We start from the raw sequence: 72,089 nt of genomic DNA, 5'->3' as shown, positions 1-72,089 counted from the left end.
ATGAAGTTGTCACACATTCACCTTGTGGTGTTATTAGTCTAAATATTATGAACGATACAGTTTTGTGTCTCAAAATTTTGGAATTATGTAGAGTTGTATCATAAAATGTTAGAAAATCAAAAAATCTGATATTCCTTAAAATCTGGGTTTCAGTGGATATATCACATTGACAAAATGGTGACGATATATTCAGATAAATTAGTTCACATTGTAACTGCATCCAAATCAACAACAGCTTGATTTTTTCTTTTCCTAAAAGAAAGCTGGGACTGTCTTTACAGGGAGAGTACAAAAAAAAACCAAGAAATACTTTTTTTACAAAGCCTTTATCTAAGATTGGTGGACCAGTGATAATCAGTTATCAAATTATTTCAAATAAATTTGCATTTTGAATGATTTTTAGATTTAGAAGTTAAGTAATTAAATCAAATAAATGTGACAACTACATGTACCATGCTCTGTACATAATGTACATCCTTTCTATTCTTGAGATTGCTATCACTGTTTGTTTCTCGAAACTGAGAATATATTACCTAATATTTCCCTTTCCTTAGAGTAAGATCATCGGTTTTATTACATTTTTATTTGTGAAAACTTGGGCATGAAAAATGGTAGGCAGTGATGGTTGGTTACAAGTGTTATACATCATAAGTGGATTATGTATAATTGTACAATGAGATTTGACCAGACTTCCAAGATGAGTGCTGCAATTTATGGCACTGGCAACTAACAATGGAAGTCTATGCGATTAGTTCCGATTGACTGTTTGTGCTGAACAGCGTTTACATGTTATTGTATTCCTGCACTCTTCTGCACTGTTACCAAGTAATAAGAACAGAATCCTTCAATTATCAGTAACAATAAAATCATTTTTATGTGTGAGCTAATATGCAGGGGAATATTTGTCAATTTCAGTCCTGTTTGTGATATACATGTAAAAGGATGTTTCCAGTATTTAGGATAATCCCCTGTGAACTAAGCATGCATGAGTATCACTGAATACTGATTACTTTGTTTCTGACTTTGTTTCTGACAAAGTCCTTTCTCAAGAGAACTGAAAAGCATGATGCATTGAAACTTTGTATGTTCATACATAGGGATGTGTTATATACAACCCAGGGCTATATACAAAAGTTGAGGTGACGTCAATAATGATGTCATCATGTAATTTTATATAAACATACATTTAAAGCATTGATGATGAATGCCACATGCCGTAAATTGTATGTGAAAACAAATAACATAAATACAAGTCTGACCCCAGATGTGTTAACTCAATATACATTGCACACTGGCTTTCTATAGGCCATGTGCCAACCTCATGATACATACATGCAATTCCTTCCATTTTCTCAAACTTTGATCCAAAGCCAGCAAGGCCAAGAGAGAAGGTGACTTCCAAGCCAAGAGAGAAGGTAACTTCCAGGCCAAGAGAGAAGGTAGCTTGGTCTTTCAACATTTAGCAATCCGATACCAATACATGTACTTATTCAAGACGCAAAACAATTTGGTCATTCTATACATTTGGAGTCCAAATAATGACTTTTTTTTCTGTCCCTGTAACATCTTTCATTCAAATGGCATAAAAAATTACTTCCAAACAATTGTATTTGTTTGGGCAAGTTATTTGCTGAAGTACTCTTGAAGAGAAGAATACATACGTTATGAAGGATTGCATCCCCAATTAAAAAATAACAGGTGACGGATGTATGGGCTAGGCAAAAAGTGGAACCCGAATGTATAGAATGATCCAAATGCATCATCTGTTGTCTTATCATTCCACAAAAAGAAAAATATAAATTTACAAATTTACAACCCTATTACTAAGCAACATTTGCATTCATCCATGTATTACTAAAAGTTTTATACAAGTTGTGTTTCAATACAAGTAGTTTACATTGCTACAGAGATGTTAATGTATGAAACATTAATTTGATGAGACACTCAGAAAAAAATGTGTGAATGAAACAACCAAGGGATTGCAGATGATTTGTTATTAAACTTTCAAATTGATTATACATGAATCTTTCATCCAAATACTTCTTGGTAATTACTTTTGTCTCGTGTAGGTACAAAATCTTTCTTATTTAAAATAAAAGTTACATGCAGTCATTTGAACGTGTTTGCTGAGGCTCTGAGAATATTAATTTGCCTTCTTGTGGCAATTACTTTCCAAGTGGAATAGAAATGGTGAAATAAACCTTTATACACATCTACACATTTCAGGGACCAACAAAGTGCCTGCTTTTAATGTACATTTTGCAACAAGTTTGCCAACTTTGAAATGGGGTAGAAACCAAACAAAAATATTATTCCCCCAATTTTTAGATATTTTGTAGAAAAACGTGCATGTTGGGGTATAATTTTCATCCACGATCATCTCAGGTCTACTCAAGATCAAAGTAATGGTCAAAAGTTCATCTTAATGCTTTAAATTGCTCCGAAATGAAAAATAATGTTAAGTTTGTTTTCTTATTATGTAACCTTTACTAAATATAACCAAGATTAACAAAATGTACCCAAAGGTTATGAAGATATCGACGGTGTTTTCACGAAATGACCAAAACCTCAATATCCTGCAAAAGGGTCATCCCAATATAATCGTATTTGGAGTTAATCCTTTTTTTTCAAAACACATTTTCAACTAGTTGTAGTTATAGATTTGGGAAATGTTTGTATTGTCAAGTAACGTATGCTTTGTTCTTTGCTAATTCAAAGTTGTTTGTTAAAAGTCTCTCTTAAGTCTCTCTTAATTAAACATTCATAAATACCTAAGACAGTTTACCCATTCCTATTGGTCGCGAGCCCGTCACGTGGCTGGTCTTAAACGGATGATAAAGACATGGCTAGCTGGTCTTAAACACTTTTCCAAAGCCACATGAAATTTGGACTCCTAAAAATCCAGTGCCTCTTACCGTTTTATTGGTTGAAAGTTCACAATCCTCACGTAGGCATGCGCAATACTACCAGTGAGTCAGAATTTTATTCACAACGCAACACCCCAGGTGCATTCTGCATGACATTGTGCGGAACGCGCAATGCGTGCGCCAATCGCCATAAAAGGAGTCAATTACATCTTACTCGCCAGCTAATCGAACACTCCATTATTTCACTAGAAGTGAACTTGTTGAACAAAATCAGGTTTTTTGACCGAAAAGGTATTTATGAATGGGAATAATATGTGCTCGGTCGGTATTAATCACTCTGTTTAAGACCGCTTGGAGTCAGGGTGCTGATAATTACCCTTACCTTCGGCTCGAGTAATTATCAGCACCCAGACTCCAAGTGGTCTTAAACAGTTTTTGTCACTTCGTGAAAACAGAAAAACACGGATTTCAGGCTTTTTGTCAAATGTTTGTTTACAATAATTACAAAAATAAACAATATTTTGCTTTGAAAATTGGTCAAATTCTACTTTTTGTCAAGTGCAATAAATTGGCCAGCAAAACTCGAAATCGAAAATTTATCAATTTTACAGGTTATGATCACTTCGTGAAAACATCGTCGATATGGTCATTTGAAAATTGGTGGTCATGCCCATTTTGGCCAAAAGTGACAAAATATGGCAGGCAGTAGCATGAAAACTGTTGTCGGATGGCGCTAAGACTTAATGTGAACTAATTTGAGGTGGGGTTTACTTTCAATTTTTTTTTTTGGGGGGGGGTGATTTGACATGGCATGACCCTATGGCAGTTTTTCTTCTGGGTGTAATTATGTCCTCAAAAACGATGATAGATCTGTACAGACTTTTCTGCAGCCACTACCAGATCACCATCTGATGTGATTGTTATGCCATGTGGACAACCACATCCCTTGATCACACATCCAATGTACTTGCCATCAGGACTGTAATGTAGAATGTCACATGCTGGTTGACTTTTCACAGCAACATAGATGCTGCCATCATTGTCACTGCACACACCAAAAGACTCCCCTTCCGTGTCTACTGAGAATACACTAGCACCATTGTAGTCTACAGATACCAACCCTTTGTTGTAGCCTGTTGTGTAGGTAATGCAGTGGTTGCAGATTGTCAGATAATCATCAATCTTTGGAGCAGGCAGTCTCCTGATGAGGGATCCATCTGGGTTGTGTAGAGATATCTCATCAATGTGTTTATAACCAACTGCTATCAGATTGCTGTCATCCACTGCCAGGCACGTCGGTCGACTGTCTGACCCTTGACGTGGTGTGAAGTTACGAAGGAAAGTATGTTTGTCGTTGAAGATCTTGACTTCTTGACCATCTAGAACATGGAGCTCTTCATCCTTGCTCACTGCAATGCACTTTACACTGGTGAGATTGTGCCACCCATCCATGTGTATGTTTACTTTTCCACTATCATACAGAAGTATTTTATTGTTGGAGAGTGCTGCAGTTTTTTTGATTACTGATGTTGATGCAAAAAGGTTTTTGATTTCAGTCTTAACTTCCCACTTTGCTTTCTTACTTGTTATTCCAAATCTTGGTGAATGCTGTGCAGCAGCCTCGGCCTGTTCCTCCTGAATGAGACCCAGTGACTCATCACATGCATTCTTAATTTCAGTCTCTGCTTCCCACTTTGCCTTTTTACTTGTTGGTGATTGCTGTGCAGCAGCCTCAGGCTCTTCCTCCAGAATGAGACCCCCAAGTGACTCATCACATGCATTCTTAACTTCAGTCTCCGCTTCCCACTTGGCCTTCTTACTTGATCTTCCAGGTCTTGGTGATTGCTTTTCTGCAGCCTTTGGCTCTTCTTCCAGAATGAGTCTCCCGAGTGACCTCTCACCTTCTTCAAAGTCTATGAAGCTCAACTTGTCAGGAACCTGCTGTGGCTGTTTCCCTGTCAGTTCACTAAGGTTAAGCAAGAGCTTCTGCTGAAGTTCGAGAATCTCATAGCAACTTGCTTGATTCATGAATTGTTTCACGCCCTCCAGCTTGTGCTCTGTTTGTGTCATCTCTTCCCTGTTGGTAGTTTGAGTGGCTTCGATAGCTTTGATTCTTTCTTGATAAATCTTTTCTGACTTTTGTAACAATTGCTGCTCCTCCATTTGGATTTTTGCAGCATTTTCTGAGATTTTCTTTGTAGTGTCAGTGAACATGGTGTCGAGTTTCTTGCGAGATTTGCACGTCTCCTCTATGGTAGTGGTCAGTTCTGTTTTAGTCTTCTCGACTTTTACTACTAGTTGTTCAACTTTTATTTTACATTGCTCAAAAGCCTCAGGTAAGCCAGTGAGGGAATGTTTTGCATGATCAAGTACCGAGCAAGTTGTGCATATGACTTGCTGACATGTATTGCAGTAGACATTGAGATTCTGATCTGGATGCTTGCCGCATTTGGGAACTTCCTGTCTTAGTTTACTCTTGTAGACAATCTCTCCTGATCGAAGTTGAGCCAGTGTGTGGATTTTATGAGATTTCATCAAAGTTATACGTTCGTGAGCCTTCTGACATTCTTGACACAGGAAATTATCACAGTCCATGCATCTTGAAATAGCCTGATTCTCCTCATCACAGGCTTGACATTTGATCTCTGACCCTTGACCTTCCAGTAGTTTTTCCTGCATTGTAACTTCCTCCACCAGGGCACTGAATGCAAAGTTATTAGGGAGATCAGCAACCCCAGACTCTTTCAACATTGTTTCACATCTGCACAGAGGACATGTCAGCTTTGTACCACTAGGATCTTGGCTCTGTCTGAGCTCTTGGAGGCATTGCAGGCAAAAACTATGCAAACAGTCCAGCAGTTTGGGCTGCCTGAAACGGTTGGTGCAGATGGAGCATTCCAGATGATCCACACTAATCTTTTCCAACAGTGATTGTGCTGTAACATTAGATGCCATCCTCACTGTTGGGCTTTGTGTGATAGAACGGACCGTTAATCTGCAAATAAAAGGTTTCGGAATTACATGAACTTCAAATGATGGTATTGTTGTAATAGGTTAGATGTAAAGTTGACACCGTTTTGTCAAGTGGAGTATTTTTAAAATTGAAGGTTTATTCACATACTATATGCATGTTTTAAAGCTGCTGTTGGCTTTTTTTATCCAAAAGAAAATAGCAATCAGTTGCAACAAATGAACAATATAGGGTTAACTTGTAAAAGGGAATGCACAACATATTGCTTCTGCTGTAATATTCAGAAATAGATGGATTTGGTGGTTATTTTTTTTGTAGCAAATATTGTTTTACTGAGTTGTTTTAAAGGGACACTAGGTCCTGGAACAGCCCAATTGGGCTACAAAACGCGCTTTGAACAAGATGATGTTTATCGAAAAAGATCATTTAAAAGTAGGATATAAACATCCACTCAACTATCCCTTAAAATCTTGGCGTTTTTGTGTTATTCCTGTATTATGCGTGTGATAACAAATTTCAGGGTCCACTTTTGCGACCCCATAAATTCAAGCTGTTTGGAAGTTGTGATTTCATTCGTAAATTGTTCGCCTTTTTGCGGAAAACGTATTCGACTATTCGTACTCCGTTGTGTCCGATGTAAGCACTCAGGTTTTTTTTGTCTTTTCTTGGGAACGGTAAGATGTTTGAAATAAGCTAAGTAAACAATCCAAAACAAGAAATTTTGGGGAATTTCAGGACCTAGTGTTCATAGAAAAACTAGAGATTTGTGTTTGTTGAGTTACAAACGCAGGGTGATCGGGCAATATTGTCATAGGAACGTGCCCAGTGTACTTTTGAATATTGTAACAGAAAGAGGATCATGAATTTACTCTTCTGGGTAGTACAATTTGTTAATAATTTTGGAGAATAAAAAACATATTTTGGAGTATGACATATTTGAGTATAGAAATTGTATTTAGAAACACATGGAATTTCCGGTTCATAGGCGTACCCTTTTCCATTCAATTGCCTTTTGTTACTAGCGCTTACCCCCCAATATTTGTCAAGAGTGCCCTTTTTTCCATCTGAACCAGTGCCCTTTTTTGTCCGAAAAAGTGCCCTTTTTTGCCCTGTAAAAGCGTAAAAGCGTAATCGTGCCCTGTTTGCTTTCATCGGCCAATACAGGTGCCTTATTTGAATGCGACTCATTAAAAGCACCATATATTGTGCATAATCGTCGATTTTGAACAGCGCCCCCATTGGCAGAGGGTACCAGGCCCCCCCCCCCAGCCCCCCCCCCCCTTCTGGATTTTACGTAGGCCAAGGGTCCGGAGAAAAAAACGTGTCTACATACAGTGCCCATGTTTAACCCCCCAATAAAGTCAACTGTGCTACGCCACTGCGGTTTGATGACATCATCAGTTAAAATGCGCAAAATGAATACTGATTTAGTTAAGAGAGGATACAATCTCATGTTCATCTAAAAGTGAAAAGAATTTGTTAAATAGAGGAATTGCCCTATCGCCACAGCATCGCGTTGGAATCATAATGTGTTGTGAAGAAAATTATTGCTGTGCTGATTTGAATCTTGCAGCCAGCCCCATATGCACATGTGCACATAAGTTTGAAATTATATTTGAAAGGTGTTCAGCCAAGGATCATGGGCATAGCCGGGGGAGGGGGGGGCAAGGGGGCCCTTGCATCCCCCCCCCCCTCCGAAAAGCAACTTCCCCCCAATATTACTACATGGGCGTTGATTTTTTCCACCGTTTGCGAGTTACCCTCGCCCCTTAGACAATACTACATGGAGTTTCTGTACACTAAGTTTTGTTTGTCTCAGATTTTGCGCGTTCCGTGTCCATTTGTATATCATGTAATTGAATGATATTTCACAAGATGTGTTGCTGCAAATCTGATGCGATTCTACCGTGATAGGTCAATTATGTGCAAAATTAAAAGTTCATGAAGTACATATGAAGTACGAACATAGTGGACACGGATCAAATGACAAATTTAAATTTAAAGAAAAGAAAACTGATCATTCTTTTACTCCTTGGTACAATAACCATCCAGTCAGATGATGTCACGATTCTGCAATCTTGCAAAATTCTTCAAGGTTGAACAAAGAATATCGAGAGGCAATGTTGTCAAATTGTAACGAATAGTTTTTAAATTAAAAAATTCCATGTATCTTTTGACATACCACTGGAGGTTGCCCTCTCATGTAATTATGTCATCATGCCCATGTCTGTGTTGGACATTCCTCACTAATTATTTGCATAATTTATATAACTGTTGTAAAATGCTTCCATTTTCAAGTTATATTTGATTATCGTTTTACCTTCGGTAACACTGAACCAGTAACACTGGAAGTAAAGGTCAAATGGCTTTGCCCCTGTGAATCAAATATATTGCCACTGGCGATGTCTAAAACAACAAAGAATGAGAACGCTACTCTATTCCGTTATCCACTTATAATTATAAATAATTTTTCGCTTGTAATTTGATACCCAATTACGTCATAATGACATCACAATTTTTTCACATCTTCGGACCAGGGTTCAAGTTCCATCTCGGTTTTATTATTAACACGTGAACAGTTCGGAAGAAATGTGTTTCATTTCGATTTTGAGGCTTCTCTCTGTATTTTAAATTCACCAAACTGTGACACCTTCTGGTAGACCCAGAAGTAAAGGTCAAGCGAGTTCTCGTACCAGACCAAAAATGTTTCTCGATTAAATCTATCTGATTACAATGTATGAACATGATCGATTACTTCCTTCAAGAGTTACAGGTGAAGGAAGATGGTCATTTTTTCAGAGAAAATCACTTGTGATTTAACACCTGATGACGTCATCATGACGTCAGAGTTTTATGCACCACTTGGGATCAGGGTCGATATATGTGCAAAGCTACAAGTTCATAGCATAAACCGTTTAGGAGAAAACTTGTGGAGATTTATTGTCCGGAAAACAAAAGAAACAAAGAATAATTCTTACCATTTGAAAAAGGTGATTGTGTCGTACCTGATCACCCAACAATAATGTTCTTGTAGACTGGTTCCCTGGCCCAGAATGATGAAATGGAGCAATTTATGGACATTGGGGAATTGGATCAGGGAACCAGTCAAGCTGGCTTGTACAACAAAATGTGGAATAACTAAATATGATAAATTGGGGGCAGTATTTGACAAGAGTCAGGTTTGTCCAACGCTGGTCAGCCGACCAGCATTGGAATTCAATACAAAATACCACTTTTTTTTTTAAATGACAGCACACAGTACCATGATTTTACAGGATGCTTTAGACTGTCATTTACTAGCAGTCCAGTAAGGTATTTCATAATAATTGTGTTGTTTTATTTTTTGATGTTTGCAAATTTTGTATATTCCCTTTAAAGGGAATATACAACATTTGCAAACATCGAAAAATAAAACTACCAAGTTTTTACGAAATAACTTACTAGGATGTTGGTAAATGACAGTCTCAAGCATCTTGTAAAATTATGGCACCTGGTGTGAAGTCATTTTCAAGAAAATGGTATTTTTGTAAACATTTCCAACGCTGGTCGGCCGACCAGCGTTGGAAAAACCTAACTATTTTTCAACCACTGCTCCAAATTTACCATTTTTTCCAGTCCAAATTTTGTTTGCTATTGGTAACATGTTCATGAACGGGTGCAGGCCAGCTAGACTGGTTCCCTTGCCTTACAATTTTCCATCATCTATAAATTGATCCATTCTATCTTTTGTGGAGTCAGGGAACCAGACTACTTGAACATTTTTGTTTTTCTTGGTTTTTCCAACCTTTTCGAACACCAAACTTCAAAAATGTCAGTGTAACAATATTTGATCTATTATACTAACCTCTCAAATGGTTCATTTCTGAAAATTACAGCAAAAGCCAATGATGTACATTCCCTTTAATGTAAGAGCATATTTTGTCCTGACAAATGCAACATTAAAGAATTGTTTCAGCTGTTATGGGACATTTTTTACGCCTAAGGTAAATTATAATAAAATTCATAACAAGTCAAACAAAAGTAGGTCACAAGTGAAAGGTTTTCCACTTTGACAAAAAATGCCTTTTGCCACAGTTTTTAATATAAATAGTTTGTGAGTTGACCTGACGAAGAATGACATTTCATTGACTTAATGAGGATGTGGCTTCAGGTCCGAATGAAACAGTTCACACCTCACTGACGTATTTTAATAAACACTTTATACTCGGTGTTGTAAAAAGTTCATGAAAAGAGCACTCACTGTAAATACTTGGTAAATTTAAAACTTGGGAGTGGGGGCCAGTACCATCTTCCTATGAGGGCACTGTTCAAACCAGACGATCATGGATAATATGTGGCAATTGTCAGGACGGCATGCACAATCGCCGATGGTTGCGTGAAATTTCAAAAAGGGCACTCGTAAAAGGCCCCTGGTAACAAAAAAGGCACCAAAAAAAAACTTTTAAAAATAGGGGGGGGGGGGGGCGTGGTAAATGCTGGTGTAAAAAGGGCACTTGTATACGAAAGGTAAGTTTTACTGTTACTCGGGTGGGGCTCGAACCCAGTACCCCCTGTTTAGTAGTGCAGTCGTCTTATCACTCCACCTCTGAGCTTGCCCGGGTCAGTTGGGTGTTTGAGTCAAGGTGGGCAGGAGTTACGGCGATTGTAAAGTGTAAGGCCTGTTTCCTGCAAGGGAACAAAATCCACTTTAAAATTATTGGACCTATCAAACTAGTTGGCGACATTCTCAATGAACAGGTATGTCATAGATAGAGGACAGGATTTTGATTTTTTGAGTGAAATTTGGGGGTAAAATGACGATGACAGCGCAACGACAACACACGCCCCAAAAATAAAGATGGTGATCGCTGCGCGATGTACTGTGAGCACGCTCGGCCCGCTGAATCGCAAGGCACAAACCACACAGGAAAATCATGATTTCTACCCCAAGAAACTGTTCAAAATTGCAAAACGGGTGTCATTATAATTGAGAAAAGTCTGCTTTTTATTGTAAAAGTGATTTTTGAGCCATAAAAAAAACCATTTTTGACTCTGATTTGATCAAAACAAAACAGGAGCCCTACACTTCATGATCGTCGGAGTTTCTGCAACCCAATATTGCCTGCACCGGAAAAAAATATATATTTCAAGTACTTAAAGGGAATATACATCATTTGCTTTTGCTGTAATTTTCAGAAATGGATGGAATTGGGGGGTTGGAAATATATAGCAAATATAGTTACACTTACTTTTTTGAGGTTTTGGGTTCGAAAATGCTATAAAAACCAAGAAAAACAATCATTTTCCTGTAGTCTGGTTCCCTGACTCCATTTAAGAAGAAACAGAGCAGTTTACATATATTGGGGAATTGTAAGGTCAGGGAACCAGTCTAGCTGGCTTGTACCCGTTCATAGGTGTGTAATCGATTGCAAACAAGTGCGATGGTCAACTGAGGCCAGTATTTGAAAAAAAAGCCAGGTTTTTCCAACGCTGATCGGCCGATCAGCGTTGGAAATTGATACAAAAATACCACTTTTCTTGAAAATGACAGTATACCAGGTGCCATGATTTTACAGGATGCTTTACACTGTCATTCACTAACAGTCCAGCAAGGTATTTCAAAATAATTCGGTAGTTTTATTTTTTGATGTTTGCAAATGTTGTATTTTCCCTTTAAACTGGCCAATATTTCAATTGAAGACTTGTCAATAATGTCCACTTTTCTGTAAGAAAAGTGCACTAACTTCAGAGAAAAAGGCTTGCCTTCCATCGTTTTGATTTTTGGTTATATTATTATTTTTTTGTAATTTACTCAGCTATACCTGTGCCAAATCTTCTTAAAGGTCCAACACTTGTTTGGAAGAGACTACATGTAAGTACAAACAATGCATGTCACTTATTTCTGTCATGAATATAAGGAGATTCATGGATTCCACATGTCTGTATTCTAACAGGTTTGACGGATCCACCTGAATTTTCAGTAAATACGTATACACTTGTAATTGGCAAATGCTGAGTTAACATGTACATGTACTTCATATGAGATAATGTGATGCTGTTGATAATGTATAGACAGACTTATAGGTAGACCCACTAAATAAAAATCTTACCAAATAAATGAGTCATTGCTATCTGCCCATTCTGATGTCACTTACGGCAATGGTTGAAATGAACAAAGATGGCGATCTACTGTATGTATACACCCCTCTGTATCAAAACGGACCATGTCACATGATGTTGAGTTCAGTTATTTGCAGTCCCGGATTCCACTTATGTAGCACTTTGGTACGTGCTGCACGAGTAAAATCAAACACAGCATGCGACTGTTTTCTACATCTAACGAATCCAAAGGTCTATAGGCTGTTAATGTTAACAATTTGACAGACAGGTTTATCAGAATAGTAAACAGAAAGAAGCCACAGGGTCAAGTTCTTTGTTCAACTGTTAAACTTTTATTTGAGGTTCAAATGTAGGATCAAGGATATGTTTAGTCCTCTCAAGCCAGTAGACTAAACAGGGACATTTTTGTCAAGAGTATTGCATTTGAGCATTGACTATACTCCCTCTTGTAAGACCATTGCTGCACATACCGGTACTGGCAATTATTCCAAGATTCTTGACAAATGCCATGTAATATGGGTACAACCACGGTACAACATCAAGTATCTTACCTGAATTGAAGTCTTTTTGTTAGTTTTAGAAGAAGATTTGAAACTATCCTTCTGGAAGATGGCGCACAACATAGGCAATTTACAACGTTTGATGTGAATGCAATACACTGTACATGAACATGAATGTTGATCTATCATTACACACAGTGCGTAAATTCCTAGTTCTATTTTTAGAAGCTATTGGAGTCCATGTACATGTATACACAATGTACATGTACTGTACCGGATACTCTCTGCTCACATCCGATTCAGGTTCCTGTGCATAAATGGCAGTCAGTGTTTCCATGACCCTGGTGCCCCAGCCCACAACAATGGAATCAGAAGTCACCAATGCTATTTTGGGACTAAACAGCCCTGGTGATTTTCATATTTCAGCCTGAAAAAATTCATTTGTTGCCCAATGGTGATTCCGGTTCATGAGAGCATGGAAGAATGTATATTTTATTTTTCTATTATGAGAGCTACAAAAGTAATCCAAAGTAACACTTTTCCTAGGAGGTTTGCAGATGCAAAATAAAAGGGTTGGGTTTTTTTTTTAGGGGAGGGGGGTGGGAGTAAGAATGCAATAGACAAAATTGGGATTTGTCAGGAAAAGAAATAATTTTTTTTTAAATTCCCAGGGCAAGGATCCTTCAAATATATATTAAGGCTGGTTGGGCTATTTTAATGTGAATATTTCTTTATGTCATCACTTGTCTAGTTCGAAACACAAAAAAATAGACAATGTTTCTACGAAAAAAGTGCAGATTTGACATGAAAACAGTTCTTCTTAAGAATTGCAACTTTATTGTCAAACTACTTTCAGCTCATGTGTTAGATTAGGATCTGAAAGTGATCTTGTGAAACTTATCACTAAATGAGTGCTCTTTTCGAGTTTTACCTTCAAATCAAAGATTTTACCAAGGAAACAAATCTTTTTGGGAATTTCTCTCTTTTTATTTACTCTAAATGATACATCAAATGGAGAAAATTGCTCCCCCAACATTCATTTTTGGAAAAATTACCCCAGAAATTTTGAATGATTTGCCATCAAACCATGATTAGCTCCTCGTATGTTTAACTGGTTCCTAGCTGTCCCTATCGCGATCAATAATGTAAATGCTAGGAAAGAGTCTCCTTGCATTGTGCATTTGTTTGTGCACAAAATTAATCCAAAATAAAAAGCCTTTTAAAGAGGGTTGCAGCTGCCCTAAAATACAAACTTCACGTAAAAAATTAGCACACATTTTATGTGAGGTGTTGAAAATTCATTCAAACATGGTTTCCCTTTACAACAAAAGACAAGCGCCCAATTGACAGAAGGGCAAAAGAAATGAGTTGGTTGGACTTCAGAATGATTAAATAATTCTTGATTCAATATTTGATTTAATTAAACTGTTCAAATCCAAAGAGATAAAAATGTCTCCAACAAAATCCACAATGAAAATCATTTACGTATCTGCAAAGCAGAATGTATCTGAATACAAGGGATTTATTTCAACCAATTGTTACCGACAACAAACCAAATTTTGCACTCGATCAGCAATAGCTTAATGTGTTACCAGACAGTTTTGCCAATGTTTCGTTGAGTCAGTGAAATGTGACTCACCAGTGACATGTCCCCGATGTCTAGTCTGAGTCATGAGTTGAGTCATGAGAGCCAAGTTTGAGTCATCATCCATTGTAACTTGAAGTGAAGTCTGAGAATTTGCAACTCAAGTCAAACTCAAGTCCGTGTCACAGACTTGGTTCTATATTTCTACCATACTGGTGTATGGCTATGTTGTCCATGCACTTGCTGAAGAATGAATATGCAAACGATTAAGTCAGCCAAAGATAACTTGATTTGTATTCAGTTGAAGTCTGAGCTAGAGAGAGAAAAAGCAATGTAATGTGTGTTGTCTGTCAATTTGTTCACTTTGAAATGTAGGTGCTATATGAAATGTCAGTGGCAGTCAACTGTGAGGAAGCCAAAACCTGTCTGCAAAAACAAGAACAGATTCCCCAATGTACTTCCATGTACAGGTAAGTTCATTTGTAGAAATTACTATACTTTTGGCCTCTTGAGGCAAACGCTTGTTGGCACACACCCACTGCATTGTGACTTGTTCTTATTAATTGTAGGAGGAAAGGTGCTAAGGTAGTCTATGTAATATCCCCTTGTACAGCAAGGGTCTATGATATCCGAGAGATTCGACGATTATTCTGCAAAACAAGACTGCGTCTAATTGACCTCGAGACCATTCAGCAGGCGCCTTCTATATTGGTTCTTAAACCCGTTGTCATGTACATCTAGTAAAACCTAGACACGACATCTATTATGCTTTTACGTTGTGAATTATGTTAGCAAATTAGGCTGTGTCATATGGGCTGTAACGATATGTTACATGATGCTAAGGATGTGATGTTTATGTGTTCAAGCTAAAAAATGTTGTAAATCCGTTTGCATGTTTTCCAAAACATGTAGAATGAAACCTGAATTATGAATAAAATGACCTTCGTTTATGCAATCTGCCTTTGACTTGTACTTATGCATTTATTTCTCAAATTCACAATGCTTTTAATCTCATTTAATCTACAAAGTATAAGAAGAACCGCACAACTTCATTACATTCTGGGTAGTTGAGTTTGTACATGTACAAATGTTTGTTTTCAATAGCTGCCTGCTATAATCTATTGGGCCAATCATACACAATATAAACAGTTTACTATTGAGATGTTTTCAATGCCCCAGTGTTCCCCCTAAAATACTGTAAATCGGAGTGTGTCTCGACCTTTTCCACACAAGGAAACGCCGATGACATTCCATTTTTATTGTATCCACCTTTTCAATAGAAACTACTTTTCCAAAGTCTTTGAAAAAACAAAAGCCCATGAAAACTAAAATTATCCATTTACTTACAAAAACCTTCCAATCCTAGTTATGCCGCTGGTACCTTTAGAAAGTTCCAGATGCTGATTGGTAAAATAACAGACTTTGGATCATTGCTGAAATGCCATTGTTGTCATGGAAGCTGCGTTCTCTAGGAGAGATATTCTGTAATTAAAGCAAATGCTCATTACTTCATTTAGACTACTTGGTCTATCAGCATTTAGCAAGCCAATACTTATTCAAAGAAGCAAAAGCCTCAATCATTTATGGAATAAACTAAACTATTATTGTAGTGATACGGAACCTCTCACAAGTAGGTCATTCTATACATTTAGGGTCCAAAGTCAGACATTTTTCCCGTCCCTGCAACCTCCGAAATTTATCATTTGCCATTCAAGTGCTATTAAAAATGACTTCAAACTAATTAATATTTGTTGGGTAGGTAGCATTCTTGGAGGAAAGAGTACACACATAAAGGAGTGCATCTTCAATTACAAAATCGTAGATGTCGGACGTATAGGGACAGGAAAAAGTGGACCCCAAATTCATAGAATGTTCCAAATGCATCTTATATTGTAGTATTTAAGGACAAAAAAGGGAATAAAATTCAGTTAACAAATGTACATCCATCATACTAACCAAATTTACAAACATCCATGTATCATTTCAGTAGAATGCACTTGAGGTTTTCATTTTCAACTTGGTTGTCAATGTAATTAAACTAATATTAATTTGATGAGGCACTCAGAAAGCACTGTGAAAGAGACAACCAAGGGATTGCATGTAACTTGCTATTCAACTCTCGCTTTAGTTCAAAATCACACGCATTTCATTCAGTTGCTTTTGAGGATTTATTCTGGTTTTTGTACGTGGAGTTGGAAAATCTGTCTCATTCAAATGTAAGTTGCATTAATTTAAACTCAACAATTTTCCCAATGTAATTGAAGAATCGAATAACAAAATTTAAATAATGTTTACATTTTACGCAGTAGCAGGGTTATATCTTATACTTGGAAAACACATCATACATTTACTTTGTATTTGCTGAGATGAATCTGAGAAAATTGAATTGCCTCTTGTGGTAATACTTTGCCTCTCGTTTGTTATATTTTTAAAATGTGCACTCATCCCTATTTGAAAACATAGTGAAGGTTCATTCGTTTGCTCTCATTATTGGGCCACCAGATCTAGGATTTCATAGGAAGTAAGCTGGGTGTTGAAGTCCAAGATTGTCCAAAGGGGAAGTGGTTGAGGTATGAGAGTCAACACATACAGAGACCAAAGACCTTAGCAATAAACCAAATATACAGTATTGTAGAATGTTGTTTAGGGAATGAACTTTAAAGTTCTTTGTCAGTGATAACAATGCTCGATGTCTGATGGAAGTGGTTGGTGGATACGCTGGATAGCCCCAGTTGAATTAATCTGTCCTTACACTCGGTGATAGACCTTTACAGAATCTCCTGCAGCCACTACCAGCTCACCACCTGATGTAAATGTCATGCCACGTGGATCATCACATCCCTTGATCACACATCCAATGTACTTGCCATCAGGACTGTAATGCAGAATGTCACCTGTTGGATATCCATACACAACAACATAGATGCTGCCATCACTGTCACAGCACACACCATCAGGGTGCCAATTACCCCCCTGTATGTTGCTGGTCATGTCTACTGAGAATACACTGGCACCATAGTAGTCTACACATACCAACCTTTTCTTGCCATAGTTTGTGTAGATAAGGCGGTGATTGTACATTGTCAGATAACCTCCAATCATTGGAGCAGGCAGTCTCCTGATGAGGGATCCATCTGGGTTGTGTAGAGATATCTCCTTCTTTTCTTTATAACCCACTGCTATCAGATTGCTGTCATCCACTGCAAGGCATGTTGGTTGGCTGTCTGACCCTCTACCTGGTGTGAACTGATGGAGGAGCTGATGTTGCTTGTTGAAGACCTTGACTACTTGACCATCTACAGCAAGGAGCTTGTCATCCCTGCTCACTGCAATACACCTTACATCATCAGTGAGGCCACTGATTTGTAGCCTTTGTGGGATAGGAGATGGTGTATGTTGACCATTGGGCATTGAAACTGTGAATAGTGCACTGATTCCAAAAAATCTACGGAGTGCAAGTATTTCATTGTTGGAGAGAGCTGAAACAAGCAATTTACATGAAAATAATGAACCAATTATCAATCCAAATTTTTTTAATTCAGTCTTCAATTTCCATTTCTCCTTCACACATGATCTTGCAGGTCTTGATGATTGCTTTGCTGCAGCCTTTGGCTCTTCCTCCAGAATGAGTCTCCCAAGTGACCTCTCACCTTCTTCAAAGTCCATGAAGGTCAACTTGTCAGGAACTTGCTGTGGCTGTTTCCCTGTCAATTCACTGAGGTTATGCAAGAGCTTCTGCTGAAGTTCAAGAATCTCGTAGCAACTTGCTTGATTCATGAGTTGTTTGACCTCCTCCAGCTTGTGCTCTGTCTGTGTCACCTCTTTCCTGTTGGTTGCTTGAACAGCTTCAAAAGCTTTGAGTTTGTCTTTATAAATCATGTCTGTCTCTTTTAACAGTTTCTTTTCTTCCTTTTGGATCTTTGTTATCTCCTTTTGGATCTTTGCAACCTCCTGTTTGAGCTTTGTAATCTCCTGTTGGAGCTTTGTAATCTTCTGTTGAGCCTTTTTGGAGATTTTCTTTTGAGTTTTGGCAAACATGGTTTCCAGCTCTTTGCAAGATTTGCATGTGTCTTCTATGGTGGTGCCCAATTCTGTTTTTCTTCTCTCACTTTTTCGGACCATTTCTGTGACCTTCTTCTTACATTTTTCTACTGCCTCAGGTAATCCAGTGAGTGTGTGTTTTGCATGATCAAGTACAGAGCAAGTTGTGCATATGGCTTGCTCACATGTGTTGCAGTAGACATTGAGATTCTGATCTGGATGCTCGCCACATTTGGGGACTTGTTCTCTTAGTTTACTCTTGTAGACAATCTCTCCTGATCGAAGTTGAGCCAGTGTGTAGATTTTGTGAGATTTCATCATCAAATTCATTCGTCCATGTGCCTTGTGACATTCTTGGCAGAGGAAATGATCACAGTTCATGCATCTTGAAATAGCTTGATTCTCCTCATCACAGGCTTGACATTTGATCTCTGACCCTTGACCTTCCAGTAGCTTTTCCTGCATTGTAACTTCCTCCACCATGGCACTGAAGGCAAAGTTATTAGGGAGATCAGCAACCCCAGACCCTTTCAACATGGTTTCACATCTGCACAGAGGACATGTCAGCTTTGTAGCACTAGGATCTTGGCTCTGTCTGAGCCCTTGAAGGCATTGCAGGCAAAAACTATGCAAACAGTCCAGTAGTTTGGGCTGCCCAAAACGGTTGGTGCAGATGGAGCATTCCAGATGATCCACACTAATCTTCTCCAACACTGATTGAGTTGTAACACTAGATGCCATCTTGACTTCTTGAAGAATCAAGTTTTGTTTTTAATCTGAGAATGAATACAAGTTGTCAAATGTTGACTTCGATATATAAAATGATTACATTAATCATCTCCAACATTGCCAACATGTTTTGTTTTCTCAGTTCATGGGTATCAATTCGTCACTTTTTTTACGAAGAGCCACATATGTGGATTTTGAAGAAAAAGTGGTTTCGAGATAATCGCAAAAGAAGTTTTTTCTATACTAAAACTGCAAAAAAACTACTTTGCAATAACTTTGTGTAACAAGAAAACCATCATATGATTCTATGAGAGCTTAATTTTTTTATATGAACCCAGTATGTAGAATTAATACAGTAGTTATTTAGTGAAAATTAAAGAGTAAAGATATATGTGTCTCTTCATGAAAACAAAAGTCACGTTTCCTACATTTTGTCCCTTTCATTTCAATGTGTTTTTCTACATGGACGGGGTGTGCGTGTGTACGTGCATGCAGCTGAAAATGTAACAAAGATATGTGGCTCTTTGTGAATTAAAATCTCAGTTGACCTACTTTTATGCCTATCAGTGCAATAGGTTATGTACGCATTCAAAGGGCCAAAATTTGGCTCTTCGTGAAAACGCAAAAATGCATTGATTAAGTTCTGCCCCTTGCAACATTAATGTTACTTGGAAATTAATGATGTTTTGCTTACACAAACATGTCACATTGGTTAAGTACAATGTTTTAAATCAAACTAGTGAAAAAATCAAAATCGAAAAAATTGTAATTTTTGACATATGTGGCTCTTCATGCAAACGGTGACGAATCGTAATGTGTAATTAATTCAGTTGATTGACATTTATAACTCCAATGTGCAGGGAGGCACTTACAATTAGATGGCCCCTCTCTTTAACCCCCCCCCCCCCCCCACCCCAACAAAAAAATATATTGAGCTACTCTTAGGGCTGTGCCGAATATTCGAATATTCGGTTATTCGATCGATAATCGAATATTCGAATATTTATTTTCGAATAAGAATATTCGGTGGTGATATGCAATGAAATAAAAAGGTGGAAAAAACTTTTTTTTTAACAGCAAAAGTGTATTCTCAAAGTTAAGTTTCAAGTTGCTGCCAAAAAACCCCATAAAAGTAGCTTGTATATATGCCAAGCAATAATGCCACACATATATTACTTCTGCTTTGGGAGTGCTTGCAGTAAAGCCAACCCATTTTTTTAACGCCGGACTGCAACACCAATCGCTGATGCTTCCGACAAGATAAACAAGACATTTTGTCTTTCATGTCTTCACAAAACACTTCCTGACACCTTTTCATATCAAACTTCTAGCATGAGTAGTAATGTTTCCGTTGTCCGTATTTTTGTTTGTTGTTGTCCTACTTACAATCCCTACTTTCAAAAGAAAACCGCCGCTGTTTTCCCCGATGCGATCCTGGCAAGTTGGTGTTACATGTACATGTGTGCAGCATAGGAAAATGCAGCGTGGCATTGGAGAGGAGCACGTGTTAATTTGCCCACGTGCGCAGTGGGAGGGGCTTACTGGATCGGCTATTGACATCGCGAAAATGGCATGCCAACATCGATGTAGAAAGCCTCTGCAATCTCATGCAAAGAACTTGATTTCTTTTTTCTGTTTGGGCCTTTGTATTTTCCGTTTTCATGTACTTATTTTGAGGACGTTCTGCTCGCACAGGGTCGCACAAGAAGCGGTACATTACACTGATACAGTGAAGCCAATTCCCCCCAAAGTTTTCCATCGCCTGTTCAATCGTGTCGAATGCACAATGCACATGGTTATAGGGAATCGCCTTGCACGCAGTATGCTGCCCACAGCACGTGGCGGTGTTGTAGAAAACTTGTCATGAACCCCAACATTACATTAAAACGTTTTGAAAACCTTGGTTCATTTACGTTACGGACTCTGGGATTTTTTTTAAAGAATTTCTTGTTTACTTTTAGGGGTAAATTTATTATGGCTGTTAGATGTTCGCCTCAATGCCTCCGTAATACGTGTACAAAATATTCTAGTTCTCTCAACTGATCAGAGCACCCTTTTATCGAACACATTTTCGTTCGCTGTCCGTCAGCTTTGTTCGCTGGGTTAGTCTGCTAATTGCACCCAATATTTGCACAAATAAAACATACATAAACACTTCAAAAACTAGTTCAGCAATTATACTTTCAGTAATAATAGCGGGAACCTCTGGCTTATGTCCTCCAAGTCGAGCAAAACGCAAGAAAAAGGGCAGACAACAGAGAGGATTTCAAACTCAAAAGAGCTCTCATTTTATTTCGCCAGACAGACTTTGCGGTCAACTCACCGCACCGTACCCCTGATTCCCAGCATAGAAAACCACAGCTAGACAAAATGTATCAAAATGTTGCAAGTTGGAATTTCCAAACCTTTTAGTGGCCTATTTGTTAGAAAGTTATCTCCAGAGCACGCACTTAGCCAGACAAAAGAACCGGGTCAGCGCACCTGTGCCCTAATTAGCCCGCCAACAATGCGCCCGCCGGAGCTCGGCTGGCGATTTTTTTTTTTTTTTTTTTGGCTGAAATGTCACCCTTCGTGTTTTGGGTACACAGCTTATAATACATCCCCTGTGGGCAAACAAGGAAATACTGCTTTGCACGTGTCAAGCTGGGGCGTGTGTATGCCGCGCCCACGCCCATTATTCGCATAAACTTAAATATGCATTTACAATTCAAAGACCCATATTTCATTGAATAAAGACATTATAATATAGGTTTTTTCTTGGAGTTTTTGGTTGTTGAGAATAAGTTTATTTAAAATGATATAAAATCATTTCCTCAATTCTTGGTGACAAAAGTGCGAGTTATTATTGTAAAAGTGATTTTTTTTATCCTCAATACTGTGACTAGGAAGTAGTTTTGTAGACTTCAAGAAGCTTCCAGTAATAGATATGCTCGGTTCCTGTTTGCGAGTTAAGGGTCGGAGAGTCACAATAGCTGACGCCACCCGCCGTGTTTGGGGTTCACGGCTTAATACGTCCCCCATGCAAACAAGGAATCCTTCACTCTAGCTTCTCTGGTTATTGTTAATCTTTAAATTACTGACGACAGAAGAACAACTGATTGTTGTCAAATACCTGACTTACCTGTGAAGAAATCATACATGGCATGCTGACGTGCGCACGTACGTTGACTACATGTACATGTATGGCATATTTTTGCTTTTGAGGGAATTTGGAATGGCCAAATAACCGAATATTCGAATATTCGATCGATTGGAAGGTCGAATATTCGAATATTCAATTATTCGAATTGACTCAGCCCTAGCTACTCTTAGTTACTACAGTATTAGAAAAAAAAGATGTAAAATGCTTTTTGCTTAGGCTTATATTTTATTTCAAAGCATTGACATGATGAGCTCCAATGTACAGGGAGGCTTTTGGGCGGTCCCACTCTCTGGAGGGGAAACTAATTGTAGTTTTTAATCCCCCCTACCCCCAATTTTGTGTTGCATTAAGGGAGCGCGGGCTGACTGAGGTGCATGGCCTGATCCCTCCCCCTCTTTTGGTTCCATTGAATACAATATTTTACATTTATATCTAGTCAGCCACAACCAAAATACAATATAGCATTGAGGAAAATCATGATAAAGCATTTATAGGGGAAGAAACAGATAAGAAAAACACCAAAAAGCAGTGTTAATGTGACTTTGGGCATGATCCCCAGCTGCATGGCATAAACACATTCACGACTTCTGTCTAGTGCCCCTTGAACAAAGACAATTTCTAACTAGGGGATCCGCCACCATAGGGCTTGTCGGGAATAGCTCAATTGAGTGCTATACAGTATTCTGCAGATTATAGGTTCAAACCCCACCTTATCAAGTTCTTTGTTCAACTGTTAAACTTTCATTTGAGGTTCAAATGTAGGATCAAGGATATGTTTAGTCCTCTCAAGCCGGTAAACTGAACAGGGACATTTTTGTCAAGAGTATTGCATTTGAGCATTAACTACTCCCTCTTGTAAGACCAATGCTGCACATACCGGTACTGGCAATTATTCCAAGATTCTTGACAAATGCCATGTAAGATGGGCACAACCACAGTACAACATCAAGTATCTTACCTGAATTGAAGTCTTTTTGTTAGTTTTAGAAGAAAATTTGAAACTATCCTTCTGGAAGATGGCGCACAACATAGACAGTTTACAACGTTTGATGTGTATACAATACACTGTACTTGTTCATGAATGCATATGATTGCACATAGTGCGTAAATTCCCAGTTCTATTTTAAGAAGCTATTGGAGTCCGTGTATACATGTACTGTACCGGATACTTTCTGCTCACATCCGATGCAGGTTTCCTGTTTAGAAATAGCAGCCAGAGTTTCCATGACCCTGGTGCCCCAGCCCACAAAAATGGAATCAGAAGTCACCGATGCTATTCTGGGACTAAACAGCCCTGGTGATTTTCATATTTCAGCCTGAAAAAAATGTACAGCATTTTTTTTGTTCACTTTTGAATAAAGCACTGCCCTCAAAACCTGGCTCATTTTGTTATTAATTATATATTATATTTTTCAATTATTTGTCGCCCAATGGTGATTCGGGTTCATGAGAGGATGGAAGAATGTATATTTTATTTTTCTATTATGAGAGCTACAAAAGTAATCCAAAGTAAAACTTTTCCTAGGAGGGTTGCAGATGCAAAATAAAAGGGTTGGGTTTTTTAGGGGATGGGGGTGGGAGTAAGAATACAATACACAAAATTGGGATTTGTCAGGAAAAGAATTTTTTTTTTTTAATTCCCAGGGCAAGGAGCCTTCAAATCAGATTACTGCTCGTATATTAAGGCTGGTTGGGCTATTTTAATGTGAATATTTCTTTATGTCATCACTTGTCTAGTTCGAGACACTAAAACATAGACAATATATCTACAAAAAAGGGGAGACTTGACATGAGTACAGTACTTCTTAAGAATTGCAACTTTTTTGTCAAACTACTTTCAGCTCGTGTTAGATTAGGGTTTGAAAGTGATCTTGTGAAACTCATCACTAAATGAGTGCTCTTTTCGAGTTTTACCTTGAAATCAAAGGTTTTACCAAGGAAACAAAACTTTTTTGGGGATTTCTTTTTTTTATTCACTTCTAAATGATACATCAAATGGAGAAAATTGCTCCCCCAACATTCAGTTTTGGAAAAATTACCCCAGAAATTTGGAATGATTTGCCATCAAACCATGATTAGCTCCTCGTATGTTTAACTGGTTCCTAGCTGTCCCTATTGCGATCAAAAATGTAAATGCTAGGAAGGAGTCTCCTTGCATTGTGCATTTGTTTGTGCACAAAATTAATCCAAAATAAAAGCCTTTTAAAGAGGGTTGCAGCTGCCCTAAAATAGAAATGTTACATAAAAATTAGAAGTGACGTGTTGAAATTCATTCAAACATGGTTTCCCTTTACAACAAAAGACAAGCGCCCAATTGACAGCAGGGCAAAAGAAATGAGTAGGTTGGACTACAGAATGATTAATAATTCTTGATTCAATATTTGATTTAATTAAACTCTTCAAATCCAAAGAGATTAAAATATCTTCAACAAAATCAACAATGAAAATCAGGCCTTAGATTAAAACCCGAGTCAGTGACTATATCGAGCCACTTTCTGTTTCACAATATCTGTTTACAATTTCAGGAAAACATAAAATGCAAAGCCAACTTTAACATTCCAAGAAGATCCATTTCAGCATGGTTGTCATGTAGTGAAATTCACTGCTGTAAACAACCATTACAGATGTTGCTTTAACGGCATAGATTTTTGGTTTTCAAGACACAGTGATAAAAGTCTGCAGTTTCTTGCAAGAACATGAAGAAGTTTTCTTACCGAAGCAGCCATTGTTTTTGTTCTTTTGTTGCGATTTGTTCTTTTGTTGCGATTGTGTTGATACTTTGTATGTTGTTTGTTGTATCACATTCGGAACAAACAGCCATAAGACATATCAGATTGCAGGTTTTTGGGGGGAGGGTCTCCTGACGACGAACAGAGTGTGCTGGCCGAAACATTGAGTTAAAACCGGTTCTTCTCAGAACCACCACATTCTCACAAAAGAGTATTACACATGGTGCCACTGCAAATTACCTTGTTGTTTTCCTCACAATGCCAACTTCATTCTTATCTTATCAGAAACAGTTTTGAATAATGCAATTTGGTTTTGACGTCAGCCATCAGCGAAAAATATTCTAGACCCGAAACCAAACCAGAATGGATCAAAGTTTCAGTTCTCGAGACTGTTATTGAGACCAATGACTTTCTCTCTTGGCTTTCTTTGTTAAATAGTGTTCAGATATTCGTGACTCAAATTCACTTGACTAAATTGGATAAGTATTTTACTTGACTCGACTCGATTCGACTTGAACCTTGTTGACCTGATGACTCAATTCGACTTGACTCACTTTTTTGAAATGACTCGACTCAACCTTTTGGACCTATAACTGGACTGGACTCGAGTCACTTCTTTAAAATGACTCGACTCGACTCAGTCGATTCACTTCTTGAAAATGACTTGACTCGACTCGAGTCACAAAAAACAGTGACTCATTACAACTCTGCTGAGGAATGACAAGGAGATTCTGATCCAGGAGATAATAAATTATAAAATGAGTCCTTGGCATTGTCAGCAGCAGCCTCAATCATTTATGGAATAAACTAAACTATTATTGTAGTGTGACAGAACCTCTCACAAGTAGGTCATTCTATACATTTAGGGTCCTAAGTCTGAAATTTTTTCCTGTTCCTGCAACCTCCGAAATTTATCGTTTGCCATTCAAGTGATACTAAAAATGACTTCAAACTTATTAAAATTTGTTGGGTAGGTTATTTGATTCACAAAAGCATTCTTGGAGGAAGAGTACACACATAAAGGAATGCATCGTATCTTCTATTTCAAAATCGTAGATGCCAGACTTATAGGAACAAGAAAAATTGAACCCCAAATTTACAAAATGTTCCAAATGCATCTTCTAATGTAGTATTTAAAAACTCCATTTCAGAAAGCAAACAAACCAGATTTCAGTTTACAAATGTACATCCATCATACTAACCACATTTACAAACATCCATGTATCATTGCAGTAGAATGCACAAGGTTTTCATTTCCAACTTGGTTGTAAATGTAATTATTACTAATATTAATTTGATAAGGCACTCAGAAAGCACTGTGAAAGAGACAATCAGTGGATTGCATATGATAATCTTTTTTCGCTTTAGTTCAAAATATCTCATCCAGTTGCTTGTGAGTATCTACTTTTAATTAACTCGTGTACACAGAGGTGCAAAATCTTTCTCATTTGAAAAACAGTTGCATTGATTTAAACTCGACAATTTTCCCAATAATTGAAAATTGAATAACAAAATGTAAGGATATGTTCACATTTCTTGCAGAAGTAGGGTTATATCTTAGACTCGGAAAGCACATCATGCATTGACTTTGCATTTGCTGAGATGAATCTGAGAAAATTGAATTGCCCTCTCATGGTAAACCTTCCCTCTCGTTGGTAATACTTTGAAAATACAGACTTGAATTACCCACTCCAACTGATTTCTCATCTATTCTGAGGTAATTTTGTCAGTGTTTTTAATACAGATCTACTGATTTAACGAAGTTTGATACGGGTTTGCTTTCTGAATTTAATGATTTATTTCTTTGTGTCATTCATCTTTGCCGTATCCCAATAATTTTTTGACTCACAAGCCGGGCTTCTTAAGGACTAGTTTGACTTGCCCGCCGCTGTTTTGACTAGCATTTGGCTAGCGGGCTACCCCTAATTTCGAACCCTGTGCGTAGAATGTTATTCGAGGGAATGAACGTTCAAGTTCTTTTTTAGTGATAACAATGTTCAATGTCTGATGGAATTAGTGGTTGGTGGATACACTGGATAGCCCCAGTTTAATTAATCTGTCCTTACACTCGGTGATAGACCTTTGCAGACTGTCCTGCAGCCACTACCAGATCACCACCTGATGTGAATGTCATGCCACATGGAGTACCACATCCCTTGATCACACATCCAATGTACTTGCCATCAGGACTGTAATGCAGAATACCACATGTTGGATATCCATCCACAGCAACGTAGATGCTGCCATCACTGTCACAGCACACACCAGTATGGTTCCCATCCCCCTGCATGTTGCTGGTTATGTCTACTGAGAATACACTGGTACCATAGTAGTCTAAACACACCAACCATTTGTTAATGCGTGTTGTGTAGATAAAGCGGTGATTGTGCATTGTCAGATAACCTCCAATCATTTGAGCAGGCAGTCTCCTGATGAGGGATCCATCTGGGTTGTGTAGAGATATCTTGTCCTTGCCTGCATAACCCACTGCTATCAGATTGCTGTCATCCACTGCAAGGCATGTTGGATGGCTGTCTGACCCTCTACCTGGTGTGATCTGATGGAGGAGCCGATGTTGCTTGTTGAAGACCTTGACTACTCGAACATCTAGAGCAAGGAGCTTGTCATCCTTGCTCACTGCGATACACCTTACATCTTTAGTGAGGCCATTGATTTGTAGCCTTTGTGGGATAAGAGATTGTTCCTGGTGACTATTGGGTATTGAAGCTGTAAATAATGCACCACTGTTTCCATAATAATTTTGAGACAGTGCAAGTATTTTGTTGCCAGAGAGTGCTGCAACATGTGGTATTTCCATGTATACACCTGTTAATCCAAAGTTGAAATCAGTCTTCACTTGCCATTTCTCCTTCACACATGATCTTGCAGGTCTTGGTGATTGCCTTTCTGCAGTCTGTGGCTCTTCTTCCAGAATGAGTCTCCCAAGTGATCTCTCTCCTTCTTCAAAGTCCATGAAGGTCAACTTGTCAGGAACTTGTTGTGGCTGTTTCCCTGTCAATTCACCAAGGTTATGCAAGAGCTTCTGCTGAAGTTCAGGAATCTCATAGCAACTTGCTTGATTCATGAGCTGTTTCACCTCCTCCAGCTTGTTCTCTGTCTGTGTCACCTCTTTCCTGTTCTTAGCTTGAGCAGCTTCAAATGTTCTGACTCTCTCTTGGTAAATCCTGTCAGTCTCTGTTAACAGTTTCTGCTCCTCCTGACGGGTCTTGGCAACCTCTTGGTCAGCCTTATCTGAGATTTTCTTCTTGGTGTTTGAAAACATGATGTCGAGTTTCTTGCGAGATATGGAAGTCTTCTCTATGGTGGTGTTCAGTTCTGTTTTGCTTTGACCAACTTTTGCAACAAGTTCTTCTATTTGTTTCTTACATTTCTCAAAAGCCACAGGTAGGCCAATGAGAGAATGTTTGGCATGATCAAGTACAGAGCAAGTTGTACATATGACTTGTTCACATGTATTACAGTAGACATTGAGATTCTGATCTGGATGGTTACCACATCGCGGAATGTCTTCTCTTAGTTTACTCTTGTAGACAATCTTTCCTGATCGAAATTGAGCCAGTGTGTAGATTTTATGAGATTTCATGACAGTCATACGTCCGTGTGCCTTTTGACATTCTTGACAGAGGAAATGATCACAGTCCATGCATCTTGAAATAGCCTGATTCTCCTCATCACAGGCTTGACATTTGATGTCTGACCCTTGACCTTCCAGTAGCTTTTCCTGCATTGTAACTTCCTCCACCAGGGCACTGAATGCAAAGTTATTAGGGAGATCGGCAACCCCAGACCCTTTCAACATGGTTTCATGTCTGCACAGAGGACATGTCAGCTTTGTACCACTAGGATCTTGGCTCTGTCTGAGCTCTTGGAGGCATTGCAGGCAAAAACTATGCAAACAGTCCAGCAGTTTGGGCTGCCTGAAACGGTTGGTGCAGATGGAGCATTCTAGATGATCCACACTAATCTTCTCCAACACTGATTGAGCTGTAACACTAGATGCCATCTTGACTTCTTGAAGAATCAATTGTTGTTTTTAACCTAAGAATGGATAAGAGTGTCAAAGGTTGACTTCAATCTATGAAATGATCCTATGAATCACCTCCAACATTGTCAACACCTCTTTTTCCCTAGGTTCATACTACTTTTGGTATTTTGAGATTAACCGATTTGAAGGTGGTCATATTTTGGTTGGCTCATTCCTTATAATTTCTGTGTATTGAATTCAATCGATTTCATGTCAGCTAGAAAATTATAGTTTAAACTTCATTGCATACCGTTTGCTTCTGAGTTGATTAGTTTTGGAGATATTCAGTTCCTGAGATAAAGTCACTTTGTAAAACTTACTTTATTGTATTTTATACATAGCACGTAATAGTGGCCACGTGGTAGATATGAGGATAGGACGGTTCGTGAAACAATGAATTCACACTTTTCATGCTGGTACTGTGTACTTTTGTCACAGCGCTATGGGAATTAGTGCGCGAAGCAGCGTATTTGGGATACGACACTTCGTGGTGAAACATTTTTTATTATTTAGAGACATGCCGCACAGTCTAATTAGCATTCTTAGTTAATTAATTGGAACTCAGATCAGAACAAAACTTTGTGAGAGTGATCACTTTGATGAAAAACATGCCGCACAGTCCAATTAGCATTCTTAGTTAATTGGAACTCCGATCGGAACAAAACTTTGTGGGAATGATCACTTTGATGAAATAAAACTTTAATGACAAAACCTCAATCTGGCCAAAAATCGGAATATGACGGTTCATGGTGTGACTGACAAATATGTAATTAATTTAGTTGATTGATATAACTCCAATGTGCAGAGAGGCACTTGCAATTAGACTCCCAAAAATAAGTTTAGCTCCCCCAAAAGTTTGTGTTCCTACTCTTAGTTACTAAAAGAAACAAGAAAAGTAGTGCTAAAAACACAAATGCCCCGCAACCATGCTTATTTCCATAACATAACACCACTCTATTAACATCAACTTACCTGGGTCACATGGAACGTTCATTGACATCGTTATTGTTTTCTTTAGGTTATATATGTAATGTATTGATGCCTATGATCCCATAAAGAACTTTGGGTTTTTTTTGCTTTTCTGTTGGGAAGTCATTGTATGTGATTTAAGCAAACTGACTGGATATTTTCAGTCTTAAGCAAGACATTTCTCAAAGGCAAATCCTTTTAGCATAATCCTTTGAGCATTAACAAAGCCTACATGGAAATAATAAGAATTTTTAAATAAATCAAAAGAAAATATGGTTTGGCCAAAAAAAAGAATAGTTCTGCTTCCGGTTACCCGATCGACCCTATTTTTAGGCTGCGACCCTAAACATTTAATCAGCAATTCCAACCCCCCCCCAAAAAAATTTTGAATAAATACAAATAAAATCTGTCTTTTCTGTCTTCACAAAATACCTCTCAACAACCCTTTTGCATCCAAAAATGCTTTTATTTATTTGTTTTCTTACTTACATTCGCTTTTTTTTCAAAGAAACCTCCGTTATTACAAATTCGCTTCGCGATATAACTACTTCGCAATTCGATGTCACGCACGGTGACTATAATCACGTGGCGACGACTGGTTCCCGCCGCGCCGCGCAGGGGCCAATTTAGAAGACATAATGAAAATGCGGTAACCAGTCCATAGCTAGCTATGTGACCGATAGGGCGCTATCAGTACAGTGCAAGCCACTGTTAACTGGTCGGATTCGACATCGTAAAAATGCCAAGAAAACACCGATGGAGAAAGAACATTTTTGCAAGTTAATTTACAGAATTGATCTAGCTTGTCTGTGTATGTATTTTCTGTGTTCAGGAGTTCATTTTGAGATCGCACTACTCATATTTGGAGTGATACATGCCGCGTGTTTCCCAAAATTGTTGACGGTAAATATAGCTCTGACGGCCCATGGTGGGCCGCTCGCCACACACGCACGCATTACACACCTCGGAGTTTTGGCCAGCTCCCCGCATCTTGACTAGCGTTGTGCATATGGTGCGAACAGCCTGAATTTTAATTTTTTGAAATTATCGAACGTAAATATATTGACAATAATTAAAGGTAGGTTTTACTCACTTTTTGTTGCCATTTCGTGTATAGCTTTCGTAGTGCAATAGAAATAGTTCAGGCTAAAACTTCGCATATAATTGAATACCCCATTCAATCTGCATAAAAAAAATTGGCAAAAAAAAAAAATTTCCAACCGACCGACCCTATTTTTGAAAGACATGTAATCGGAAGCAGAACTATTTTTTTTTTGGCCTTATTTGAATAAGCTTGAGTTATCATCATGACATCATTTCTTTGGTTTTGAATAAAGAGAACAGTGCCTAGGGGGTCCAAAAGTGACTCATAATTGTAAGGACAACCTACAGAGCTGCATATCCATGTACATGTACTACGGTGCAAGTCTCAAGTTTTAGTAATACATGTACATGTGTTTGTTTTCTGTTGTTTCAATTAAAAATATGACTGTCCAAGAAAAAAGGGTGGAGAAGCCACATTAATTATACAAAAACATGTATAAACAGTGTACATTTATGCCCCCTAATATGTTAGTGAGTGATTACATGTACATTTGCACATGTACATGTATAGGCCTACATTGTATACTGGATTGGTAAAAAAAAATTAAAAAAATTTAAAAATATTAAATCCTATTGTTTTAATTCTAATGACCTTGGCCTTTGTCTTATGGGGTCCAAACTTATAAGTTATACTAGCAAGCAACCTTCATTGTATCAAGGTTCAAGACATGCAAGGTTCAAGACATACATGTACATTATCAAGTTCTTTGTTCAACTATTACATTTTTAGTTGAGGTTCAAATGTAGGATCAAGGATATGTTTAGTCCTCTCAAGCCGCCGAGAGAGTATTGTATTTGAGCATTGCCATTGATTACTCCCTCTTGTAAGACCAATGCTGCGCATACCGGTACTGGCAATTATTCCAAGATTCCTGACAAATGCCATGTTAAATGAGTACAACAACGGTACAACATCAAGTAGCTCACCTGAATTGAAGTCTTTTTGTTAGTTTTAGAAGAAAATTTGAAACTATCCTTCTTGAAGATGGCGCACAACGTAGGCAGTTGACACCGTTTGATGTGAATGCAATGCACTGTACATGTACCTGTACATGAATGCCTAAGTATGTTGCACACAGTGCATAAATTTCCAGTTCTATTTATAGACGCTAGTGGAGTCCACATGTATGTGTACTGTAGGGGTAATTTATGCACACATCAATGCAGGTTTACCGTGCATAAATAGCAGTCAGTGTTTGCATGAACCCATGTGCCCCACACAAAAATAGAATCAGAAGTCACCAATGCTACTTTGGAGTAAGCAACCCTGGTGATTTTCAAATTTCAGCCTGAAGAGAATTTGTTGATGTCAATAAATTTTTCCTAATAATCTATTTGCTCACTTTGGTTGAAAACAAATAGAGAAAAAATACATTTGTTCCTATTAAAAATATATAGTTTTTAAATCTATTTCTTTCAAGTGTATTTTGCCCCCCCCCCCCCAAAGGGGAACATTTAAAAGTAAAAAAATTTAGTGGTAAAATAGGTTGCTATTAAAAAAATAGAATGCTATTTATAAAAAAATAGTGCCCACAGACAATGGTGACAACTTAATATGTAGAGCATATGGCAGATGATCTCTCATGTTGAAAATGCGCGCACATGGCGGTAATGCAAAATCATTTGCATACATTTGATAAATGAGCATCTTTAGCAGTCATATACATAAATGAAATAAGCAACAGAATACAACTGAATAAATTTAAGAAAGGATAATTGAAATAAAATAGACGAAAAGTAGTATGCAGTTTGAAAAATAGACATAAAATTGGATGACCACAAGAAAAATAGGAATAAAAAAGTTCATCTGTACCAACTTATTTTGATGTTATATGATAAAAATATATTAAAATAAATTAAATAGGATTCTGCCAGATTAGGATCCAGATTCCTGAAAGAGTTAATTACAGAAATCTGATGGGGTTATATATATCCCCCATAAATGTCTGAAATACTGGACTTCTTCAGTCGTGAGCTACACATGTGCATGCAAAATTTCCTCAGAAGTTGTATTTCCTGAATTTGAAATCTAGATGGATTTTGCGCTTTATATTTGCTAAGGCTGCTGAAAATAATGAAAATATTGAGGTATTAATAATAAAAAAATAAATAAGATAAACTTATCAGACATCTGACATAATGTATTGGTGATCGTGAGGGCTCAGTCAGCGTGCAGGTTGACTTGATGCAATCCGTTGTCACAACTGATGCTTGTTGGTGATGCCACTCCAGACTGTGTATGTGGTCCTTATACAAGATCCCTATATGAAGTCACCAAGGAGGATGATTTTACCCAGCAGAGGAATGACAAGGAGATTCTGATCCAGGAGAATGTAAAATGAGTTCTTGGCATTGTCGGCAGCAGCCTGATAATGTTGGCTAAATGTTTAAACATTCGAACAACATGAAATATGTGCAAAATTGTTTACAAAAATAACCATGGGTGACTATAGTTACAGTATTTTATCAGTGGAATTTGATGTTGTATTCTCCCCCTCCCTTCTTCCCCAGGTCCTAGGCTCATGGTGAGACGATTCTAGCTCCTGGGGTTCTGACACCAACATCCCCTCTAGAAGGACCAAGACTGCGTGGTCAGCGACACCGAGATGTCACACATGACGCTCACCATACCGGCTAAGGTTGGTGCTTATTGGGTCAGTGACTACCGAACACCATTACCACGCTGCAAAAACAGATAGACAAGCAAGACCCTGTGGAGGAATTCAAGGTGACTTTGGGGTAAAAGTTTGGCTCAGTGATATTTGCAGAATTTTAAAAGTCTCAAAAACATTGCATGAATTTCAGTAGTCTATAGAATTTCAAGTGAAATTATCAGATCTTCCAATTTTCATATCTGCAAAGCAGAATGTATCAGAATACAAGGGCTTTATTTCAACCAATTGTTATCGACAACAAACCAAATTTTGCACTCAACCAGCAATAGCTAAATGTATTACCAGACAGTTTTGTCAAAAATGTTTTGTAGAGTCAGTGAAATGTGACTCACCAGTGATATGTCCCTGATGTCTAGTCTGAGTCATGAGTTGAGTCATGAGAGCCGAGTTTGAGTCATCATCCGTTGTAACTTGAAGTTAAGTCTGAGAATTTTCAGCACAAGTCAAACTCAATTCCGAGTCACAGACTTGGTTCTATATTTCTGCCATACTGGTGTATGGCTATATTGTCCATGCCTTTGCTGAAGAATGAATATGCAAACGTTTAAGCCAGCCAAAGATGACTTGATTCGTAATTGAAGTCCAAGCTAGAGAGAGAACAAGCAATGTAATGTGTGTTGTCTGTCAATTTGTTCACTTTGAAATGTAGGTGCTAGGCCTATATGAAGTGGCAGTCAACTGTGAGGAAGCCAAGAAACCTGTCTGCAAAAAACAAGAACAGATTCCCCAATGTACTTCCATGTACAGGTAAGTTCATTTGTAGAAATTAGTTTACTTTCAAATAGACCGTTAAGTTGAAAAGTGGCCTCTTGAGGCAAACACTTGTTAGCACACTCACACTGCATTGTGAATTTTGCTAAATTGTAGGGGGATGGGTGCTAAGGTAGTCTATGGAATATTCCCTTGCACAGCAAGGGTCTATGATATCCGAGAAATTCGGCGATTGTTATGCAAAACAAGACTGCATCTTGACCTCGAGACCGTTCAGCGGGCGCCTTCTATGTCGGATCTTCGGTAACCTGTTGTCATGTACATCTAATGAAACCTAGAGACAACATCCATTATGCTTTTACATTGTGAATTGTGTCAGCAAAAATAGGCTGTGTCACACGGCCTGTTACGATGTGTTACGTGATGCGCAAGTGTGACCTTGAATCATCGTCACATCATATTTTAAATAACGCGCGTAATGAGAATGCCGTCTGGCACGTTCACATCTCGCCCACGTCTCGCCCACAATGAACATTCGCGTATGCTAACAGTTTTGAAAGCCAATGTCAGGTTTAATTATCTCTATGTCCGTTGTTGTATTACAAAAACATGGCATCAAAATTGACCACTGAACAGCTTAGTTCAGATTTCAGAATGAAATGATGTCATGTTGATTCCAATTGGCTGGCGCACGGGGTCTCACACATTTGCATGCGTAGATATATCAGACGTTGGACCAGAGACAGAGAGGGTGATACAATGGGTGATACTCAGACTAGTGTTAAGGCTTCATTCACCATTTTGTGTTTCAATTTATTCAAAAAAGATTGGACTGTAACATTAGGCAATTAAATGGGGTTCCGTTGATACCATTCAAACCTTTTATTGGTTTCGTAACTAGTGTTCGTAACTAGTGTTAATTGTAACTATGAAAGAGACTGTTAAATTCTTATTTCTTTATACCTTTCATTGGTGTAACTATGGGCCATGTGTCTCCCCCCCCCCAAAACTCCATTTGAAATCTCGAATTGCACACAACAAATGTATATGTTACCTTCCTTGCCCCCCTCCCCTTTCAAAAAAAAATTAATGAACCCCCAGGTGCCCCCTATAAGCTTAACCCTAGTTACGCCGCTGGTACCTTTAGAAGGTGCCAGATCACGTACATTTCACTCCCATAGAATGTGCGATATTTATAAGTTATCTATAGGTGTGGTGGGTACTTGACTGCACCCTCGGCAACCATACGATATCAGTTCTTCCACTTGTTAGATTCATTTTGGAGAAACAATTCCATGTTGTGATTTTTCCCTTGTAAAGTGGTTGCTAAGGTGCCAACAAATTTCAATCATTCATGTGTCACTTTTTTGCTTAGGATTTCTTTTTTGCTTAGGATTTCTTAGGACATTTTAAGTTTTCACAGGAGAATAAATTACTGAACATTAAACCCCATGAGGCGATCTTTAACATACAAAAGATTTCTTTTTGCTACATTTTTTATGTTTTGATAAAAAAGAAAATTTTTCAAAGCTGACTAAGCAGTGTTTGTGTAGAGTTTGGTTTTTTTTTGCTCACAATACGTGGTACTAGACCTCAACAAACCTGACTATTTTTCTAAGATCATAGTTACATACTCAATATATTTTGAGAGCATGTTGACAATGTTCAAATGCGGTCAATCAGGAGATTAAAAAAATCAAGAGAAAATGTGTTCACAAATCTGATTACTGTATAGATGTTCAAATATACATATGTTGGGGAAACCACTGATCAGTGATGTTATGTTTTTGTGGAAAACAAAATGGTCCTAAGTGTAAACAAACGACAACGTAGAAAAGACGGTTGTTTCATGAAATCATTGTTGCTATGTTCTCAGAAAACGTCTTTAAAAATGTCTTCGACAAAATATACAGTGAATGAACTAACTAGTAATACAGTAACAACGGCTTCCAAATGAAGTGGTCTATAAATGATAAAATACAAAGATATCTTTTTGAGTCGCATCATCGGTGTAAAACAGGCAGCCCTCATTATGTATGCAAATAACCCTAGGAGTCACACATGCCCAGTGGAAAATGCAGCTGAAACGTGCGTAAGATACTGATTGGTAAAATAACAGACTTTGGATCTTTGCTGAAATGCCATTGTTGTCATGGAAGCTGCGTTCTCTTGGAGATATATTCTGTAATTAAAGCAAATGCTTACTGCTTCATTTAGACTACTTGGTCTATCAGCATGTAGCAAACCAATACTTATTCAAAAAAACAAAAGCCTTGATCATTTATGGCATAAACTAAACTATTATTGTTATGATACGGAACCTCTCACAAGTAGGTCATTCTATACATTTAGGGTCCAAAGTCGGACATTTTTCCTGTCCCTGTAACCTCTGAAATGTATCATTTGCCATTCAAGTGGCATCAATAAATGAATTCAAACTATATATTTCTTGGGTAGGTCATTTGATTCACCAAAGCATTTTTGGAGGAAGAGTACACACATAAAGGAGTGCATCTTCAATTACAAAATCATAGATGCCAGATGTATGGGGACAGGAAAAAGTGGGTCCAAAATTCTTAGAATGTTCCAATGCATCTTCTATTGTAGTATATAAAAAATCACATTTGAGAAAGGCAAAAAAAAAATTCAATTTACAAATGTACATCCATCATACCAACCACACTTACAAACATCCATGTATCATTGCAGTAGAATGCACAAGGTTTTCATTTTCAACTTGGTTGTAAATGTAATGAAACTAATATTAATTTGATGAGGCACTCAGAAAGCACTGTGAAAAAGACAACCAAGGGATTGCATATTATTTAAACTATCGCTTGAGTTCAAAATCACACATATTTCATCCAGTTGCTTTTGAGTATTTACATTTGTCCCATTCGAAAATAAGTTTCATTCCTTTAATTTCAGCAATTTTTCCAATAATTGAAAAATCGAAAACAAAATTTAAGGAAATGTTTACAATACAGGAGTAGGTTTATATCTTATACTTGGAAAACACATCATGCATTGACTTTGTATTTGCTGAGACAAATCTGAGAAAATTGAATTGCCTCTTGTGATAATACTTTTCCTCTCGTTGGTAATACTTTGAAAATGTGCACTCTGCACTATTTGCAAACAATGTGAAGGGTCATTCCTTTGCTGTCATTATTGGGCCACCAGATCTAAGATTTTTAAGGAAGTAGGCTGGGGATTAAAGTCCAAGATTTTCCAAAGGGAAATGGTTGAGCTATTAAAGCCAACATACAGAGACCAAAGACCTTAAAATATACCAAATATACAGTATTGTAGAATGTTATTTAAAGGAATGAACTTTAAAGTTTTTTTGTCAGTGATAACAATGATCAATGTCTGATGGAAGTGGATGGTGGATACACTAGATAGCCTTAGATTAATTAATCTGTCCTTACACTCGGTGATAGACCTTTACAGACTTTCTTGCAGCCACTACCAGATCACCATTCAATGTGAATGTGATGCAACGTGGATAACCACATCCCTTGATTGCACATCCAATGTACTTGCCATCAGGACTGTAATGCAGAATATCACCTGCTGGATGTCTCCCCACAGCAACATAGATGCTGCCATCACTGTCACAGCACACACCAGTAGGGTCCCCATCCCTCTGCATGTTGCTGGTCATGTCTACTGAGAATACACTGTCACCATGGTAGTCTACACATGCCAACCGTATGTTAAGCCAGTTTGTGTAGATAAGGTGGTGATTGTGCATTGTCAGATAACCTCCAATCATTGGAGCAGGCAGTCTCCTGATGAGGGATCCATCTGGGTTGTGTAGAGATATCTCATCCATGCCTGCATAACCCACTGCTATCAGATTGCTGTCATCCACTGCAAGGCATGTTGGTAGGCTGTCTGACCCTCTACCTGGTGTGAACTGATGGAGGAGCTGATGTTGCTTGTTGAAGACCTTGACTACTGGACCATCTAGAACAAGGAGCTTGTCATCCTTGCTCACTGCAATACACAAAACACCATCAATGAGGTCTTTGATCTGTAGCCTTCGTGGAGGTGGTACGCGTTGGCTATTCGTCAGTGAAACTGTGAAAAGTTTATCATTCCAATTGTCTAAAAGAAGTATTTTATTGTTAGAGCATGCTGCAACCTGTGATACACCTGAATCCGGTATTAATTTGATGTCAGTCTTCAGTTCCCATTTGTCCTTCACACATAATCTTGCAGGTCTTGGTGATTGCTTTGCTGCAGCCTTTGGTTCTTCCTCCAGAATGAGTCTCCCAAGTGACCTCTCACCTTCTTCAAAGTCCATGAAGGTCAACTTGTCAGGAACTTGCTGTGGCTGTTTCCCTGTCAATTCACTGAGGTTATGCAAGAGCTTCTGCTGAAGTTCAAGAATCTCATAGCAACTTGCTTGACACATGAGTTGTTTGACCTCCTCCAGCTTGTGCTCTGTCTGTGTCACCTCTTTGCTGTTGGTTGCTTGAGCAGCTTCAAAAGCTTTGAGTTTGTCTTTATAAATCACGTCTGTTTCTTTCAACAATTTCTGTTCTTCCTTTTGGATCTTTGCAATCCCCTTTTGTATCTTTGCAACCTCCTGTTGGAGCTTCGTAATCTGCTGTTTAGACTTTTTGGAGATTTTCTTTTGAGTATTGGCAAACATGATGTCAAGCTCGTTGCGAGATTTGCTCATCTCGTCTATGGTGTTGCTCAATTCTGCTTTTCTTCTCTCACTTTTTTGGACCATTTCTGTGACCTTCTGCTTACATTTCTCTACTGCCTCAGGTAATCCAGTGAGTGAGTGTTTTGCATGATCACATACAGAGCAAGTTTTGCATATGACTTGCTGACATGTGTTGCAGTAGACGTTGAGATTCTGATCTGGATGCTTGCCACATTTGGGAACTTCATCTCTTAATTTAGTCTTGTACACTATCTCTCCTGATCGACGTTGAGCCAGTGTGTAGATTTTGTGAGATTTCATCATCAAAGTCATACGTTCATGTGCCTTTTGACATTCTTGACAGAGGAAATGATCACAGTCCATGCATCTTGAAACAGCCTGATTCTCCTCATCACAGGCTTGACATTTGATCTCTGACCCTTGACCTTCCAGTAGCTTTTCCTGCATTGTAACTTCCTCCACCAGGGCGCTGAATGCAAAGTTATTAGGGAGATCAGCAACCCCAGACCCTTTCAACATGGTTTCACATCTGCACAGAGGACATGTCAGCTTTGTAGCACTAGGATCTTGGCTCTGTCTGAGCTCTTGGAGGCATTGCAGGCAAAAACTGTGCAAACAGTCCAGCAGTTTGGGCTGCCTGAAACGGTTGGTGCAGATGGAGCATTCCAGATGATCCACACTAATCTTCTCCAACACTGATTGAGCTGTAATATTAGATGCCATCTTCACTTTTTGGTTAAATGTGAAAGGGGCAGATAGACCTTTAACCTGAAAAATGAAGCACATTAATAAAAAAGGTTTTGGAGTATTCAAACTTCAAATGATGATATGGTTGTAATAAGCATTGATAAGTTACAAAACTGCACCTGCGCAAACTGGCAGAATCAAACTTGATAGTGAAATTCCAACTCATGTTTCTTCTAAAAAAAAAAATCCTCTGGGGCACAAAATTCAAAAAGAAAATGTCTATTTTGGAACTAAGAAATATGAAGAGAAACATATACAAAAGTTGTCTGATCTTGAACGGGTTGCGATCAGGATAAACGCACAATATCCACTTCACCAGGCACAGTTTTGTGCTGTATTGCTAGCCACTTATGCCTGCTGTATCTCTGGCAAAACACAGATAATGTGTGGCTGAAGAAACTTTTTATCGAGAAACTGACACTTTTCAGGCTGTGTGGTGATGCTGTTAATGGTCAATTTCATACTTTTTTTTCATCAGTGCTATTATATCAAGTTTGGCAGAAATATATAAAAATTGAAAATTGGCCAAACATTGATTCTTTTGTTCTTTTGGCAGAGAAATTAAAAATAGTGAATCTGTAATCCAGAAAAAGTTGTTTACATATTTATAAACTGAAAAATAGGACTAATCCGCTGATACCCTAGTTAGTAGGTTTGCATAAATTCAGCTTGCTGCATTTTGTGCTTTTGTTAACTTCTTCGGACTGGTTTAACGCACTGCTCATGGTGCATCAGAGAAGGAAACTGATGTACAAATTAGTAGTCAAATGTCTGCACAGATTCCTATGCCAATTCTGGTTGCATTTGTCAAGCTTATTCTCAACTAAACATACCTGAATGATGTCAGAAGATATTTCTGCAATCAATTTGGCAGTTTGATGAAGAAACTGGTGGACTATTTGGTGGATTCTCACTCTCTGGATTGACTTGAATGCCTGTAGGGTGTAGCATTGCTCACTGCCTGTAAATTCCCAATTCTATAAATACACCAGACTGCAGTGGATTACAGGTCACACAGTTGAACTTGCATTGCCTAGTCAACAGGTATTGTTATTTTTTGAACCCTTTCAAAGGCCCAGTTTCTGGTAACAATAGATTTACCAAGGGCCTGTTCCAGTCACTGTGTTACACTGAAGCGGAAATGTGAATTTAACACATATGTAATATGTTGAACTGTAGGCCTACATGTATGTATGTTTGTACATTTGTATGAAATTCATGTAGCAAAGGGAATATATGCAAATGTATGCATGACACTCACTAGATTACAGTACAACATATAGAAAATTATAAGTTAGTTATTCCTGTCAGTCCCATTTGGAAATCTTTAAACCTAAATACAGCATTATATGGTATCATATAACTCATAATATTCCTTTTCACATTTCTAAAGGAATTTTCATGATTATTTGAAGACTGTGAACAGTGTCTATACTGTGCATGAATAATTATTATAAGCAGATAAATGAAAGAAACACGCATTCCAAATTTGTGTGTGACTACACGCAGCCAAACGGTTTATTCAAAACATTTCTCCAAACTGTTACTCCGGCTACCGTTTTCAATTGGGCCACCGGGTATTATTTCAATTGTGTAGCACCAAATAATTTGTCAATATCCATATCAATATCAGAGTTGGGCACCAGAAGCCCCTGAGCACCACAAGCCCAGAACCATTAATCATTTCAGCCAATGGGCACCAGAAGCCCCTGGGCACCAGAAGCCCAGAACCATCAATCAACGTAAGTGCATTTAGTGTGGCTATTAACGAGTGCCACATAAGGCCGAGTGGACACCCGGGCGGGCGGGAGACCAGATCAACCTAGGTCATGGCATGTAATGATGAATAACACTTAACAATACACACTCCAAATGCCATAAACAATAAACTATAAATTCCCAGGCACCATTGGATTCCTTGGTTTGTACTCACAGAAGGAAGAACGGTGCTCCTCCCCTGTTGAACTGACTCAAGGGAGAAGCTGCTACCTGTTACAACTACGATTATAATTAATGCAATAAACAATAACATATACATTGTGGTTATACTTCCTTTAATTAATGTAGATAATAAGCCACTATAATAACCCAAAATGGGGAAATTCGTGGGCTGTTTATTTCACGAGCACAAAAACGCCCATGAGCACAAATGCTCATCGAATTCGAAAAAGAGGTAGCTGGGGGTGGCGGTGGGAACAAAATTTTGAAACGCATTCAATTATTCCAGTGTTTGTCCGTTGGAGGCTGAGACAAAAGTGACTGCATGCTCGGTTTGCCGCCAAAAATGCGCAACACGGCTTGGTTTGCCGCCAAATGTGCATCGCCGCCCATTTCTCATTGGCTGAAAATCACCTCATCCTGAATGGAATGCTGCAAACTTTTCTTGCTTGCCAATTGGCTAGAAATCCCGTGCTCTAATTGGTTTATTCTAGCCGTTAGGTATCGTGTACCCAGCCGTGTGTATGGGCTTTGTGCACAAATATTGCCATGCAGAGGGACTGCTCGACTAACAGACATCAAAACAGACCCAGTTGAACCGATCTTCCTGCTTATAAACAATTTGATCATTTAAGTGATAAAATTTATAATTAAGACATTTGATATGGGATCGCAATATAAGATATTTGTGATGACTTTAGTTACGTTTTTAGGAAATGCTTTTAAAGTAGCAGATTTTCCCAAAGAAGCATTGTTTCCTTTGGCGTCAACCTTGAAAAGAAAACAAAACATGTAAATAATCCTTTTAAAGGTTTCTCGCATCAAAAGTGAGTTCATTATGGGTGATGTGTGTACTGCACATCGACTGCAAAATGCAGCCTGTGCCCCAGTGTGTAATGTGTTGGCCATACATGTACATAGCACCCGAGGCCAAATGCAGCCCTTGGGTGTTAAAAACGTCGTATCCCACACAGTGGCCTATCCAGCTTTTGATGTCCGGGGGGCAATTACCGCACTGAGACATCCCCGAACACTTGGCCTCCGTAAAATCCAAAAGTGTGTGTGGGGGGGGGGGGGGGGAGGGCTTGTACCCATTTTCCTAATGGGGGCGCTCTTCAAAACTGACCATTATTATGCATACTGGAAAAAATATGCCGATTTTCACGACTCATTGTAATGGTTTCGGAGCTTGGTTTCTTTTTTTGTGTGTGTCAGAACTCTCTAACCATTTATGGAAATAGTTACTGAAAAAAATATCTTTCAAAAAGCTGCAGGGGGCATGGGACAAGGTGCCCCCCCCCCTATCCCCTCCCCTGCCCCCTCCCTTCTGGATACAACACTGCTCCCACATCACATTTGTCAACAATTGTCAGTTGTAATTGAAGTCCGAGCTAGAAAGAGAAAAAGTATTGTAACATGTGTTGTCAATTTGTTTACTTTAAACTTCAGGTGCTAAATGAAATGTCAGCGGCAGTCAACTGTGAGGAAGCCAAGAAACCTGTCTGCAAAAATAAGAACAGATTCCCAAATGTACTTCCATGTACAGGTAAGTTCATTTTGTAGAAGTTAGTTTACTTTTAAATAGACCGTCAAGTCTAAAAGTGGCCTCTTGAGGCAAACACTTGTTGGCACACTCGCACAGCATTGTGGATTATTCTTAATTGTAGGGAGATGGGTGCTAAAGTAGTCTATGGAATATCTTCATGTATAGCAAGGGTCTATGATATGCAAGCAGATTCGGCAAGTAATTAATGCAAAACAAGACTGTGTCTTGATCTCTATATTCTGACCATTCAGCGGGCGCCTTCTATATCGGGTTTAATTCGGTAACCCGTTGTCATGTACATCTAATAAAACCTAGACACGACATATTTTATGCTTTTACGTTGTAAATTATGTTAGCAGAAATAGCCTACGTCAAGCGGACTGTATCGATACGTTACGCGATGCCCAAACATCCTGCGACTTTGATTTATCATCATGTAGTATTTTGAATAACAGACGTAATGAGAATGCCCTCTTGTGCATTCAAGTTTCACCCACGGTCAGCGTTCCTGTATGTTAACAGTTTTGAAAGCCAATGTCAGGTTTTATTAGATATCTATATCCGTTGTTGTATTACAAAAACATGGCATCAAAATTTACCCATCAACAGGTAAGTCCAGATTTCAGAATGAAATAATGTCATGTTGACTGCAATTGGCTGGCGCGCAGGTTCGCATAAATTTGCATGCGTAGATATATCAGACGTTGGGCCAGAGACAGAGAGGGTGATACAATGGGTGATACTCAGACTAGTGTTCAGGGTTCATTCCTACAAAACCATTTTGTATTTCAATTTATAAAACAAAGAGTGGACTGCAACATTATGTAATTAAAGGGGGTTGATACCATCCAAATATTTTATTGGTTCGTAACTAGTTTTAATTGTAAATATGTAAGGGACTGTTAAACCTGATATGATGTTAGAATTCCATATTTCTGTGTACCTTTCAAAGGTGTAACTATGGGGCATGTGTCTCTCCCCACCCCCCACTCCATTTGAAATCTTGAATTGCACACAACAAATGTATATGTTACCTTCCTTGCCCCCCCCCCCCCTTCTTTCAAAAAAACAAATTGATGAACCCCCCAGCTGCCCCACTTGAAGCTTAACCCTAGTTACGCCGTTGGTACCTTTTAAAAAGCTGCGTCCCCGCGTCAATTCTGGAACTTTGGTCTGACCAGAGACCGAATATTTTTTTTTTTGGCCTTACATACTCAAAATATTTTGAGAGCATGTTGACAATATTCAAATGCAGTAAATCAGGAGATAAAAAATCAAGGGAAAATGTGTTCACAAATCTGATTACTTGATGATCCCCTCTACCATTATTAATCAGGTGGCTTAGATCTAATTTTCGTCAAGATCGTGACCGACTGGTCCAAAGCACCAATCTTGGCAGATAGATTCTTACAGACCTAAAGAAGATATTTAGAAGGGGTGACACCTGAAATTCTTTTGGGAAGGGTGCCTAATTTGTATAAATTGTTAATCCCTGTCGTGTAATATATTTATTCCCAAATTTGGGTATATTTCTATTTTTCATTTTTTTGAAAAGTGTATTTTGGGGATTCTACTTACATATCTTTACTTTAATAACATTTTCCTAAGCATATAAGTGACTGAATAATTATGAGGACATAGTAACGATCCAAAATAAGCTACTATTATGCCCTAAATTGCGCGCATTTACCTTGTCTCCAGATATCATCAATTAGTCTTGCCAAACATCAGCATTGATGAACTTCAAATTCACCAAGTAGCTTACTGGTACAGTTACCCTATTAAAACCTTATGCAAAATCATGTGAACAATGATAACATTGTGATATTTAGCCCAGAAAACAAAAACTGGGAAAAAACAAGGTGCCCATAAATTAGGCTAACAAGTAGGTGAAGGGTTGCCTAACATGGAACACTGGAACAAGTTCAAGGAAATTTCCAAAATTATTGTTGAGAAAACGTTTTGGCGTAGACGAAATTATTGTAAACAACAATAATCTCTTATTTAGGGGGATTTCGTTGAACTTGTTCAAGTCCCCACGTTATCCTTCCCGTACTAGCCCAATTTACGGACACCACATTTTCTCGCCTTTTTTTGGTCATTTGGGCTAAACATCAAGATGTTATCAATTTCCACTTGATTTCCCACTTATTTTTGTTAGGGTAACTATGTCAGTAAGTAACTTTGTGAATTTGAAGCTCATCAATACCCACGTTTGGCGAGCCTAGTTGATGATATCTGAGGAAAAGGTAAATGCGCGTAACTTTAGGGTAAAATAGTAGCAATTTTGGTTCTTTACTATGTCCTCCTAATTATTCAGTCACGTATATGTTTTACAAAATGTTATTGAAGTAAGAATATGCAAGTAGAATCACCAAAATACACTTTTCAAAAAAATAAAAAAATAAAAATATACCCAAATATGGGAATAAATATATAACACGGCAGGGATTAACGTTTTATGCAAATTATGCACCCTTCCCAAAAGAATTTCAGGTGTCACCCCTTCTAAATATCTTCTCTAGGGCTATAAGAATCTATCTGCCAAGTTTGGTGCTTTGGACCAGTCGGTCACGATTCCGACCATATGCCACCTGACTATATGTACAAGTATAAATGTTGGGGAAACCACTGCTGTTATGCTTTTGTCGAAAAACAAAATGGTCCTAAATATAAACAAACGACATCTGATAAAAGACGGCTGTTTCATAAAATCATTGTTGCTATGTTCTCAGAAAACGTTTTTTAAAATGTCTTCAACAAAATATACAGTGAATGAACTAACTAGTGATACAATAACAACGGCCTCCAAATTAAGTGGTCTAAAAATGATAAAATACAAATATATCTTTTTGAGTCGCTTCATCGGTGTAAAATAGGCAGCCCTCATTATGTATGCAATAACCCTAGGAGTCACACATGCCCAGTGGAAAATGCAGCTGAAACGTATGTGAGATGCTGATTGGTAAAATAACAGACTTTGGATCTTTGCTGAAATGCCATTGTTGTCATGGAAGCTGCGTTCTCTTGGAGAGATATTCTGTAATTAAAGCAAATGCTCATTGCTTCATTTAGTCTATCAGCAGTAATTAATTAACCAGTACTCATTCAAAGTTGTCACTTGGTCTATCAGCATTTAGCAAACCAATACTTATTCAGAAAAACAAAAGCCTCAATCATTTATGTAACTAACTAAACTATTATTGTAATGATACAGAACCTTTCACAAGTAGGTCATTCTATACATTTAGGGTCCAAAGTCTGACATTTTTCCTGTCCCTGTAACCTCTGAAATGTATAATTTGCCATTCAATTGGCATTACGAATGACTTCAAACTAATTAATATTTGTTGGGTAGATCATTTGATTCACAGAAACAACCTTGGAGGAAGAGTACACACATAAAGGAGCGCATCTTCTATTGCAAAATCGTAGATGCCAGATGTATAGGGACAGGAAAAAAGTGGACCCCAAATTCATAGAATGTACATATCTTCTATTGCAGTATTAAAAAAAAAATCACATTAAGAAAGGCAAACAAACAAGATTTTAGTACAAAAATGTACATCCATTATATTAACCACATTTACAAACATCCATGTATCATTGCAGTAGAATGCACAAGGTTTTCATTTTCAACTTGGTTGTAAATGTAATGAAACTAATATTAATTTGATGAGGCACTCAGAAAGTACTGTGAAAGAGACAACCAAGAGATTGCATATGATTTACTTTTGATCTATCACTTTAGTTAAAAATCACACATATTTCATTCAGTTGCTCTCGTGTAATGTACTTGTCTCATGTACACAGAGGTGCCAAATCTTTCTCATTCGAACATATATGTAAGTTGCATTCATCTAAACTCAACAATTTCCCCCAAAATTGAAAAATCGAATAACAATATTAAGGAAATGTTTACATTTCATACAGGAGCAGGGTTATATCTTTTACTTGGAAAGCACATCATGCATTGACTTTGCATTTGCTGACATGAATTTGAGAAAATTGAATTTCCCTGTCGTATACCTTCCATCTTCTTGGTAATACTTTCCCTCTTGTTTGTTATCATTATTAAAATGTGCACTCTGCCCTATTTGCAAACAATGTGAAGGGTCATTCCTTTTCTCTCATTATTGGACCACCAGATCTAGGATTTTATAGGAAATAGGCTGGATGTTAAAGTCCAAGATTTTCAAAAATGGAAATGGTAGTTAGGTATTAGAGTCAACACATACAGAGACCAAAGACCTTAGAAATATACCAAATATACAGTATTGTAGAATGTTATTTGAAGGGAATGAACTTTAAAGTTCTTTTTCAGTGATAACAAAGTTCAATGGCTGATGGAAGTGGTTGGTGGATACACTGGATAGCCCCAGTTTAATTAATCTGTCCTTACACTAGGTGATAGACCTTTACAGAATGTCCTACAGCCACTACCAGATCACCATTTGGTGTGAATGTGATGCCACGTAGAGGACCAGATCCCTTGATCGCACATCCAATGTACTTGCCATCAGGACTGTAATGCAGAATATTACTCGGTGGATGTCCATACACAGCAACATAGATGCTGCCGTCACTGTCACAGCACACAACAGTAGGGCACCAACCCCCCTGCTTGTTGCTGGTCATGTCTACTGAGAATACACTGGCACCATAGTAGTCTTCACATACCAACCTTTTGGTCATGCCTGTTGTGTAGATAAGGCGGTGATTGTACATTGTCAGATAATATCCAATCATTGGAGCAGACAGTCTCCTGATGAGGGATCCGTCTGGGTTGTGTAGAGATATCTCCTTCTTGCCTTCATAACCCACTGCTATCAGATTGCTGTCATCCACTGCAAGGCATGTTGGTTTGTATGACCCTCTACCTGGTGTGAACTGATGGAGGAGCTGATGTTGCTTGTTGAAGACCTTGACTACTCGACCATCTAGAGCAAGGAGCTTGTCATCCTTGCTCACTGCGATACACCTTATAGCATTAGTAAGGCCATTGATTTGTAGCCTTTGTGGGATAAGAGATTGTTCAAGGTGACTATTGGGAATTGAAGCTGTAAATAGTGCACAACTGTGTCCAGAATATGTATTTTTAAATAGTACAATTATTTTATTGCCAGAGAGTGCTGCAACATCTGCTATCAATGCATTTGTTAATTGCAAGTTCTTGACTTCGGTCTTCAGATCCCATTTCTCCTTCACACATGATCTTGCAGGTCTTGGTGATTGCTTAGCTGCAGCCTGTGGCTCTTCTTCCAGAATGAGTCTCCCAAGTGACCTCTCATCATCTTCATAGTCCATGAAGCTCAATTTATCAGGAACTTGCTGTGGCTGTTTCCCTGTCAATTCACTGAGGTTATGGAAGAGCTTCTGCTGAAGTTCAAGAATCTCACAGCAACTTGCTTGATTCATGAGTTGTTTGACCTCCTCCAGCTTGTGCTCTGTCTGTGTCACCTCTTTCCTGTTGGTAGCTTGAGCAGCTTCAAATGTTGCAACTCTTTCCTGATAAATCCTGTCAGTCTCTTTTAACAGTTTCTGCTCCTCCTGTCGGATCTTGGCAACCTCTTGGTCAGCTTTTTCTGAGATTTTCTTTTTGGTGTTTGCAAACATGATGTCGAGTTTCTTGCGAGATATGCAAGTCTCCTCTATGGTGGTGCTTAGTTCTGTTTTGCTTTTACCAACTTTTGCAACAAGTTCTTCTATTTTTTTCTTACATTTCTCAAAAGCCTCAGGTAAGCCAATAAAAGAATGTTTTGGTTTTTCATGATCTAGAACAGTACACATGAGACATATGACTTGCTCACATGTATTACAGTAGACATTGAGATTCTGATCTGGATGCTTGCCACATTTGGGAACTTCATCTCTTAGTTTACTCTTGTAGACAATCTCTCCTGATCGAAGTTCAGCCAGTGTATACATTTTGTGAGATTTCATAACAGTCATACGCCCATGAGCCTTTTGACATTCTTGACAGAGGAAATGATCACAGTCTGCGCATCTTGAAATAGCCTGATTCTCCTCATCACAGTTTTGACATTTGATGTCTGACCCTTGACCTTCCAGTAGCTTTTCCTGCATTGTAACTTCCTCCACCAGGGCACTGAATGCAAAGTTATTAGGGAGATCAGCAACCCCAGACACTTTCAACATGGTTTCACGTCTGCACAGAGGACATGTCAGCTTTGTACCACTAGGATCTTGGCTCTGTCTGACATCGTGGAGGCATTGCAGGCAAAAACTGTGCAAACAGTCCAGCAGTTTGGGCTGCCTGAAACGGTTGGTGCAGATGGAGCATTCCAGATGATCCACACTAATCTTCTCCAACACTGATTGCACTGTAACACTAGATGCCATCTTCACTGTTGGGCTTGGTGCGATAGGATGGACCTTTAACCTGAAAATGAAGCACATTAAGTAAAAGGTTTTGGAATAACACGTATTTCAACTTCAAACTAGAGTTTCGCGTTTGTTGAGTTACAAACGCAGAGTGGTCGGGCGGACAGCCTTTTCATTATACACTGCCCAGTGAAGTTAGGAATATATGTTTATGTAGAAAAAAAGGATCACGAAATTAAATCCATTCAAGTACAATCAATGTTTCAAAAAGGTATCTTTAATGGTGTGATAAATTTCAGTAAACATTCTATGTGCACAAAAAGTTATTTCTGGTTTGATGACGTCATCAGTCAAAAATGGTTAGTGAATACTGATAAAGTTTGGAGAGGATAATTTTTCATTGTTAAAATAATGTATGAAAATATGGGAAATATAATTGTTTGTATTAATAACACCTAACTTCCGGTTTGATGACGTATTGATAACACCTAACTTCCGGTTTGATGACGTCACAGCATTAGAGATCCAAAGGTGAACATTGTAATGGAAATCATTATTTGGACTTCGAAGATATGACAGGGATCAAATGATAGAATTAAATTAAAACTATGATCTTTTTCAAATTCTCCTTAAAGTAACTTCCGGTCTGATAACGTCATGAATTTGAAACCTTGCCAAGTTATCTGTGGTTAATCAGAGAATGTCACGGGGGCGATTTGGTAAAATTTGGACGGATGGTTTTACAATTAAAGAAGGGAAACTCTATTTTATGTGCCGATAGGGGGCGCCCTTTCGGATGATGACGTCATCACACTGTTTTTGCGTCTTGCATTCCTCACTTAACACTTTCATAATATATATGTCCGTAGTAAAATGCTTCTGCGTTTGAGTTATATTCAGTTTTTATTGCACTTCCGGTAAAACCGGAAGTAAAGGTCAAGCGGTTTTGCGTCCGGAACACGAAATGTTTCTCACGGCATAGTCTACAACCTTACGAAAAAAACGAACACGATACTCTATTCAGTTAAAAAGATATAACGCAAACTATTTTGTCAAAATTTGCCCTTAAATCGCTTGTAATTTGATACCCGATGACGTCATGATGACGTAACAAAATTTATAACATCTTCGTAACATGGTACAAGTTCACACAAGGCTTTGTGATCATACCGTGAACCGCTCGGAAGAAATGCTGCTTTGTTTTGATGTCAGGCTAACGTCTTCATTTTAAATTCACCTAACTTTGACCTTCGACCTTCCGGTAGACCCGGAAGTAAAGGTCAAGCGAGTTCACGTACACGACAAAAACTGTTAAGCGATTAATGGTCTTTCTGATTACAGAATACAAACATCATTGATTGTTTAGTTCAAGAGTTATAGGTGAAAGTAATTGGTCACTTTTTCAGATAAAATCACTTGTAATTTGACACCTGATGACGTAATCATGACGTCAGAGTAATATGCACCACTTCGGATGAGGGTCGATATATATTGAAAGTTACAAGTTCATACCATATACCGTTTAAGAGAAAATCCGCGGAGAAGTATTGTCCGGAAAAAAAAAAAAGAAAGAAAGAAAGAAAGATTAATCGGAACAGATCCAAAGAGTGGTCGGGTTGTGCCCGACCACTCAATGATAATTTGGTTGAAATAAGTGAGATGTAGCCTATAGTTGAAAACTTTTTGTCAAGTAGAATGTTCATAAAATTAAAGGTTTATTCACATACTATATGCTTGATTTAAACCTGATGTTAGGTTTCCAAAAGAAAATAGCAATTAGTTACAACAAATGTATAATAGGGTTACCTTGTTAATATAAGAGCACATTTTATCCTGAACAATGCAATATAAAAGAATTCTTTTCAGCTGTTATAGGACATTTTCTGCATCTCAAGTAAGTTGTTATAAAGTTCATTAAAAGTCAAACAAAAGTAGGTCACAAGTAAAACAGTTTTCAATGACAAACAATTGCCGACGGTTGCGCGGAATTTTAAAAAGGGCACTCGTAAATGGCCGCTGGTAACCAAAAAGGCACTGATTTTAATTTTAAAAAGGGCCTTGTTTACAAAAAAAGGCCCTCTTTACAAATAGGGGGGGGGGGGTAACCGATGATGTAAAATTGCTCGTGTATACAAAAGGTTAGTCTTACTGTTTAATACTCAGGTGGGACTTGAACCCAGTACCTCCTGTTTAGTGCAGACGTCTTATCACTCAACCTCTGAGCTTGCCTGGTCAGCTGGGTGGTTCGAGTGGAGGTGGACAGGAGTCTGTAACCAAATATTTTCTGTGCCCAAAAATATATATATTTAAGTACTTAAACTGGCCTAGATTTAAAAATGTAGACTTATTTAAAAAGTTCACCTTCTTTAAGAAAAGTGCACTAATTTCCTAAAAAAATAAACTTATACCTTCACATAGTTGGGTTTTTTTTGGGGGGGGTTATTTTATTATTATTTTGTGATTCATTAAGCAACACCTTTGCGGAATCTTCTGCTTGAAAAGCTCTAACATGCATTTTGTAAGACTGCATCTAAGTACAAACATTGCCTGTCACTTATTTCTGTCGTGAATACAAAGAGATTCATGTATTCCACATGTCTGTATTCTAACAGGTTTGACGGATCCACCTGAATTTCCAGTTAATAGTATACACTTGTAATTGGCAAATACAGAGTTTATGTACATGTACTTCATATGAGATAATGTGATGCTGTTGATTTATATCAGATGTACAGACAGACTTACAGGTAGACCCACTAAATAAAAATCTTACCTTCAGGTACACATGAAATGAGCCACTGCTATCTTCCCATTCTGATGTCACTTACGGAAATGGTAGAAATGAACAAAGATGGCGATCTACTGTATGTATACGCCCCTCTGTATCAACACGGACCATGTCACATGATTTTGAGTTCAGTTATTTGCAGTCCCTGGAGTCCACTTATGCAGCGCTTTGGTACGTGCTGTACGAGTAAAATCAAACACAGCATGCGACTGTTTTCTACATCTAACGGATCCAAAGGTCTATAGGCTGTTAATATAAACAATTTGACAGACAAGTTTATTAGAATAGTAAACATAAAGAAGCCGAATGAAGCTGAATTTCATCGCAAACGGCATTTACTTTGCTCTCATGTCGCAAGTCAGGAAACTCAAGTTTGTAGTATAGACAAAAGTAAACTAATAAGGAAGAGGTACATGAAATGAACCGACAATGATAGTTTTGGAATCTAGTTTTGTTTTGTTGGTTGTTTTTTGTTTAATTTCTTTATATTTATTCACATTTTAGCAAGTGTGCAATTGGTGTTTTACATTACACTCAACGGCACTGCGCTTGCATAGTTTATCTATGTTATCATAATTCATCATAACTAAAATTGTTATTTCTTACAGTGATTCTGCATCAGTGCTTCGTTACCAAATTTCCAAAACTCACATTTTTAACGCTTTCTCTTTTATCAATAAGCTACATGCATCCCAATTATTAAGTTCACGCAGCAGTAAATTTAAATATTAATTTATATTTTTTGCCTTCCGTAGGCTGATTGGTCCATTGCTGAGATGAATGCTGAGATTAGAGAGATCAAGCCACACCCACCTCTACACATCACAGACTGATAAACAGGTAACACAACATCAATATGTGATGTCAGTCTATTCTAAATCTGTATATGGTTGCTCAAGATGGGCAGGGCATTGATGCCAGTTTTCAGGATATAGCCTGAAGTCAGGCTTTTTGCATATTTTGGAAAAACAAACTCAGGCAATCCGTCCCTTCACAGGCCAGGAAAAAAAATCATCAACGCCATGCTGTAGCTCGATACTTGATTGCATGAATTATAAGTTCAAAGTAGACATACATATCATGTACACATGTGTGGTATTGCAATGTGTTTACAATGTGTTGGTATTCCTTTGTTATTGTTCAACTCCTGTTACCTGTGACTGAACTTGTAAAGGGACTTGTGATTTACTAATAAAAGGACATGTGATCTTGCTTGTAATCTTGCTTGTAATTGAGGGTCGAGTTGAAGCCTTGGGCTTATATGACCTATCAAATCTTGGTCAGAACTAATCTGATCTGAGCTGAAAGAGGGCATGTGGTTGCAGAATAGAAATAACACAAACGAATAGCACTTGATGAGATAATAAATGATTAATATCTTGGAGTGAGTTTGCACTTGTGGAACTTCCAACCATTATTGAGATTTGCTTAAAAAAGAACTTGTTCCCATTTTCTCGTCATCCTCCATTTTTTCTCTCTCTATATACACAATATAAACAGTTTACTGTTTAGATGTTTTCAATGCCCCAGTGTTCCCCCTAAACTACTGTAAATCTGAGTGTGTCTTGCCCTTTTCAACACAAGAAAACGCCGATGACATTCAATTTTCATTGTTTGCACCTTTTCAATAGAAAGTACTACCGGTATTCCAAAGTCTTTGAAAAATGAAATTTTCCTCGTACTTACAAAAACCTTCCATCCCTAGTTGTGCTGCTGGTACCTTTAGAAAGTTGCAGATGCTGATTGGTAAAATAACAGACTTTGGATCTTTGCTGAAATGGCATTGTTGTCATGGAAGCTGCGTTCTCTTGGAGAGATATTCTGTAATTAAAGCAAATGCTCATTGCTTCATTTTGACTCTTTGGTCTATCAATTTCACTATACCAGTTTTGATCATGTTTTGATCAAACTAGCTAATACATTTGTATCATAAAAAAAAATTGACACCCCTATTCCTATAAATGTAACTGTTTGTTAATGATGTCATAGACTAAGCCAGCAGTACACACTTCAGACGTCAAATTTTTGGATATCTACTTTATTAACATTTGCTGAAAGAATGAAGGGGACACATGGTTATGCCAGTCTAAGTTACATAGAAGTGAAGACAAAATAGTTTTGCTTTTACATCGTGAATAAGGGACCAGTGACTTATGCATTAAAATATATGCATGATGCTATCAAGCTACATGAGTCCGTTGTCGACCCTGGTCACATTTTTTTTAATACAAATTTGAAAAGAGCACAATCTCAGCATAACTGCTGTGAAAACCGCATGCTGATACCATCTTTAGATCAAAAATTATGGAAGTTGGAACATCAAGAGATGTGACCAAGAGATGTGATGAAGTGGTCCTATTTTTGCCTGTATCGCCCAATAAAAATACTCTACAAACGACTCATTTAGCTTATCGCATCGCAAATGGAGATGGAATGATTATTTCTTAGAAACAACAAATTATATGCACATACGAAAACCATTGTCTTTCAAACTGTATGAAATGGCAAACTCTTCTGAAGTTTTTGGAAAACAAAAACTTTATCAAGAATAACCTTTACGTTGTTAAATTAGCAAAACTAACTAAAGTCATGAAGATGGCTGTTCTATTTCACTAAAAAATTAGAGCAGCAAAAATGTTCCACAAAAATTAGTTCATACAGTATGCTTGAGCTACTTCCATTTCTCTCCATAAAAATTCTTAGGTTCTCTGTAAATTGAAACGGGTCCCTTTGATTGGCCGAGCCAAATGCCAAAATTCAGCTAGCCTTCGATCTAAGTTGAAATTTAGAATATACCAACAGGATTCTAAGACAATGAATTATTTCCCTTGATTTCAGAAATTGCCAGAAAAGCTGTTTTAGCTTTAAATTACTAGATACGAAATGTGCAAGGTTTGCTGCACCTTTTTTAAAGGCAATAAAGTCACATTACTTTCTTCACCTAGATCCAAATTGAATAAGTATTTACATATGCATAGACTTTTAACACACTGTTGCATCTAAAGAAGTTCTGCAGAATTTTTAAATTGCCTGGCCGACCAAAACAAAAATGTGTTTTGCAAGTAAACACAATCCTAAACACTTTCTTGCTATCAGTTTGTAAATATGTTTACTTGCTAAACATTTTAACATGAGGTTATAGCAAGAAAGCATTTGGAATTGTGCTAACTCGCTTAAGACATTTTTTTGTAGGCCAGGCAAATATCCACACAGAGGCAGTTATGTTACCTTTGTCCCAATGCCTAAAAGTGAAATGTTGGTCCCATGGTCAATTTGACCTCTCTTGGAAAATTACTCATATAACGCTGTCAACAATTATCAGATTTGAACGTTTGATGTCTCATTTTAAAATGGAAAAGCGCATCTTTCAAACCATACCTATATTATCTATGTTGGTTACACATTCTACGTCTGGTATATTTTGTTTGCATTTATTTAGATACACACTGTACATTTCTCCCCTAAAATTGAAAAATATATATATAACTGATGCAATAGCCCATTAGTTAAATAGCCAAACAGTTGTCTCTGTTTTAATAAAAGTATGTTTAATCAGGAGACATAAAAGATGTTCATCACTTATTCAAAACGGAAATGTTACTTGATCACACGTACATGTACACACATTATGTTTATACACAGAGTTGTCGTGTGCACGAGTACAAAAGTTATATACTTTTCAAAGGCAGATATGTAACTTTATCAAAATGCAAATTGTACATGCTTCATACATTTAAATATTGTACACGTGTATAATCAATCAGACTCATTGACAAATAGAGATTTGTCACTTCGTCAAAAACGAAAATAAAATTAAGTTGTCACACATTCACCTCGTGGTGTATTAGCCTTTAATATTATGAACAATACAATTGTGTGTCTCAAAATGTTGGAATTATGTAGAGTTGTATCATAAAATGTTAGAATATCAAAACATCTGAAATTCCTTAAAATCTGGGTTTCAGTGGATTCATCACATTGACAAAATGGTGACAATATGTTCAGACTAATTGGTACACAGTGTTACTGCATCCAAATCAACAACAGCTTGACTTTTTTCTTTCCCTTAAAGAAAGCTGGAGCTGTCTTTAGAGGGAAAGTAAAAAAAAATTTTTGAATTGACACATTGTTTACAAAGCCTAAGTTATCCAAGATTGATGGACCAGTGATAATCAGTTATCCAATTATTTCCAATGAATCTGCAATTTGAGTGATTTTTAAAATTAAAAGGGCAGTAATAAAATCAACTAAATGTGACAATTACCAAGCTTTGTACATAATGTACATCCTTTCTATTTTTGTGATGGCTATCACTGTTTGATTCTCAAAATTGAGTATATTCTACCTCTTATTTCCCTCTCCTTATAAGATCATTTGTTGTAATATATCTTATGGGAAAACTTTGGTAGGCAATGATGGTTGGTTACAAGTGTTATACATTGTGAGTGGATTAGGTGCAATTGCATGATGGGATTTGACCTGACTTCCAAGATGAGTGCTGATATTGATGGCACTGGCAACTAACAATGGAAGTCTATGCTTATGATTACAGCTATTACATGTAATTGGCAAAGAAAGTCTGCAGTAAACAAGTAATTATGCATATAGACTCCTTCAGTTATCAGCAACTGGAGAAATACATTATGCAGGGAAAATAATTATGCGGGGAATACCTATTTCCCAATTTCAGTTCTGCTTGTGTTAGGAAAAGAGGTTTTGGATATTTTGGATACCGTGAGAGTTGTAGTTTCAACAAAGCATGCATGAATATCACTGATTACTTTGTTGCTGATTTAATTTCCTTTACTTTTCTATTTTCCCTGGGTGTAATTATTCTGTCCTCACACGCGGTAATAGACCTGTACAGACTTTTCTGCAGCCACTACCAGATCACCATCCAATGTGAATGTGATGCAACATGGAGAACCACATCCTTTGATAACACATCCAATGTACTTGCCATCAGGACTGTAGTGCAGAATATCACCTGTGGGATATCCATACACAGCAACATAGATGCTGCCATCACTGTCACAGCACACACCATTAGGGCACCCATCCTCCTGTATGTTGCTGGTCATGTCTACTGAGAATACACTGGCACCATAGTAGTCTACACATACCAACCTTTTGTTAAACCAGTTTGTGTTGATAAGGCGGTGGTTGTGCATTGTCAGATAACCTCTAATCATTGGAGCAGACAGTCTCCTGATGAGGGATCCATCTGGGTTGTGTAGAGATATCTCCTTCTTGCCTTCATAACCCACTGCTATCAGATTGCTGTCATCCACTGCAAGGCATGTTGGTTGGCTGGCTGACCCTCTACCTGGTGTGAACTGATGGAGGAGCTGATGTTGCTTGTTGAAGACCTTGACTACTGGACCATCTAGAGCAAGGAGCTTGTCGTCCTTGCTCACTGCAATACACCTTACATGAGCGAGGCCACTGATTTGTAGCCTTTGTGGGATAGGAGATGGTGTATGTTGACTATTGGTCAGTGATACTGTGAATAGTGTATTATTCCAATTGGTTAATACTATGTTATTGTCAGAGAGTACTGACACATGTCGTATCACTGTATTTCCTAATTCAAAGTTCTTGATTTCAGTCTTCAGTTCCCATTTCTCCTTCACACATGATCTTGCAGGTCTTGGTGATTGCTTTGCTGCAGCCTTTGGTTCTTCCTCCAGAATGAGTCTCCCAAGTGACCTCTCACCTTCTTCAAAGTCCATGAAGGTCAACTTGTCAGGAACTTGCTGTGGATGCTTCCCTGTCAATTCACTGAGGTTATGCAAGAGCTTCTGCTGAAGTTCAAGAATCTCGTAGCAACTTGCTTGATTCATGAGTTGTTTCACCTCCTCTAGCTTGTGCTCTGTCTGTGTCACCTCTTTCCTGTTGGTTGCTTGAACAGCTTCAAAAGCTTTGAGTTTGTCTTTATAAATCATGTCTGTCTCTTTTAACAGTTTCTTTTCTTCCTTTTGGATCTTTGTTATCTCCTTTTGGATCTTTGCAACCTCCTGTTTGAGCTTTGTAATCTCCTGTTGGAGCTTTGTAATCTTCTGTTGAGCCTTTTTGGAGATTTTCTTTTGAGTTTTGGCAAACATGGTTTCCAGCTCTTTGCAAGATTTGCATGTGTCTTCTATGGTGGTGCCCAATTCTGTTTTTCTTCTCTCACTGTTTTGGACCATTTCTGTGATCTTCTTCTTACATTTTTCTACTGCCTCAGGTAATCCAGTGAGTGTGTGTTTTGCATGATCAAGTACAGAGCAAGTTGTGCATATGACTTGCTCACATGTGTTGCAGTAGACATTGAGATTCTGATCTGGATGCTTGCCACATTTGGGAACTTGTTCTCTTAGTTTACTCTTGTAGACAATCTCTCCTGATCGAAGTTGAGCCAGTGTGTACATTTTGTGAGATTTCATCATCAAATTCATTCGTCCATGTGCCTTGTGACATTCTTGGCAGAGGAAATGATCACAGTTCATGCATCTTGAAATAGCCTGATTCTCCTCATCACAGGCTTGACATTTGATCTCTGACCCTTGACCTTCCAGTAGCTTTTCCTGCATTGTAACTTCCTCCACCATGGCACTGAAGGCAAAGTTATTCGGGAGATCAGCAACCCCAGACCCTTTCAACATGGTTTCACATCTGCACAGAGGACATGTCAGCTTTGTACCACTAGGATCTTGGCGCTGTCTGAGCTCTTGGAGGCATTGGAGGCAAAAACTATGCAAACAGTCCAGCAGTTTGGGCTGCCTGAAACGGTTGGTGCAGATGGAGCATTGCAGATGATCCACACTAATCTTCTCCAACACTGATTGCACTGTAACATTAGATGCCATCCTCACTGTTGGGCTTTGTGTGATAGAATGGACATTTAACCTGCAAATAAAAGCTTTGGAATTACATGTATTCAAACTTCAAATGATGATATGGTTGTAATAGGTCAGATGTAAAGTTGAAAACTTTTTGTCAAGTACATTATTCACAAAATTGAAGGTCTATTAATATGCTACATGTATATGCTTGTTTTAAAACTGTAGTTGTTTAGTTTTGTTCAAAAGAAAATAGCAATCAGTTGCAACGAATGTACAATATATGGTTACCTTGTTAAAGGGAATACACAACATTTGTTTCTGCTGTAATATTCTGAAATGGATGTATTTGGTGGTTAGTATTTTGTAGCAAATATTGTTATGTTGACTTGTTTTAAGTTTTGTGTTCGCAGTTACTAGAAAAACCAAAAAAAAAAACAATCCTGTTCTTGTAGACTGGTTCCCCGACCCAAAATGATGAAATGAAGCAATTTATAGACGTCAGGGAATTGGATCAGGGAACCAGTCTAGCTTGCTTGTACCCATTCATAGGAGTGTATTTGATTGCAAACTAAATCTGTTAAATTGGGGGTTTGAAAAGAGTCAGTTTTGTCCAATGCTGGTCAGTCGACCAGCATTGGAAATCGATACAAAAATACCACTTTTCCTGAAAATGTCAGCACGTGCCATGATTTTACAGGATTCTTTAGACTGTCATTCACTAGCAGTGCAGTAAGGTATTTCATGATAATTTGGTAGTTTTGTTTTTTGATGTTTGCAAATGTTGTATATTCCCTTTAATGTAAGAGTATAATTATATATTTTGTCCTGACAAATGCAACAATAAAGAATTTGTTTCAGCTGTTATGGGCCATTTTCTTACGCCTAAGGTAAATTATAATAAAATTCATAACAAGTCAAACAAAAGTAGGTCACAAGTGAAAGGTTTTCCACTTTGACAAAAAATGCCTTTTGCCACAGTTTTTAATATAAATAGTTTGTGAGTTGACCTGACGAAGAATGACACTTTGTTGACTTTATGAGGATGTGGCTTCAGGTCTGAATGAAACAGTTCACACAAAAAATAGATTTTTTTTTCTAACACTGGATTTTGCCCTACACTGACGTATTTGTATGAACACTGTATACTCAGTGTTGAAAAAAGTTTGTGAAAAGAGTACTCGCACGTCCCTCGGTAAAATTAGCCTGCGTAAAATAAACAATAAAGTGAGGTGGGGGGGGTGAGGTGGGGGGGGGGGCTCATCTTGGTATTGGGGCGCTGTTCAAACCAGACGATCATGGACAATATGTGGCACTTTTCAGGGTGGCACAATTGCTGATGGTAGCCCAAAATTCCCAAAAGGGTACTCGTAAAAGGCTGCTTGTAACAAAATAGGCACTGTTTAAAAAAAAAGGCATTGTTTAAAAAAAAAAGGGCACTCTTTACAAATATCCGGGGGGGGGGGGGGGGTTACGCTAGAGTTAAAAGGGCACTTGTATACAAAAGGGCTGTCTTACTGTTACTCAGGTGGGGCTCGAACCCAGTACCTCCTGTTTAGTGCAGACGTCTTATCACTCCACCTTTGAGCTTGCCTGGGTCAGCTAGGTGGTTTGAGTTGAGGTGAGCTGGAGTTACTGCAACCAAATATTGTGTGTACCCCCAAAAAAATTACAAGTACTTTAATTGGCCCATATTTCAAATCGTAGACTCAAAGTCCACTTTCCTTTAAGAAATTTCATAAAAAATACATTTACCTTTTTATTTTTTGTTGTTTTATTATTATTTTGTGATTCACTAAGCTACGTTCTTAAAGGTCTAACACTTGTTCGTAAAATACAAACAATACGTCACTTATTTCTGTCATGAATATAAGGAGATTCATGTATTCCACATGTCTGTATTCTAACAGGTTTGACGGATCCACTTGAATTTCCAGTAAATACGTATACACTTGTAATTGGCAAATACTGAGTTGACATGTACATGTACTTCATATGAGATAATGTGATGCTGTTGATTTATATCAGATGTATCGACAGACTTACAGGTAGACCCACTAAATAAAAATCTTACCTTCAGGTACACATGGAATGAGCCACTGCTATCTTCCCATTCTGATGTCACTTACGGCAATGGCAGAAATGAACAAAGATGGCGATCTATGTATACGCCCCTCTGTATCAACACAGCCCATGTCACATGATTTTGAGTACACTCATTGGCAGTCCCTGGTTCCACTTATGTAGCGCTTTGGTACGTGCTCATAGTAAAATCAAATGCAGTGTTTTATATCAAATTGGTCCAAAGGTGTCGGGCCGGTAATATTTGCAGTACCAGTACCCAAATTCTGATAACGTAGCACTGTGGTACGTGCTCATAGTAAAATCAAATGCAGTGTTTTATCTCAAATGGATCCAAAGGTTCTGATCTGGTAATATTTGCAGTCTCCTGATTCCACTTATGTAGAGCTTTGGTACGTGCTCATAGTAAAATCAAATACAGCATGCTGACTGTGTTTTATATCTAATGGATCAAAAGGTCCTGGGCTGGCAATATGACAGACAGGTTTATCAGAAAGGTAAACATAAAGAAGCCACAGGTCAATTACCTGATGCAGTTTAAAATTCTAAACTGACTGTTATTGCAGATGACACCTGTTTTAATATCCTTTGATATGTTTCCAGTCAGGATACTCACAAGGGCATCAATTGCTTCTCAAAAGTGGGGGGAGGAGCATATCTTTAACAGTGTTAATGGGAGCGCAAAGCCCTAACAGCATGGAGTCTAGGGCCCGCTTAAGGGCCCCGGGAAATGTTGCAGTCTAGACGCTCTGTGGTGTGATCTGAGGCAATTTCTGACCACTTCAACAAATTTTTGAAGAGCAAAATAATCATCTTTTAGACATTATTTTTGCGTTTGGAGTCATCAGCTATTGTGAGTTATAGAATCATTATGTTGGCAACAATTTTTATTCGGGACAAAAAAGTGAGGAAGGGGCACTTTTCCCCCTGTCCCCCACCGATTGTCGCCCATGGATACTCAAGTCTGTTGTGTAGACAAAAATAAACAAATAAAGAGGTAAAAAATGAACCGGCAGTAATTAGTTTTGGAACGTAGTTTTGTTTTGTTGTGGGTTTTATTTTCCTTCACTTTCTTTATATTTTTTAGCTAGTGTGCGGTTGGTGTTTTACATGCATATAAATAGCATTCAACAGCACAACGCTTGCAAACATAATTTAAATTATATTCATCATAACAAAACTTGTTGTTTCTCTCAGTGATTCAGCATCTGCAGTGCTTTGTTACAAAATTTCCAAAAACTCACATTTCTAAAGCTTTCTCTTCTATTGCATCCCAGTTCAGTTCATTTGGCACTAATTTTGAATATTCATTCATATTTTGTGCCTTCCATAGGCTGATTGGTCCATTGCTGAGATGAATGCTGAGATTTGGGAGAGCCACACCCACCTCTACACATCACAGACTGATTAACAGGTACTAACACAACAGCAATAATGTGGTGTCAGTCTATTTGAAATCAGTATATGGGTGCTCGAAACAGGGGGGCTGAAAATCATAAGGGTAGTCTTGTCACATGTTTTCTGTCCCAGTTTCTTAAAAGGCCCACAACCTTTTGCAATTATTAAAAAAATTAGCATTAAATCAGTTAAGTCAGTTTCTTTTTCAGTTTCATTATTTGAAGAACTTGTTGAAACCATTATTTTCTTTTCTTAACACATGAACACAGACATATTTTCTCAAGCCCAAAATCTTGAAAAATAATTCCACTCACAAAACACTGTCACATATCGGACATCTGGCAAAATGTATGGGTGATCATGAGGTTTCAGTCTGCGTACAATTTTCGTGCTGCAATCTGTTGTCACAACTGATGCTTGTGATCATGCCATGCACTCCAGGCTGAATGTGGTCCCTGTACAAGATCCCTTTATGAAGTCACCAAGGAGGAGGATTTTATCCAACAGAGGAATGACAAGGAGATTCTGATCCAGGATAATGTAAAATGAGTCCTTGGCATTGTCAGCAGCAGCCTGATAATTTTGGCCAAATGTTTAAAAATTCAAACAGCACGAAATAATGTGCAAAACTGTTTACAAAACTAAACACGGGTGACTATTTTTACAGTATTTTATTAGTAAAATTCTCCCCCTCCTTTCTCCCCCAGGTCCCAGTCCCATGACCATGACGATTCTAGGTCCTGTGGTTCTGACACCAACATCCCCTCTAGAAGGACCAAGACTGTGTTGTCAGCGATGCCCAGATGTGACACATGATGCTCACCAGACCGGCCAAGCTTGATGCTTATTGGGTCAGTCACTACCGAACACCATTACCACACTGCAAAAACAGATAGATAAGCAAGACCCTGTGGAGGAATTCAAGGTGAATCTGAGGTAAAAGTTTGGCTCAGTGGTATTTCGAGAACTTACCAATTTAAAAATCTCAAACAAATTGCATGAATTTCTGTAGTCTATAGAATTTCAAGTGAGGTTATCAGATCTTCCCATTCTCGTATCTGCAAAGCAGAATGTATCAGAATAGAAGGGCTTTATTGGGCAACGAACCGAATATTGCTCTTGATCAGCAATAGCTCAATGTATTACCAGACAGTTTTGCCAAACATGTTTTGTTTAGTCAGTGAAATGTGACTCACAAGTGACATGTAACCGATGTCTAGTCTGAGTCATGAGTTGAGTCATGAGAGCTGAGTTTGAGTCATCATCCATTGTAACTTGAAGTTGAGTCTGAGAATTTGCAACTCAAGTCAAACTCAAGTCCAAGTCACAGACTCTGTTCAATATTTCTGCCATACTGGTGAATGCCTATATTGTCCGTGCACTTGCTGAAGAATGAATATGCAAATGATTAAGTCGGACAAAGATAACTTGGTTTGTAATTGAAGTCCGAGCTAGAGAGAAAAAAAGCAATGTAATGTGTGTTGTCTGTCAATTTGTTCACTTTGAAATGTAGGTGCTATATGAAATGTCAGTGGCAGTCAACTGTGAGGAAGCCAAGAAACCTGTCTGCAAAAACAAGAACAGATTCCCCAATGTACTTCCATGTACAGGTAAGTTCATTTTGTAGAAGTTAGTATACTTTTAAATAGACTGTTTAGTTGAAAAGTGGCTTCTTGAGGCAAACACTTGTTAGCACACTCACACTGCATTGGTCTAAATTGTAGGCGGGATGGGTGCTAAGGTAGTCTATGGAATGTCCCCGTATGCAGCAAGAGTCCATGATATGCGAGCAGATTCGGTGATTATTGTGCAAAACAAGTCTGCGTCTTGACCTCGAGACCATTCAGCAGGCTCCTTTTATGTCGGGTCTTCGGTAACCTGTTGTCATGTACATCTAATAAAACCCAGACATGACATCTATTGTGCTTTTACATTGTGAATTGTGTTTTACATTGCAAAAATAGGCTGTGTCACACGGCCTGTTACGATATGTTATGTGATGCGCGAGTATGACCTTGAATCATCATCACATCATGTTTTGAGTAACACGCTTAATGAAAATGCCCTCTGGCACATTCACGTCTCGCCCACGTCTCGCCCACGTCTCGCCCACAATGAGCATTCGCGTATGCTAACAGTTTTGAAAGCCAATGTCAGGTTTTATTGGATCTCATTGTCCGTTGTTGTATTACAAAAGCATGGCATCAAAATTGACCAATGAACAGCTTAGTCCAGATTTCAGAATGAAATGATGTCATGTCAACTCCAATTGGCTGGCGCACGGGGTCGCATACACTTGCATGCTTAGATATATTAGACGTTGAACCAGAGATAGAGAGGGTGATACAATGGGTGATACTCAGACTAGTGTTAAGGCTTCATTCCTACAAAACCATTTTGTATTTCAATTTATTAAAAAAAGAGTGGACTGCAACATTAGGCAATTAAATGGGTTGCTACCATTCACATCTTTTATTGGTTCGTAACTAGTTTAATTGTAAATTTGTTAGGGACTGTTCAAACTTGATGTGACGTTACAATTCTTATTTCTTTATACCTTTCATTGGAGTAACTATGGGCCACGTGTCTCTCCCCCCACTCCATTTGAAATCTGGAATTGCACACAACAAATGTGTTACCTTCCTTGCCCCCCCCCTTTCAAAAAAATTGAATGAACCCCCAGGTGCCCCCTAGAAGCTTAACCCTAGTTACGCTGCTGGTACCTTAAGAAATTCCAGATCACGTACGTTTCACTCCCATAGAATGTGCGATATTTATAAGTTATCTATAGGTGTGGTGGGTACTTGACTGCACCCTCGGCAACCATACGATATCAGTTCTTCCACTCTTAGATGTCAAGTTTAACTGTCATTACGCCCATAATTTAAAGAAATATTCACTTTCAATATTTTTTGTATAAGCATGCCCTAAAAATGCTATTGCCAGACATTCAGTTTGGAAAAACAATTCCATGCTCCGATTTTTCCCTTGTAAAGTGGTTGCTAAGGTGTCATCAAATTTTGATCATTCATTTGTCACTTTTTTGCCTAGGATTTCTAAACATTTGAAGTTTTCACAGGACAATAAAATACTGAACATAAAACCCCATGAGGCGATCTTTAACATACAAAAGATTTCTTTTTACTACATTTTTTTTTTTTGATAAAAAAAGAAGAATTTTCAAAGCTGACTAAACAGTGTTGATGTAGTGATTGTGTTTTTTTTTTTTTTTTGCTCGCAATACGTGGTACTCGACCTCAACAAGCCTGACTAATTTTCTGAGCTCATAGTTACATACTCAATGTATTTTGAGAGCATGTTGACAATATTCAAATGCGGTCAATCAAGAGATAAAAAATCAAACAGAAAATGTGTTCACAAATCTGATTACTTGATAATCCCCTCTACCATTATGTACAAGTATAAATGTTTGGAAACCACTGAAATTATGCTTTTGTTGAAAAACAAAATGGTCTTAAATGTAAACAAACGACAACTGAGAAAAGAGGGGTTTTCATAAAATCATTGTTTCTATGTTCTCAGAAAACGTTTTTTTTTTTTTAAATGTCTTCGACAAAATATACAGTGAATGAACTAACTAGTGATACAATAACAACGGTTTCCAAATTAAATTGCCTATAAATGATAAAATACAAATGTATATTTTTGAGTCGCATCATCGATGTAAAACAGGCCGCCCTCATTATGTATGCAACTAACCCTAGGAGCAGAGTTGTAACATGCCCAGTGGAAAATGCTGCTGAAACGTATGTGAGATGCTGATTCGTAAAATAACAGACTTGGGATCTTTGCTGAAATGCCATTGTTGTCATGGAAGCTGCGTTCTCTTGGAGAAATATTCTGTAATTAAAGCAAATGCTCATTGCTTCATTTAGACTTTTTGGTCTATCAGCATGTAGCAAACCAATACTTATTCAAAGAAGCAAAAGCCTCAATCATTTAATGATTTATGATATAAACTAAACTATTATTGTAATGATACAGAACCTCTCACAAGTAGGTCATTCTATACATTCCTGTCCCTGTAACCTCTGAAATGTATAATTTGCCATTCAAGTGGCATTAAAAATGACTTCAAACTAATTAATATTTCTTGGGTAGGTCATTTGATTCACAGAAGCATTCTTGGAGGAAGAGTACACACATAAAGGAGTGCATCTTCTTTTACAAAATCGTAGATGCCTGACGTATAGGGACAGGAAAAAGTGAACCCCAAATTCATAGAATGTTCCAATGCATTTTCTATCGTAGTATTTAAAAAAAATCACAATAAAAAGGCAAACAAACGAAATCTCAGTTTTAAAATGTACATCCATCATACTAACCACATGTACAAACATCCATGTATCATTGAAGTAGAATGCACAAGGTTTTCAATTTCAACTTGGTTGTAAATGTAATGAAACTAATATTAATTTGATAAGGCACTCAGAAAGCACTGTGAAAGAGACAACCAAGGGATTGGATATGATTTACTTTTCAACTATTGCTTTAGTTCAAAATCACACACATTTTATCCAGTTGCTTTTGAATTATTTACTTTTGTCACATACGGAGGTGCAAAATCTGATCTCATTGGAAAAACAGTTCCATTTATTTAAACTAAACAATTTTCACAATAATATAAAAATCAAATAAAAAGATTTAAGTAAATGTTTACATTTCATACAGGAGCAGGGATATATCTTATACTTGGAAAGCACATCATGCATTGACTTTGCATTTGCTGAGACGAATTTGAGAAAATTGTGGTAATACTTTCCTTCTTGTTTGTAATATTTTTAAAATGTACACTCTGCCCTATTTGCAAACAATGCTCTCATTATTGGGCCACCAGGTCTAAGATTTTATGAGAAGTAGGCTGGGTGTTGAAGTCCAAGATTTTCTAAAGGGAAAGTGGTTGAGGCATTAGAGTCAACACATACAGAGACCAAAGACCTTAAAAATATACCAAATATACAGTATTGTAGAATGTTATTTAAAGGAATGAACTTAAAGGTTTTTTGTCAGTGATAACAATGATCAATATCTGATGGAAGTGGTTGGTGGATACACTGGATAGCCCCAGTTAAATTAATCTGTCCTTACTCTCGGTGATAGACCTTTACAGACTTTTCTGCAGCCACTACCAGATCACCATCCGATGTGAATGTGATGCCACATGGATGACCACAGTCCTTGATCGCACATCCAATGTACTTGCCATCAGGACTGTAATGCAATATATCACCTGTTTCATACACAGCAACGTAGATGCTGCCATCACTGTCACAGCACACACCAGTAGGGCCCCAACCCCCCTGCATGTTGCTGGGCATGTCTACTGAAAATACACTGGCGCCATAGTAGTCTACACATACCAACCTTTTCTTAGGCCCGTTTGTGTAGATAAGGCGGTGATTGTGCATTGTTAGATGATATTGAATCATTGGAGCAGGCAGTCTCCTGACGAGGGATCCATCTGGGTTGTGCAGAGATATCTCATCCTTGCCTGCATGACCCACTGCCATCAGATTGCTGTCATCCACTGCAAGGCATGTTGGTTGGCTGTCTGTACCTCTACCTGGTGTGAACTGATGGAGGAGCTGATGTTGCTTGTTGAAGACCTTGACTACTGGACCATTTAGAACTCGGAGGTTGACATCCTTGCTGACTGCAATGCACCTTGCATCAGTTAGGCCATTGATTTGTAGCCTTTGTGGAATAGGAGGTGGTCCATGTTGTCCATGTTGACTATTGGTCAGTGATAATGTGAATAGTGTTTTACATCTTCCAAGAACTGTTTTGGATAGTGCAAGTATTTTATTGTTAGAGGGTACTGCAATAAGTGATATGGATGATGATGCACTTAATTCAAAGTTCTTGATTTCAGTCTTTAGTTCCCATTTCTCCTTCACACATGATCTTCCAGGTCTTGGTGATTGCTTTGCTGCAGCCTGTGGCTCTTGCTCCAGAATGAGTCTCCCAAGTGACCTCTCACCTTCTTCAAAGTCCATGAAGGTCAACTTGTCAGGAACTTGCTGTGGCTGTTTCCCTGTCAATTCACTGAGGTTATGCAAGAGCTTCTGCTGAAGTTCAAGAATCTCATAGCAACTTGCTTGATTCATGAGTTGTTTCACCTCCTCCAGCTTGTGCTCTGTCTGTGTCATCGCTTTGCTGTTATTAGCTTGAGCAGCTTCAAATGTTGTGACTCTTTCTTGATAAATCCTGTCAGTCTCTGTTAACAGTTTCTGCTCCTCCTGTCGGATCTTGGCAACCTCTTGGTCAGCTTTTTCTGAGATTTTCTTCTTGGTGTTTGTAAACATGATGTCAAGTTTCTTGCAAGTTGTGCAAGTGTTCTCTATGGTGGTGTTCAGTTCTGTTTTACTCTTATTGACTTTTGAGATAAGTTCTTCTACCGTTTTCTTACACTTTTCGAAAGCCTCAGATAGTCTGATGAGGGAATGTTTTGGATTTCCATGATCAAGAACAGTACACGTGAGGCATATGACTTGCTCACATGTGTCGCAGTAGACATTGAGATTCTGATCTGGATGCTTGCCACATTTGGGATCTTCTTCTCTGAGTTTACTCACGTAGACAATCTCTCCTGATCGAAGTTGAGCCAATGTAAATATTTTGTGCGAATTAATGACAGTCATACGTTCATGAGCCTTTTGGCATTCTTGACAGAGGAAATATCGCAATCCATGCATCTTGAAATTGCCTGATTCTCCTCTTTACAGTTTTGACATTTGATCTCTGACCCTTGACCTTCCAGTAGCTTTTCCTGCATTGTAACTTCCTCCACCAGGGCATTGAATGCAATATTACTAGGGGGATCAGCAACCCCAGACCCTTTCAACATGGTTTCACGTCTGCACCGAGGACATGTCAGCTGTGTACTACTAGGATCTTGGCTCTGTCTGAGCTCTTGGAGGCATTGCAGGCAAAAACTATGCAAACAGTCCAGCAGTTTGGGCTTCCTGAAACGGTTGGTGCAGATGAAGCATTCCAGATGATCCACACTAATCTTCTCCAACACTGATTGGGCTGTAACATTAGATGCCATCTTTCGTCTGGTTGATTTGATGTGATAGGGGTAGGCCTACATGTAGACGGAACTTGAACCTGCAAATGAAACACGTTGAGTAAATGTTTTTGAAATTACATGTATTTCAACTTTAAATGATCATAATAATTAGTTACATGTATATGTAAGTAAAACAATTATGTCAAGTAGAGTATTAATTAGTTGAAAAATTATTCCCTTACTTTAAGCATGATACAACCTGATGTTTACTGATTTTTTTCACAAGAAAATAGCAGTTTGTTTGGTTTACATTGTTATTGTAAGATGCAACGTTATTGTTTCAGCTGTGAAATGAATTTGACATTTTCCACACCTAAGGGGAGTTGAAGTAATAATCATTACAAGTCAGTGCCACATATGGTGACAAGTAACATATTTTCATTGATCAAGAATGTCTTTGGCATGGTTTAACTAGTTTGTGAGTTGCCCTTACTAATAGTAATATGACTTGTGATTGACTTGAATATGAAGACATAGCTACAGCTCTGAATGAAGCAGATTAAAACAGACGGTTCACATAACATAAAACAATGTTTTAGGTCTGATAATTTGCCTGTATTTTAAAGCGTACACTTAATTGCCGCCAACAAGTCCACATTGATAAAGAAAGGTGTACTATTTTGTTAAATGAAAACTCATTCTTACATCGGTTTTCATATTTGTTTTAATCAGTAAGGAGCATTTGTGCCAAATCATCAAGATTATTTTTGTAAAACTAAGTACAAACAAGGAGCTGTCACTTGTTTTTTTCTGTCATGAATACAATTACTAAATTCACATATTCTACTGTAGCATTAATTCTGACATGTTTTACATTACAGATCCGCCTTAATTTCCAATACATATTTTTGTGTCGATGGTGATGTTAATCAATTGTTTGCTTAATATTTCCATTATTAAGACAGACTTACACACAAACCAACTTAAAACCTTACCTTATGGATTCATACAATTAGCCACTGCTCTGCCAATTCTGATGTCGCTTACACTAAAACGGCTTATATGCTGGTTGAAATGAACAAAGATGGCGATCTATGTATACGCCCCTCTGTATCAACACAGACCATGTCACCTGATTTTGAATACAGTCATTTGCAGTCCCCAGATTCCTCTTTTTTAGTGCTTTGGTACATGCTCATAGTAATATCAAATGCAGTGTTCTATATGTAATGGATCCAAAGGTGTTGGGCTGGTAATATTTGCAGTACCAGGACCCCAATTCCGATAACGTAGAACTTTGATACGTGCTCTTAGTAAAATCAAATGCAGTGTTTTATCTCAAATGGATCCAAAGGTTCTGGGCTGGTAATATTTGCAGTCCCCAGATTCCACTAATGTAGAGCTTTGGTACATGCTCATAGCAAAATCAAATACAGCATGCTGACTGTGTTTTATATCTAAGAGCTTGTAATTAGCAAGATTACGGACAGGTTTATCAGAAAGGTAAACATAAAGAAGCTACAGGGTCAATTACCTGATGCAGACCTAAACTGACTGTTATTGCAGATGACACCTGTTTTAATATCCTTTGATTTGTCTCCAGTCAGGATACTCAAGTCTGTTGTGTAGACAAAAATAAACAAATAAAAAAAGAGGTACACAATGAACCGACTGTAATTAGTTTTGGAACCTAGTTTTTTGTTTTGTTTTTTTTTCTTCACTTTCTTTATATTTATCTACATTTTAGTTACTCTGCAGTTGGTGTTTTACAATTTACATACATGTATAGCATTCAACAGCACTACGCTTGCTTTCACCGTAACAATTAACTTGTCATTTCTTTCAGTTTTTCAGCATCAGCAGTGCTTTAAATTTCCAAAACTCACATTTCTAAAGCTTTCTCTTCTACTGAATTGGGGTTCAATTCATGCATCACTTATTTTGAATATTCATTCATATTTTGTGCCTTCCCTAGGCTGATTGGTCCATTGCTGAGATGAGATGAATGCTGAGATTAGGGAGAGCCACGCCCACCTCTACACATCACAGACTGATAAACAGGTATGGTCAGCAATTATGTGGTTTTGAATCAGTCTATCGTTGCTCAAAAAGGGCGAGGCTTAAAATCATAGCATAAGAAAGGTCATGTTACATTTTTTTCTGTCCTAGTTTCATATGGAAAAGTTTCATGGCTAAAGTCTCAAAAAATCAGTTGTGTGTCTATGTGACCTTCGGGACACGCCACGCGTGTACTGAATGGGTCAATGCCCAATCATGCATTATGCATAACTCCTATGTGTAGCAAGTATGCATGTGTCCAGTACCGAAGAGTCCATTGTGACAAATGGGTAAACCGCAACGCGTAACTCCAATAAACAACAGGTGTTTACACAGGCCTACACATTGGAAACATCATCTTTCTCTATGGCAAAATACAGGACATAGTGAAAAACACAACAATGAAAATAAAGCAACTTGAAAGAAGATACCACATGAATTTTAGCCATACGAAAATCCCAAATAAGTTACGTACACTGCTG

The 72,089-nt window shown here is 38.0% G+C and overlaps 4 protein-coding genes across 4 annotated transcripts; all 4 read right to left on the bottom strand.

The window, feature by feature from the left end:
• Nucleotides 1–15,712: 15,712 nt before the first annotated feature.
• Nucleotides 15,713–18,804, bottom strand: LOC119726150 (E3 ubiquitin-protein ligase TRIM71-like). Its single transcript, XM_038197763.1, has one exon. The coding sequence runs from the start codon at nucleotides 18,802–18,804 to the stop codon at nucleotides 16,771–16,773; it is 2,034 nt and encodes a 677-aa protein (XP_038053691.1). The 3' UTR covers nucleotides 15,713–16,770.
• Nucleotides 18,805–26,725: 7,921 nt separating this feature from the next.
• Nucleotides 26,726–32,239, bottom strand: LOC119726870 (E3 ubiquitin-protein ligase TRIM71-like). The gene is made up of 4 exons (XM_038198723.1): nucleotides 31,709–32,239; nucleotides 27,211–28,722; nucleotides 26,869–26,997; nucleotides 26,726–26,781 (listed from the first exon to the last, which is right to left on the bottom strand). Exons 2-4 carry the CDS (start codon nucleotides 28,685–28,687, stop codon nucleotides 26,726–26,728), a joined length of 1,662 nt encoding a protein of 553 aa, XP_038054651.1. The 5' UTR covers nucleotides 28,688–28,722; nucleotides 31,709–32,239.
• A 15,241-nt stretch (nucleotides 32,240–47,480) lies between these two features.
• On the bottom strand, nucleotides 47,481–49,445 carry LOC119726869 (E3 ubiquitin-protein ligase TRIM56-like). The gene is made up of 2 exons (XM_038198721.1): nucleotides 48,496–49,445; nucleotides 47,481–47,919 (listed from the first exon to the last, which is right to left on the bottom strand). The coding sequence occupies exons 1-2, from the start codon at nucleotides 49,443–49,445 to the stop codon at nucleotides 47,481–47,483; spliced, it is 1,389 nt and encodes a 462-aa protein (XP_038054649.1).
• A 6,591-nt stretch (nucleotides 49,446–56,036) lies between these two features.
• LOC119726149 (protein PML-like) lies at nucleotides 56,037–59,063 on the bottom strand. Its single transcript, XM_038197762.1, has one exon. It carries the CDS (start codon nucleotides 59,061–59,063, stop codon nucleotides 57,057–57,059), a length of 2,007 nt encoding a protein of 668 aa, XP_038053690.1. The 3' UTR covers nucleotides 56,037–57,056.
• Between the last annotated feature and the right edge of the window lie 13,026 nt (nucleotides 59,064–72,089).

The sequence above is a fragment of the Patiria miniata genome, unplaced genomic scaffold (assembly GCF_015706575.1).
Source record: "Patiria miniata isolate m_02_andy unplaced genomic scaffold, ASM1570657v1 HiC_scaffold_2, whole genome shotgun sequence".
Taxonomy (NCBI): Eukaryota; Metazoa; Echinodermata; class Asteroidea; order Valvatida; family Asterinidae; genus Patiria; species Patiria miniata.
The sequence above is the reverse complement of the archived record's forward strand: the minus strand, read 5'-3'. Positions and strand labels throughout refer to the sequence as shown.

Excerpts from the sequence above, each read along its gene's own strand:
- LOC119726150 (XM_038197763.1), bottom strand. The coding sequence starts at position 18,804 with ATGGCATCTAGTGTTACAACTCAATCAGTGTTGGAGAAGATTAGTGTG.
- LOC119726870 (XM_038198723.1), bottom strand. The coding sequence starts at position 28,687 with ATGGCATCTAGTGTTACAGCTCAATCAGTGTTGGAGAAGATTAGTGTG. Across the intron at positions 26,998-27,210 it reads CCTCCATCAGATCACACCAG|ACTACTATGGTACCAGTGTA; the intron begins GTAGAGGGTCAG and ends TGGTGTGTTTAG. Across the intron at positions 26,782-26,868 it reads GGATGGATATCCAACATGTG|GTGGTGATCTGGTAGTGGCT; the intron begins GTATTCTGCATT and ends CATTCACATCAG.
- LOC119726869 (XM_038198721.1), bottom strand. The coding sequence starts at position 49,445 with ATGGCATCTAGTGTTACAGTGCAATCAGTGTTGGAGAAGATTAGTGTG. Across the intron at positions 47,920-48,495 it reads GAGGTCAAACAACTCATGAA|CAATCTGATAGCAGTGGGTT; the intron begins TCAAGCAAGTTG and ends AGTGGATGACAG.
- LOC119726149 (XM_038197762.1), bottom strand. The coding sequence starts at position 59,063 with ATGGCATCTAATGTTACAGTGCAATCAGTGTTGGAGAAGATTAGTGTG.